General features: G+C 44.1%; 5 protein-coding genes across 5 annotated transcripts in view; 4 read left to right on the forward strand and 1 right to left on the reverse strand.

Annotated features, from left to right (window-relative positions):
• LOC120693087 (homeobox protein knotted-1-like 7) overlaps nt 1-3258 on the forward strand; it is a 4970-nt gene extending 1712 nt beyond the window's left edge. Inside the window, exons 4-5 of the mRNA XM_039976492.1 lie at nt 2345-2604; nt 2718-3258. Of these exons, the coding sequence (XP_039832426.1) occupies nt 2345-2604; nt 2718-2969 (512 nt within the window). The 3' untranslated portion in view covers nt 2970-3258. The remainder of the gene's footprint in view (nt 1-2344; nt 2605-2717) is intronic.
• A 334-nt stretch (nt 3259-3592) lies between these two features.
• Nucleotides 3593-5994, reverse strand: LOC120692618. The gene is made up of 5 exons (XM_039976000.1): nt 5696-5994; nt 5497-5596; nt 5238-5326; nt 4316-4427; nt 3593-4117 (listed from the first exon to the last, which is right to left on the reverse strand). Exons 1-5 carry the CDS (start codon nt 5831-5833, stop codon nt 3927-3929), a joined length of 630 nt encoding a protein of 209 aa, XP_039831934.1. The 5' UTR covers nt 5834-5994; the 3' UTR covers nt 3593-3926.
• A 25843-nt stretch (nt 5995-31837) lies between these two features.
• Nucleotides 31838-41377, forward strand: LOC120688477 (homeotic protein knotted-1-like). Its single transcript, XM_039970812.1, has 6 exons — nt 31838-31974; nt 32077-32518; nt 32744-32866; nt 32962-33106; nt 39985-40208; nt 40831-41377. The coding sequence occupies exons 2-6, from the start codon at nt 32144-32146 to the stop codon at nt 41029-41031; spliced, it is 1068 nt and encodes a 355-aa protein (XP_039826746.1). The 5' UTR covers nt 31838-31974; nt 32077-32143; the 3' UTR covers nt 41032-41377.
• A 913-nt stretch (nt 41378-42290) lies between these two features.
• LOC120688691 lies at nt 42291-50241 on the forward strand. Its single transcript, XM_039971080.1, has 20 exons — nt 42291-42527; nt 42664-42740; nt 43030-43108; nt 43224-43298; nt 43406-43520; nt 43607-43664; nt 43730-43801; nt 44133-44269; nt 44366-44489; nt 44746-44833; nt 45666-46060; nt 46929-46996; nt 47126-47196; nt 47396-47656; nt 48415-48575; nt 48666-48721; nt 48831-48883; nt 48956-49079; nt 49443-49540; nt 49683-50241. The coding sequence occupies exons 1-20, from the start codon at nt 42375-42377 to the stop codon at nt 49752-49754; spliced, it is 2337 nt and encodes a 778-aa protein (XP_039827014.1). The 5' UTR covers nt 42291-42374; the 3' UTR covers nt 49755-50241.
• A 1145-nt stretch (nt 50242-51386) lies between these two features.
• Nucleotides 51387-52451, forward strand: LOC120692118 (EPIDERMAL PATTERNING FACTOR-like protein 1). The gene is made up of 3 exons (XM_039975348.1): nt 51387-51576; nt 51689-51729; nt 51862-52451. Exons 1-3 carry the CDS (start codon nt 51501-51503, stop codon nt 52129-52131), a joined length of 387 nt encoding a protein of 128 aa, XP_039831282.1. The 5' UTR covers nt 51387-51500; the 3' UTR covers nt 52132-52451.
• Nucleotides 52452-60948: the final 8497 nt, after the last annotated feature.

Below are 60948 nucleotides of genomic sequence, written 5' to 3' on the forward strand. Positions count from 1 at the left end.
AAATCACGAGACGAATCTAATGAGCCTACTTAATCCATGATTTGCAACAGTGATGCTACAGTAACAATCCGCTAATTATTGATTACTCATGAATTAATTAGCATCATTAAATAAAAAAAGAGCTTATCTCCAACAGTTTGGCATAACTCACTTGCCAAATCCAGATCTAACTTACATCAGGAATCCTGAGAGAGAAACAAAATTATATTTATGCCCTTCCACCTCTTGAAAACTTAAATCAGGAATCCTTCTCTGTTATTTATTTCTTTTTTCACCCTCCCACCTGACTAGAAACCACAATGCCAACCGCGTGCCGCGCGCGTATATTTACGCGCTGGAGGCTGGTTTTTCCCAAGTTGCCAAAAATTGCCAAGTTTTTTGCCAAACTGTTGGAGGAGTATTTTTAACGTTTTTGCCAAAAAATCAAAGATGGCAACTCGATTTGCCAAACTCTTGGAGATGCTCTAAGTTTCTGCTTTACTGATTATAAATGTGAAGAAGCTGACTGCCCTTTGCGGCAAAATCTTATGCTTGGATTTGTTACTACTTGGTAGGACGCAGGTCTAGGGGCAGTAGTGCTACTTTTGCTTGAAGTATCCAAGCAACTGTGCTTCTCTCTTTAAAATTCAAACAGCTCGCATGTTACTTTTGGATTTGTGCCTTCACTAACAAGCATAAAATCATCTAATTTTATTTCAAAAAAATCATCTAATTTGATGAACTATAGGTCATATAGGAAAATTAGTGAAACCAATAACACCTTACCTAGATACATTTGACAATATATATCCGGTTTTTTACTAGTCAAAAATTAAAATGATACGATCTACACATTACATGACAGTTCCATCTAATGTCTGCTTAACTATAATTGTTTGTCTAGACTAGCAACTTCATGGGTGAGTTTCCCAATTTTTCTCTAAGATAATAATGTGCGTATCTTTTGGAAATATAATGTGCTCAATTATGGAACTTTGTTTCATAAATAAGTGTGTGGCCATTGATATTTTGTTCAAAAATCCAAAAATTACCAAGAGATTAGCCGCATACCACTTTTTAATGGAAGCACTAACATGATTATATTAGTAATCATGAGGCTTAGTGGTATGGCCATAGATTTATCTGTGTTATAAATAATGTAACAATAACTTATTTGCGTCATTTGGATCAATCGATTTATATAACATGAGCTCTGGTATTTCCTCAAAAAAACATGAACTTTGGCATATGACAATTTAGGCTCCATTATTGGGCCCCTTGTGGGTATCTTGTAAAATCCTATCATAAACAAGAAATTTAGTGTATTTAAATGCACATATATGCCAACAATTCTTACAAATCTAAACTAGTACTGCTTCTACTTTTTATTATTTTCCCAGAAAGCTTTAGGGCTCAAGTGAAACAATTGCGCCATTTGTTTTAAGTATGCACTAGAGACTTAACCTACATTCCTGGGTACTAAAATTTTAAAAATGGCGAGCCTAAATTTTTTCGGTGTACAAAAGAACAATAAGCTAAACTTCAGAAAACATGGTCCTACAATAAGATGTTTTTCCTAGCCTAACTAAATTTTTCATAAACTCTATGGTGCATTCACAGAGTACTTATAGATTGAGACAATTCACTAGGTGTGATCTTAATTAGCTCTAATTCCTATGAAACTATTTAATTTACTAATTTTTATTTGTAATTTTTATGCAATTGGATGGGATTCCTAAAATAAGGATGTTTCATACACATAGTGTTAAAATCGATATTATCAACACTTAAAGTATGAATTGATGACCATAAGATGTAGAGAATAAACTTTTATATATGTCCAACATTTTGAAAAAATATATATATGTGCATGATTTTCATACAAGATCGAGTATTTTGCACTGTGTCATATCTTTTCTCCCCTTGCCCATTAACACCATGTGTGTTTTTTACTTATATATATATATATATATATATATAAAAGCACTTGTTAGTTGACTCGTGTCAGATCATATACACGTAAAGAGAGTACAGTGGTGTTCAAGTAAGAACCGACAATTCTATCAATGTGACTGTATCACACAAGATATACACGTGTGTTGCTGTGTTTGTAATAGTGGCCTATATGGGACGATACCTATTAATCCCATAACGGCGAGGTCTTTTCGAAGTAATGGTCGTCGAGTATGGCCTTGTTTATTTAATGTGACCCGTTAAAACGTTTATATGTGACGTTGCTCTTAGTGTTTGTGTTGGCTCACTGATTTGTTAAAATGCCAATGTTTTTTAATTTCCTCCAGTGACTGACGATTATATTTTTGTGTGTCCTAATCAGTAAACTCTCTTCATCACTTGACTGTATCAGATGATAAAATTGGACTAAATGATTTTTCCGACGACGATGAAGAACAAGGCAGCGGCAGGGAGTCAGAAGAAGCTTTTGTCATCGACCCTTGCTCAGATGACAAGGAGCTCAAGAGGCGTCTCCTCAAGAAATACAGGGGGTGCTTGGGCAACCTGAGAAAGGAGCTGTGCAAGAAGAGGAAGAAGGGCAAGCTCCCCAAGGAGGCCCGGCAGAAGCTGCTCAGCTGGTGGGAGCTGCACTATCGATGTCCGTACCCCTCGGTAAGCAATTCACGGTTATATATGTAGCTAGGGCCACTTATTTTGTTGGTTTGTTGATGAAGAGATCGTGATGGCGGTGCTTGCGCCATTGTTGTTGCATTGCATGCACGCAGGAGATGGAGAAGATTGCGCTGGCCGAGTCGACGGGGCTGGAGCAGAAGCAGATCAACAACTGGTTCATCAACCAGCGGAAGCGGCACTGGAAGCCCTCGGAGGAGATGCAGATGATGGACGGGTTCCACCCGGCGCAGCAGAACGCCGCCGCCGCTGCGCTCTACGTCGACGCCCGCCTCGTGGGAGCAGCAGCGCCGGCGATGTTCTTTGCCTGGCCGGATCACGGGGCTCATGACCTCTGGCACAATTGAGCCTAGTACGGCGTGTGTGCCTGCAACCTAGCTACATGAGTACATGGCATGGCTTAGCCTTAGCCTATAAATATGAAGACTGTACAACTCTAGAGTGAAGAACAAAAGGACGCCTACATTTGTCCTTGCAGGTTTGCAGCATCTTGGACTTTGGATACTGCTTGTGCTTGGTAATGGGTAAGTTACGTTTTGGATGAAGCAAGAACAGAAATTACACTCTGGAGATAGCACATCACCACTATGTAAGTGAAGATCGAACGGGAAAGGCCTGATTCAGTGATTCGTATGATCTCGTCACTGTTAACTCGGTATTGTGTATCTGTTTCCTGTTCACCGGACTACTACCAGATTTCAGTTTACGAACAAAGAGCCGATGCGTCCGACAGACCGCTGGCGCTGATGGCCTGATGCCTTTAATTTGCTCCAGCCACGGTTCGGCTTGCGCCTCCGCGAGTAGCGCAGTCATCTGCTCGCGCTGAATAGTTGGGGCTCGCGGTTAGTTCATGCGGGAGCAGAGCACTGCTTTAGCCAAAGTATTCTTCTTCAGAGAACTTGTGAAACTATAGACACTGCTCCCGGCTAACGAGTCATCCAAAATTGCAGCGAGTCGTCCACAAACATCATTCCGGGCAAGCGACTACACTCGTAGTCTTCTCGTGTAAATAAACTAAAAAGGAACGGAGATTCATGTACACATAAGCACAGGATCTAAAACCACCCATGCTTTTCTGATGCAGGAATTGGTCGCAAACACCTGCGGTCCAATGCACAGACATGCAAATGACAAGCACTACAGAAAGAGAGACTCTGGAGTCTGGACTAATTCAGACACCTGACCTCTCTAGCAAAGTACGCGTACATGGACAAGCCACTAGTGTATTTCCTCAAGGCCCACTTAGCACCATGTTAAAGCTTCTTCTCATGCCATTGACGCTGTCAGCAGTTAGATTTTTCGATTCAGGACTCTTGTTTTGTGTCAGGTGAACTACTGCCTTCTGCCTCTGCTCTACCAGCCGTGGAAGGTTGAACAGATGAGCGTAGGCTTTCTGGTCCTTCCGCACCGATTCTCTTGCACAACGCATCGCAGTTGCTTATGACTTCAGTCAGCCTGCCCTTCAATTCACCAACTTCGATCTGCAGCGGATGAACTGAGATATCGTGCAGAGCAATGTCAGCAAGTAATTTAGGATGCCTCCATGATATTCTAAACCATTCAGAAAAGGTAGTAATAACAGACCAAGTTAGCATCGCTAGTTGTCCTCTCAATTGTCCAAAATATGCGATGCATGCCTGTATTTTATATATACAAACAAGACATAGTAGTTAAGTAAGCATTGCATTGTTACCTTCAGCAAGGTTGTGGGAGGTGGATCTCATGGAGGTAAGTGAATAATTGAACCGCTGGAGAAGCTTGACAGCCAATGCATCAGCCGTTTCTATCTTGTTTTCTATTTCCTCCTGCACCAAAGTTTTCAGTTATGCATAGGAGTGGAGTGAAGCATTACAATGCCAACCCAGGCTTCTTCAGTTATGCACCCTGAGTAATCATTTGGTAAACAACTAGTACGGCTTGCAAATTAACATTAGAGCATCTTTAATTCATTAGTTAAGTTCTGCTTCATACTTACAAGAGAACCAAAAGGGGAAATCAAATTAATGGGTATAACTGTAGGCACAACTGGCAATAACATGATCAGTGTTAAGGACAATATGAGTGAGAACAGTGAGGAAAGGAAACACAGAAAAATGGTACTGATTGTTCATGAAGTAAAATATGATAATATTTTCTTGCAACACTTGTGGCACCAAATCCAAAAGCCAATGCCCAGGGCTCTAGCAGAAACAGCAACTGGTTTTATTTGCCCATTATTTTGATACTAGTACAAATTCCTGTTTTGTATTAAAACACAGGATCCTACTACCATGTTTGTACTGTGACAACAGCACAAGCATTCATGCAACAGAGAGAACTATAAGGTTTTGGTAATTGGCACTGCATTTATATAGGATATTCACCTTGTCATCAAGATATTGATGTCACCAAACAGAACAATTGCAAACATATGAATCAAGGCACCTTATCTCAGCACAAAGTAAACTGTAAACTGATAATTGAACCACTATCAGACCAAAACTGACAAACTAGGATGAATCCAGACATATTTGCCTCCTGTCAGTGAATATTGTCCTCGATGAAAAATGTTTTTCTTTGTTAATTCTCAACAGCATCAAACAAAGAGAAATCTCTCTTTCAGAAATTCCACCTACCTGCTTTTGGCTAATTTTTTTGGCATTCTCTTCTTGCCATTCACGGTACATCGAGAAAAGCTCAGCCAGGACATTCGGGTTCAGAGTTCCTACATAAGCCCCAGCAAGAAATAGGAAACTTCAAATATTTGCTGCAAACTATTAGGGGCAAACTGTACATGTGTCCAATTAAACATTCCCAAACACAAGAACTACACCAAATCTCCCCTGCATAGTAATACACTAGGCAACCAGAGTACCAGCAATGCCAGACACTCACCGGAGGCAGCAGAAGAGGTAGAGGGCTTCCAGACGAGGATGTCGGTGAGGCTGCTGCTCTCTGCCTCCGATTCAGACTGAGAGCTCAACAGCGGTGGAGCCTACAAATCCCCAACAACACAATCCCATCCGGAGCCCAAAGCGTTAAAAGGGAATTCCCCAGGGAGATTAAAAAAGAGACAAGAGAGCTTGGCGATTACTATGGTGAGGGATCGGATGCGGCGGACGAGGGGGTCGGCGTCGGCGTCGTCGCGCCGGCCCTCGGACACCGTCGTGATCTCGTCGGCCCACTGCGGGCGCGGCTGCTGCCTGGAGAGGAGCGATTCGGATTGCCCCATCAGGAGGAGGCGGGGGTAGAGGGAGAAAGGCGGTGGGGAATCGCCGGGGCTGGTCGTGTGCGGCCGCCGGAGTTGGATGCAGGCGACGGCCGACGGGGTAGCAGTTGCAGAGACGTTCTTCGGGCCGCTGTAGACGGGGAAGCGATTACCCGACTACCTTGTGTTGGGCTTCTGATTGGAGCAGAATGGGCCGACTGGGCCAAACTAAATTCCACGTCGGTCTTTTTTCTCAGAGATGCCCGAACTTGATACTATTACACTTGTTTATAGTGAGGGCCTGGGGGGAAAGCAAAATTTCGCTGTATAAAAACTGTGAATAAACACTGGTAACACTGAATGAATGAATAAATGAATAAAGTAACAGAAAAAATCTACTACCTACGTTTCTGACGTTCCTAACATAACATTAGTTCAAATAAGATAATATAATTTAAGAACATAGGTAGTGAAGCATTGAAATATCGGCATCATATTTGGTGTAAGAAGGTTGACAGCATCAACGCATTATAGCTGCGATCTTATGGCCGATAGAAAACACCAACATTAACTTGCTATGCAAATATATTCAGCTATTGGCAGCTTAATATGCTGGTTTCCTAGAGCAAATCGTTGCCCATCAGAGTAACTTTAGTATTTGGAACATGAGGTAATGTTAAGATCAAGACATGTCATGATTACTAATTTAGCAAAATTCGGTCCAATGCACTGCAACGTCTTGCACCTCACAATGTTTTGAGATGGGCCAATGGACCGCAACTTTTCCACCCCCCCCCTTTCCTCTCCCCTCTCCCTTCCTTCCTCTGCATCCCCCGCCTCTCCCCCTCCCCTGCTTTTACTGCACCGGTGGCGTTGCGGTATAGATGGGCATTCGGGTAACCCGAAAATTTCGGGTCGGGTTTTTCAGGTTTTAGAAATTTCGAGTTTTGAAAATTGTTACCTGAAATTTGTCCAAAATATTGGAAACCCGACATTTCAGGTACTCGAAAATTAGGGTTCGGATTCGGGTAACCCCGAACTACCCGATCGGCAAGAACGAAGACTTCACCGGCAGGGTATGGGCGTCGGAGGCGCAGCGGGGGCGGGGGCGTTGACGGCGTGGCTCGGAGACCGGCGGTGGCGGGGGTGTCAGCGGCGCGGCAGTGGTGGGAGCGTCCACGGTGCGGCGGCGCCAACTTCACTGGCGGGGGCGGGGTCGGGGCGTCAAGGGCCACAGAGGCGACACAGAGACCGGCGCCGCCAACTTCATTGGCGGCGGCGGGAGCGCGAGTGGGGACGGGGCATCGGGAGGCGAGGTCGTGAGGCAGTCAGGCGGCGGCTCCCAAATGCTCCTTTGCTCCAGGCCTGCGTGGAGTGCTGAGGCTAGGGTTAGAACTTTGCAGTGGGCTGGATGGCAAGGAAAGAGGCTAGGTGGGCTGGGCTGATTGAAAAAATAGTTGCATTGGGCTGTTGTTCGGGTTTTTCGGGTAGTTCGGGTACCGTGATTTGAAACCCGAATTACCCATAATAATTTCGGGTACCGTGGGTTGGAACCCGAATTAGCGTTCGGGTTATTCGGGCTCGGGTTTTTCGGGTACGGGTTCGGATTGTTCGGGTTCAGACTTCGAGTTTCGGGTAATCTGCCCACCCCTACGTTGCGGTCTCGTCGGATCCCCTCTGGTCCACCTCTCCAGGCACAGGAACCCCTCCAACGCCGCCGCGAGCACCCTGTCTGCGACCGGCAGTGGCTCTGCAAACTGTGACAGGCTCGAGGACGGCAGGAAGTCGCGCACCGCCGCCGGCGGAGGCAGCGTCCACCCCTCTGGTGAAACCTCTCGTGCCAACACTACCCCATGCCCCCACCGATGACCTCGGCCCCCCGCCATAGGTTGCATGCACAACCTCCCATCTACCATTGAGGAATTTCGATATTTGACACTCAATCCGATCGCCTCACTGCTTTTTACATTCAATTCGATCGATCTTCGAAATTTGACATTGAGACCACGAATTTCTTCAATCCAGGGGATTCTCCCCATTTTCCATCTTTTCATTTATTTTCTTGTTTCTTAATGCTTATTTTCACATGTGAGTGAACGCATTTGCCCTTGGCCTTGTCTTCACGTGTTAAATGATTCATCGGAATTACTCCTCCATTCCAAATAGTAAGTTATTCCAACTTACTTGAAGAGTTAAAAATTTCACATTTGATAAAATTTATACAATAAAATACTAATATTTGTGATACCGAATAAATATTATTAGATTTTGCATTAAATATACTTTCATAGTATATCTATTTGGTGCTATAAATTTTTGTAACTTTTTTCTGTAATTTTAATCAAATATTAAAATAGTTTGACACCCAAAAGATTTGGAACGACCAACTCGAAATGGAAAGAGTACTTTAGCTTCGTGTAAAATTAAAGAGGCATATTCTTGCATGCATCCATGTACACGATAGTATAGTACTCCACCTCCACGAATATATTTGCAGGTCGTAGGGTTCTTCCTGGAGGGGAGAACTTGAGGGGACACATTAGCAAACATGAGGTGTGCGGACAAAGCGTCGCGTCGGAAATAATCCACTCAGATTCCTGGCCATCATCATGTCCCCCCAGCAGCTAGCTAGAGCTAGTCCCCCGGCCCGGCCAGCCCCCAGCTTTATTCCCTCCGGTACGGTTCCCCATCGCCATACATCCCATCCCCATCCGGTATCCTATACTGTCTGCTTGCTGTTGCTGCCGCAGCGCCCTACGTAACGTACGTGTAGTATACACACACCTTGACCCGATTCGACGTCTCGCTTTGCTCGCATTGCATTGAGATCCGGTCCCGGATTGGATTGGATGGACGCACGTCGTCTGATGAGCAACGGTACTGTACCCTATATGCTCATCAGGGATTATTGATGGGACCAAGAGCAACCCGGCCGGTTATTCCCTGAGCATATTATATTTTTTTTGAAAGAGGCCAGGAGCTCTCTGGCAGATTATTTAAGAAAGAAGGTGAGGCACCTGTGCGCTCAACACGAGCGGGCCACCTAGCCCACCTAGCCCCAGCTAGGCACCCAACTGAGCCCCAAGCTCAGCAGCCCCCGGTGCGGCACCGGGGATCGAATCCCGGTCGGCAGCTCCCAGACTGGAGCTCTTGCCACTGGGCTACTGCGCCGTCCGCCTGAGATATTATACAGGGGTGTCAAAAGTTATAATTATTAGGTGGGCTTTCAATTCTCTCTAGTTTAAAATTATGTACTAATTTTTCAAAACTATATTTTAATTTGGAAAACTAGTAGAAAATTTTAAATTAAAAAAGGTTGGAGGTGCATCTAAGGGTCACCCATTTGCACCCCTAATATTATATATATGTAGCGCTCCTTTTACTGGGGTTTTCCATGCTTTTCTTATACAGTTTGGTTAAGTTGACAATAATCCGTTCTTTTTTTTTGTGTGTGTGAAAGGATAGAATTTGTTCATCTGAAAACGTAACTCAGCAAGTCAACTAGAGAACAAGAAGAGGTTAGCTTAGTGGTGACTTATCATCAGTATAGCAGATATTATCGGTCTTAGGAGTAGTGCGTGAGGGTGAAAGAAGAAAAAAGAAACATGCAAGGTAACGTCGATGCCTTTCTACGTTATTTTATTCAAATTAGGTCAAAATCATAAGTGATGTGGTCGAAATTTTTATTCTGACGCTTCTCGCTTGCAACTTTCTCCCCCAACAAGCCAAGTGCTGGCTGTCCCGTCTGTCCATAATCTAGAACTCCACGATGTTTATTCCTGGATAGTTTAATTATCAGTTATCTTGTCCTCCTAACTTTCTGGCTGGCGTGTACGGACTGAACACGCGAGGGGTATAATAAAAGTAAGCACTACCTATGTCATTACAGTCACCGATGCTATAATAATGTGGGTCCACTTTATTATATCCGATCCATGCATGCAAGGCTTAGGAGAGACAAACTAACCTTTGTGACTGATCCGATGGTTAGATCCTAAGGCGGCTAAAAGCCTTCTAAAGTCGGTTTGTGCGCTTAGCTAACTAAATGCTTAAAGACAGGTCCTGTGATGAGCTCACGGAGCACTTTAGAATAAAGCTAGCATCATACGCGTAGTACTAAAAATCGCACTGTTAATATTTTTTGGTCCAATGCAAATATGCCACGCAAAAGTACAACTTGTGGATAGGAGAGCCTAGCTCTTTTTCTAACAGTGACACACAAGTTGGATGGAAAAGAAAATCGAACAGTGGTACGTATGCAACAGTTAAGCCACAAGATTTTCATTGTTTCTTAAAAAAAACAAGATTTTCATTGGAAGACAACACAATCTTTAGCTAGATGTCTGGATTTAGCTAGGTTAAGTGCATTGTTACACATCAGCGGTTTCATATTTAGGGTAATAAGTACATTGTTACACGTCAGCGATCTCATATGTTGTCTCATGTAAGTCCACATAAGATTTTTGATTGGGTGACGGGGAGAGAGGGAGGAAAGAGAACATGGTGGTTGTTTCGCGAGACAACAACCTCGTAGGCTAAAATTCATGACTATGATACTACTTTCTCATCATTATATGAGTTGTTACCATGCAAGTCACAATATCTTTTTTAAATGCATAAATTTAGGGAATTTTGTATTTATTATGGACAGCTTATTATAATGAAATATATTGTATATATTGTCTATTATATTATCTCAAGATGACGTAACAATATATGAGACTGTTGTATACATTATCTTTTTCGCGTGGTTGTTTCGCGAGACAACGACCTCATAGGCTAAAATTTAGGACTATAATACTATTTTCTCACCATTATACAAGTCGTTGTTGCCATGCAACTCATAGTATTTTTTTTCAATCACAAATTGGGGGAATTTTTCATTTACCTTGAGACAACTTATTATAAGATAACATATAGATGACGCGTGACAATACATGAGACTGTTTATTAGACTAGACAAATATACGTACTTGCTCCACGGGGATTCTCTACAAGGCTACAGGTACATGCATGATTACCACCGTGTAGACTCGTGGCATGGTCAGCGTCTTAAACAAGGACAAATCTTGCCCTACCAGCAGGAGCAGCCCATCATCGCATGCATGCAATGATAATTATGGGTGTGTTTAGTTCATTTTGCAAAAACTTGTAAAGATGTAAACAAGACATTTGAAGTATTAAATGAAGTCTATTTGCAAAACTTTTTGCATAGATGAGTTGTAAATCGCGAGACGAATCTAATGATGCTAATTAATCCATGTTTAATCAATAATTAGCGGATGGGTACCGTAGCATCACTATTGCAAATTATGGATTAAGTAGGCTCATTAGATTCGTCTCGCGATTTACAGTCCATCCATACAAAAAGTTTTGTAAATAGACTTAATTTAGTGCTTCAAATTAGCAAAATTTCATTTCACTTTAATGCGTTTACGGTTTTTTTTGTTTACATGTAAAGATCTAAACAGGGCCTATATATATATATATATATATATGCAAATCACATCTCCAACACTGTACCGATGTCATCAAGCATGCTTTGGTCCGCTAAACGTGCTGTTCGACGGCGACCGTTGCCGCCCTGATATGGCGCACGCGAGCCAGCACCGGATCCAGCAGGTCGCGCCAGTGGGCCACCTTGTCGTGCTCCCATTGGCCGGCCCGGCCCTCGCCGTTCCCCGTTGTGACTTGTAAGTGCATGCATGCCACCCAACTTTCCTTCTTGCAGTTTACACATGGTCGACCACACGCTGCCGTCTGATTAAGTAGCGTGGCTTTTTGTTTACCTTGCGCTGTCAAAAGTTAAACTTACGAAGAAGCAGAAGCTCGTCAGTTGCCCATACCGGCCGGAGCATCACGTAACGTCAGTCCGGCCAGGTACGTGCGTACAAAGACAGTACTGGTGCGTTCTCTACTGCTGGTACGTAATAAAGAAACAGGCTCCCTGCTGGCCGGTCATTGGCTGGTAACTCGTGAAAAAGTTCAAGGTAACAGTGCCGGGTGGCAGCCCGATGCCAAGCATGGATTCAACACGCATGCTGTAGTGTAGAGAGATGATTCTGCTGTTCACTGACTTCACTGCTAGTGTTTGGTATAGACAAAAAACGGTCATGCATGTTTTTACTGCATGATCATCAGCAGGTAAATCTTTGGGATCCAAGTATTTTAATCTAAGTACTGGAGAAATCTTCAGTGCGGTACAGTAATTTTTTCTAACCTTTCTTCCAGTCCAGTAGATCAAAAGGAATTTCCTTCACCTCTCATTTCAGACATCAAAATGTACACGTCCATGTCGACATAGGTGTGTCGTCGTCAGGTTACAGCTACTGCGTATCCTTGTCGATCCTAAGCTAGTACGGAGTAGCCTGTAACCTCAAGTCAAAAGAAGCCCTTGACAGGAAGCTTGCGATTGCGAGCAGTAGAGTGTGGATGAGCCTTTTTCCGCTGTGGAAGGATGCGTTTGTTGACCATGGCGTGCCCTGCATGGGGAAGGATCTCCGGGTTATTTTAAACCAGAGGCAGTGCCCCCTTCCCTTCCCAAGAAGATAGCAGTACAAACCAGCAGCAACTAGCCAGGCACAGTCAGAGGCTGTCAGACCCACGCTCTGTTCCTGCAGCTGCTAGCTCGCTTGGGTTGTACAGAGTGAAGCTGAAGCAGCAGATACATGCATGTAAGGATGGATCTAAACATCCGAATTCTTAGAATAAATTTGATATTTTAAAATATATATGCTTAAAATTTTATGCTAATCTTTTTTTATATTATCAAGCATATTATTACACATAAGAATAAAATTTTGTATAAATTTTTTTATGTATTATTTGCTCCCTACAATTAAAAAGGTGAAAAAAGATTCGTATCCGTATCTGATCCGTATTCGAATTTTTATATCAATTATTTGAGAATATATATGATAAATTTGAGGTTTAGTTTTTATGAATCTTTACAAGATCAATGTTAAATACAAGGCTATGAATTTACATAATAAATTCTATATCTTATTTGTCCATAATTGAAGAAAAATGACAAAAAATCTGACATTCGAATAGACATCCGAATCCATCTTTGCATGCATGCTTGTACTGTTGTCCACAAGGAGTTGTAGTAGACTAGTAGTACTAGTATTTGTTTGGACTAATGCCTAGCGAGGTACGAATGTACGTACGATACTGTGTATTGTAGGTCTGCAACGTGAAACTGTAATTTTAGAGTTGAAGGCTCCACGGTATATCAGAGCATGCTGGACCGAGTATACATTGACACAATAATTGTCGGGTATCATAATTAGGGCCACCTTAATCTAGAGACTAAATCGCCCTAAAAACACAAAACGTGAATCGGACAATCGGGCCCACAATACCTGCTACCTTGTCAGACCCTACAACTGCGACAAATCATGGCTTACAGTCTTCCTCCAATCCGAAGAGAAAGAGGGATTACTCGGCGGCTCCAACTCTCTTAACAACACCCAAAGTCCTCTCCAGACCCCGAAGAGGCCCGGCTCGCACTCGGCCCACGGCCCAGCTCCGTGGTACGGCCCATCCGAGGCCCCTCCTCGAACTCGTGGAGCGACCTCCGCCTCGCTCGAGGGCCACCCGCCAATACCCTCGACAGCGCACTGCACCTCCGCCTCGCTTGAGGGTAGTAGACCTACCCTCGGGAGAGCGGACTAACTCCGCCTCGCTCGAGGCTAGCCCTTGGCGGACGGAACTCGCAACCCATCTGCTCACCTGCCCGTTCGACAGAGGCATTTAATACCAACCACTCTACCGCGGAGTGCGGAGTCAGACTGTGTCAGATCGCCACGCCGCGCAGCAGCCGTGACCGGAGTCCTGTCCGCCAACTCCGGTCACTGCTCCGCCATCCCCGGCACTGCAGCGACACTGTGGGAACCTGCGACGCCCTGTGCAGACGTGCCCGGCATTGCTCCCGCAGCTGTGCTGCCTACTCCCCGTACTTTCTCTGCTGCCGAACCCTCGACTGGCATGGGCACAACCCTCGAACGCGTCCCGGACCTTGATCAGAGCAAGACCCCCGTCTGCAGGACCCTCGGCGCTTTGCCACACTGTAAGGATCGATGGACCAAGAGGGGGGTGAATTGGGCTTTTTTCAAATTTCTAAAACAAAATAAAGCAACCAACCGGCTAACCAAGCAACCTACACAAGCTATAAAGGATTCAACAAGATATAAAGCTAAGCAAGGTAGAGCTAAGTTATGATCTCTAGGGTCAAGCACATGAATAAATTGCATGAAAGTAAGTGCTTGAATGTAAAGAGTGGGCAAGAGACGACTGGATTTTTTCCCGTGGTGTCGATGTGTTGGCACACACCCCTAATCCACGTTGTGACACTCACTAAGAGTCTTGTCACCTCCCAAGTCACCGAGACGAGGGTGCTCACTAAGAGTCTCCGTTCACCATCCCGGCGTGGTGGAGCTCAAGCCACGTACAATCTTCTTCGGGCTCCCACAATCAACTTGGCAAGCTCCGCAAGAAACACCTCAATCACCAAGATCGCCTAGGTGATGCCAATCACCAAGAGTAACAAGCTAGGGCCTTCACTTGAGCAAGAACCGATCACCAAGAACGGATGCACACAAGCTTCTCTCTACTCAAGTCCTTAGCCTTGCTTCTCGGATGATTGAATGATCAAATGAGTGGAATGTGAAGCTCAAGGTGGCTCTCAACAATAGAATGAGTGTATGAGTGTTGCCTGGTGTCAAGAGAGTTCAAAATGACCCATTGGAGGGGTATATATAGGTAGCTCACGTGGACAGAGCCGTTGGAGAAAAGCTGCCAGAAAAGTACGCAACGCCGGTTAATCCGACGTCCCTCCAAAAGTCATCGTCGGTTTAACCGATGAATGTAAACTGTCCATTTGAAATACTAGCCATTACAGCTCGGGCAATTTAACCGACGTATCATCGGTTTAACCGGTGAGTGTAGTTGTCCACTGATCAACTGAAAAACCAACTCTCTGGACAACTGCACCGACGCTAACTCAAATCCTTCGTCGGTTTAACCGGTGAGTGTAAGCCTGAAAACCCCTGAAAGACCGACTCTTTGGACAACTGAACCGATGTTAATTTCAAACATCGTCGGTTAATCCAGTGAACACTGTGTCCAGACTTCAGCAACTGCGTTTAACCGACGTATAGAAAATTGATCAACTGAAAAACCAACTCTCTGGACAACAATCAAGTCCTGGCATCTACGAGCACTCTGCTAGCTCTACCCTCCCCATGACTCCAACTCTTCTGTGACTTCCCCTAACTCTCTCCCCCTTTGGCATCAAAGCACCAAAAAGGCGAGCTATGGGTCCTGCTGTCGCGGCACGGTGAGGAAGCGGTCCAGGTCGTCGTCGTCGTCGGACGGAGAACCCTCGGTGACGGACGGGAGCTGCCGGTCCGAGCAGACTGGAGGTGTAGCTGTTGTGGAGGCTCTCGTGCTGGCACTGCCTAGGAGAGGATCCGTAGAAGTCGTAATCGGGTCAGCAGAAGAGGTGTCAGCATCTGAAGACGTGACTGCTGAGGCTGCTGGCTGTGTCAATTGTGGAAGTAGGGACTCCTCTCCTCCGCCTCCCCTGAAGGTAGTTCCTGTGGTACGATGGGGAGGGCGACTGATTGAACCGCTGATGGTGAGTCCTGAAAAAGCGTAGTTGTTGGCAGTGGAGAGAAGATCTGACGACTGGTAGACCCAAGATGTGCAGACAACGAGAATGTGGTCTCCGGTGTCGTCGAAGAAGCTAGAGCTGCAGTAGAGGCTGGAGCTGTAGTGACTGTAAGTGTAGGTGCTCCCATACCTTGAAGACCTGGTTGCTGCGGGGCTAGTCCAGAGTGGGAGTATAGCTGTGTGATCATGCCGAACATAGCCATCATGCCCTGCTGCATCTGCTGAAACTGAGCATCTGTCCTCTGAGTAACTCTGCCAAGTAGGCCGACAAACCGCTCCTCAGATGCAGCGCACCCTAGAGCAACCTCCCTCTGGATGGCAGTGAGCCGGGCCTCTGTCGCGAGCCGATCCTCTCTCTGCTGACTGACTAGCTGCTGGAGTAGAGAGGTGAGCTCAGACGGCTGAGTCACCTAAGACTCGGAGACAATAGTGACTGCTGGCTTAGCTGGCTCTCTGGATCCTCCTGCCTCGTGATCGTGAGTAGCTGGTGCAGGAGGGAAGTACTGGTCGTCCTCAGAGGAGTCGGTCTCGATGTCTGACTAGTGGATCTCGTCGTCTCCTCCGGGAAGTTGTGCCTCTACCTCAAGTAGTGCCTCGTCCTCCTTGGCCACTCGGGCCCGAACCTCTGCCGGTAGCTGTGCCATGGCAGCTCTCTCGGCCTGTCTTCCCCTCCTCCGGTCCTGGGGAGCAGTCGGACGGTAAACTGGGAACCAGGGGGCCTCATCCTGACGGTAGACAACGCTGATGGGTGACTCAGCTGGCACAATCATGGAGCAGATGAAACTGATCCAGTGGGCATATGGAAACTGGCGGACAACACCCATCCCGTCAGTGATCACATCCTCTATCTCAGCCAGAATAAAATATACTATGTCAAATGGCTCGTGAGTGAGGATGTGTAGAAGAACTAATTGCTGCAGACCAGTGAACCCCTCTGGGTAGCCACTCCTCGTAACAAGGTCCTCCGGAGGGCCATGTGTACTGTGTAAGCCTCGGCTGTCAGCAGGCTGGGGACCCTAGCATAGGAAGCAGGGAACGGCTGACGGAAACACCGAGAGATCGCCTCATGAGAAGGTGCTATCCCGCCAATCAACACCTTGCGAGTTGGATCTGCATCCCCGTAGACTCTCTCGTGCAGGGAGACATCGACCAACTTGACTCCAAGGATTCCTGCAATCGTCACCCTCGTCAAACCAAAGACCTTGCCTCCAAACATGAAATGCACGGCTCTACGCTCGGGAGCAATCCAGGCTGTGGCATAGAACACTCGGACCCAGTCCTCAATTTACCTGTTCTGCTCCATCTCAAGCAGTCTAGGCAGCCCTCTGAAGTGTGCAAAATGCTCCTTGATGTCCGCTCCCCCTGCGGCTGTCCTCAGTGAAACCCATTCGAGCACTCTGTGGGGAAAGATCCGGTGGCCCCTCCTCTGATAGGTCTCGTAAAAACTGGCCTGCAACAAAGTCCAGAACCTCCTGTCAACACGGCTGTCACGGCCAACTGGGAACCAATCCTCCTCTGCTACACTCCATCTGAGCCTCTTGACCCTCGCTGCATTAGCCCTGGTCAAGTTCTGAAGCAGCACACCAGGCTCCAGACGGACGACTGTGTCCATCCTGAACACAGCACGCTCGGCCTCTAGGGCCTCGGCTCTGCGAGCTGCTGCTGCTGAAGCTGTGGACCTACGAGGCTCCTGTGGCTGGTGACCTCCTCGCGTCCTCGGTCTAGTGCGACGCTCGGTCGCTGGCGGAGAACCTCCCTTAGACGACTGCCGAGAGCGGCCAGACCGTCGTGGAGTAGGAGAACTCTGCCCCTCTGACTCAGCTGACGGCTCCCCCTCAGACGAATCTCTCTCTGTCTGCTGTGTCGTGGCCCTAGTGGCCCTGCCTACTCTGCCTCTGCCCCTGCTGGGCTGTTCCCTGATCCAGAGCGAATGAGCATGCCCCGAAGCCTGCTCCTCGGCGGCCTTGGCCACCATCTCGACCCTCTCAGCCTCCCTCTCTGCACGGGTCCGCTTGTGGACCGGCTTCTCGACCACTACCGCCTTGCCCTTCCTCTTCTCGCGGCCCATCTCGGTGAGCTGTGGCGGCGGCGAGGTTTTGCGGCGGCGGTGCTTGGCGGCGGCGCAGGCGGTGCGTGCGCGATGCAATGCAGCGGCACGAGCGTCGTGGAAAGCGCGGGCGGCACGCGGGCGGCGGTGAGGTGGCCCGGCATGGAGCATGGAGGTGCGCGAGCTGGCGGCGTGGACACGGGCGAGTCGGCGGTGCGGGCAAACGACGGCGCGTGGAGTCGTGGAGACGAGAAGGAAACGGGCGGAAGTGAAGCTGGCGGCACGGGCAAGAGAGATATGACATATGGGCCCCCGCGATTTTCTTTAACACCGGTCGATCCGACGCTTAGGTTTTGAACGCCGGTTGATTGCGTCGGTTCAGTTTACCCGAGACTCCAGCAAATCTGTATTTGAACACCGGTTGAACCAATGATGTGAATTTTGAACTCGTCGGTTGAACACTGAAATCATCGGTTGATAGCTAGGTCAGAACGGTGTTATGTTCACCGGTTGATCCGATGCTGTGACATTTGCATACGCGGGTTGAACGCCTGGATTTGACTGAGCTGAGACAGAACTTAGTAACGCCGGTTAAACCGATGGTGAAGATCCATTAAACGTCGGTTTAACCGGTGAACCCGAAAAACCTTCACTCAGCTCACTCTTCTATGCTAAGTCCAATAAACTTATAAAATTCAACTAAACTCAAGTTAATGGACTTGCATAGGCGACTTTACCCCTCAAAATATTTAGGATAGCATACAAGCCTAATTGTTTTTCTTTTCAAATACAAGGAAAAGCCGCGAAGCGAGACAAAGCGCCAAATAAAATGTATGAGCCATGTCATAGGAATATTGAAGATAGAGAGCTTCAAACTTATCATGACATTACTCACTAGGCAATAACGCACCTAACACTTTGCTCTATTCACTTCTCATGAATTGAGATCTTACACATGAAACAAGTCTCATTTTCATCAAGTGGTCTCCTTTGTGACCCTTACGCATGCAATGATGGTGCAAGCTATAACTACATGCGAGAGAAGTGTAAACATGAAGTGCACATCTATATGACAAAAAATGCATTACAAGAATTTAAGTTCTATTTGTCAAGTTTGAACCCATGGGAAGCATCTTCATGATGAGCCTTTCTACAAGCCTAGAGGAAAACAAGTGAACCACCACCTGTAGCTAAACTCATGCTCATCACTATCTTACCATGGTTAGACAAGTGTCCTAAATATATATGCATTTTATATGGCATAGCAACTTTACATGACATTTGCCGCATCTAAAACATTTAGCTCATTTCTTAGCCTAACAAAGGTACTCTCGTCTAAAGGTTTTGTGAAACTATCCGCCAATTGCTCCTCGGATCTCACACCTTAAAGAGATATGTCTCCTTTAGCTTCATGATCACGCAAGAAGTGATGGCGAATATCAATGTGCTTTGTGCAAGAGTGTTGAACCGGATTTTTGGCAATTTTTATGGCACTTTCATTGTCACAAAGGAGTGGAATCCTATCTAGTTTCACACCAAAGTCCAAAAGGGTTTGCTTCATATATAGGATTTGGGCACAACATGCACCGGCCGCTATATATTCCGCTTCCGCGGTGGACAAACCCACGGAATTTTGCTTCTTACTTGACCAAGAAACTAGAGAACGCCCAAGCAAGTGACAACCCCCGGAGGTACTCTTGCGATCCACACGGCTTCCGGCAAAATTCGAGTCCGAGTATCCCAAAAGATCTAAGCTAGCGCCCTTGGGGTACCACAAGCCTATGCTTGGGGTGTGCTTGAGATACCGAAGGATCCTATTCACAGCCGAGAGGTGTGATTTCTTTGAGTTTGCTTGAAAGCGGGCACACAAGCACACACTAAATATTATATCGGGTTTAGATGCGGTAAGGTAAAGTAAAGACCCTATCATAGAATGATAGAGGGATTGATCAACCAGTTTACCGTCCACATCCAAGTCGAGATGCCCATTGGTTGCCATGGGTGTCTTGATCGGCTTGCATTCATCCATCTTGAACTTCTTCAAGATATCTTTAGTATATTTTTCTTGATAGATGAATGTCCCTTCCTTCAATTGTTTGACTTGAAAACCAAGGAAGAAGGTCAATTCGCCGATCATGGACATCTCGAATTCTCTAGACATCATGGTAGCAAATTCATGGCTTAGTAAATCATTAGTTGAGACAAAGATAATATCGTCAACATAAATTTGACAAATAAAAAGATCCCTATTGATGTCTTTTGTGAACAATGTGGTGTCCACCATCCCGATCTTGAAGCCATGCATGATTAGGAAGTCACGAAGCCTCTCATACCAAGCCCTTGGAGTTTGTTTGAGACCATAGAGTGCCTTGTGCAACCTATAAATATGGTTAGGATTCCTCGGATTTTCAAACCCAGGAGTTTGCTCAACATAAACAAGTTCGTTAATAAAGCCATTTAAGAATGCACACTTCACATCCATTTGATATAATTTAATATTATGATGAGAAGAGTAAGCAAGAAGGATGCGGATAGCTTCAAGTCTTTCAACCGGAGCAAAAGTTTCACCAAAATCCAAACCTTCGAATTGAGAGAACCCTTTTGCCACAAGTCTTGCTTTATTGCGTATCACCACCCCCATGTCCATCTTGCTTGTTTCGGAAGACCCACTTAGTGCCAATGATGTTCTTGTCTTTCAGACGAGCTTCGAGGACCCAAAATTCATTGCGGGTGAAGTTGTTCAATTCTTCTTGCATGGCCATCACCGAATCCGAGTCCTCAAGCGCTTCCTCTATGCTAGTGGGTTCAATACAAGAAACAAACGAGTAATGTTCGCAAAATGAAAGATGCTTAGAACGAGTTATTACTCTCTTGGAAGGACTACCAATTATTTGATTGATTGGATGATCCTTGGACATACGACCATGCTTCACTAGGGTGGATTTTTGTTGAGGTGGATCATGGATGACTTGTGCTTGTGGTGGAACATTTTGCTCTTCTTATTTTTGCACATAGGGTGTTGGCGTTGGAACACTTTCTTGAGATTGTAGATCGTCTTTTCTTTATCTTCATCCACTTGGTGTGCCATGGAGGTGCTTGGTGTAGACGAGAAAGGACCTCCCCCTTGATCATTGCCTTCATGCACCTCTTCCGGCTTGATATCCCCAATGGACATCTTCTTCAAAGCTTCTTCAATCTCCTTATCACCTACATTATCATAGCCAATAACCTCCTCTTGGGAGCCATTAGATTCATCAAACTCCACATCACATGTTTCTTCAACTAACCCGGAGGTTTGATTGAATACTCTATATGCTTTGGAGTTTGATGCATAACCAAGAAAGAATCCTTCATCACATCTACTCTCAAACTTACCGAGCCTTTTCTTCTTATAAATGAAGCATTTGTAAACAAAGACTCGAAAGTAGGAGATGTTTGGTTTCTTCCGGTGATGAGTTCATATGGTGTTTTTTTGAGAAGTCGGTGGAGATACACCCGGTTGGATGCATGGCAAGCCGTATTGATTGCTTCCGCCCAAAACCTCTCGGACGTGCCATAATCATCCAACATTGTTTTTGCTAGAGTGATCAATGTTTTATTCTTTCTTTCCACCACTCCATTTTGTTGAGGCGTGTAGGTGGTCGAAAACTCATGCTTGATGCCCTCTTCATCGCACCATTCTTCAATCTTCATATTCTTGAACTCGGTGCCGTTGTCACTCCGGATCTTCACAGTTGTAGTCCCTTTGAGCTCTTCTTGCAAATGTCTTGAAGACTTCCGGAGTTTCACTCTTATCGCCTAGAAACATGATCCAAGTGTAACGTGAAAAATCATCAATGATTACTAGGCAATAGAGGTTACCACCAATGCTCTTGCATGTGGTTGGACCAAAAAGATCTATGTGAAGTAGCTCGAGCGGCTTGGAGGTAGACAACATCGTCTTGATGGGGTGATGTGTTGCAACTTGCTTTTCGGCTTGACATGCACTACATAGTTTGTTCTTGTCAAAGGTGACATCCTTCAAGCCGGTGATCATCCCTCTCTTGTGAGCTTTCTTGAGGTTGCTCATGCCAATATGAGCAATTCTTCTATGCCAAAGCCACCCAAGAGACGACTTGGTGAAGACCATGTCATGGAGCTTGTTTGCTTTGAAGAGAAATCCACCAAGTAAATGTTGTCATGCCTAAACCCCATGAATACCAATGACTTATCTTCTTCAAAGATTACTACAACACCATTCTTGTCAAAGGTACATGTTAGTCCAAGATCACATAATTGAGCAATTGAAATAAGATTAAAACTAAGTGATTCTACAAACAAGACATTAGAATGGATAAATCTTTAGAAATTGCTATTCTACCCAAACCTAAAACTTTCCCCCTTGAGTTATCACCATAGGTGACATGTTCATGATCGCCGGGGTCTTCAAGAGAGGTGAGCATGCTATCATTGCTGGTCATGTGTTGAGAGCAACTGCTATCAAGTACCCAATATTTTCCACCGGCTTTGTAGTTCATCTACACACATGAGAATCATTTTTGAGTTTTTGGAACCCAAATGAACTTTGGGCTTTGCACATGTGTGACAAGAGCTTTGAGGACCCAAAGTTACTTGGGGAGCTTTTTCTTTGCTTCCTTTGTGAGCTTGCCAATGAATTTGGCATTCACCTTGCCCTTTACCTTACTCAAAAGAAAATGGTTATTTTGATGCATAGACGTGTAATTTTTAGGTAAAGTAGGGAAAGGACGTGATGGTGCCCGGTGACTTGGCAATGTTGACAATATGATCCAACTTCTTTAATGAAGCTAGTCTTGATTTCCGGAGAAGGAGTAGTGCATTGGTTTGGCTCCGGAAATGAACCAAGACCTCTCTTGTCATAGTCACGAGCATTGTTGAAGAGAATTTCCTTGTGGATGTATTCTTCTCGTGAGAGCTTCTCCACACTACTCTTGAGGCTTGCAACTTGATCCATCAATTCCTTTTCCCTAGAGGGAGTAAGTTCGGTCAAAACATTAGTAGCATTTGCATCATTGAGTAGGTCATCACATGAAGTAGAAGTATTGACCTTTTTCAACATTTTCATTGATAGAGTTTTCAAGACTAGGGTCAATTACTTCATAGGCAAACTCAAGCTCTTGATATTTGTGAGCCAACTCCCTATGCTCTTGCTTGAGCTTTTTGTGATTCTCTTCAACTTGTTTAGCAAGTGCAAGTGACTCATGGTACTTTTTGAGCAAGTCATTGTACTTGCCAAGCAAATCGGAGAGAGTTAGCTCTAGCTTGGCATGAATGCTCTTAAGAAGCTTGACCTTACCCTTTTTCCTCTTGATGACGGATGTGTACTCATTGATGAGGTTAGCAAATTCGTTAGGATCAAACTCATTATCACTATCACTATTATTATCCTCCTCACATACCTTTATGTTAGCTTTTGCCATGAGGCACATAGGAGGTGGAGGTAGCAATGGTTCTTCATTGGTGAGAGCAATGGTGATGATGCCTTCTTCATCACTTGATTCTTCACTTGATGAGACATCGGTCACCCATTCTTGTTTTTCCACCAAGAAGCTTCTCTTGGTGTTGCCTTTCTTCTTTGGGAAGAGCTTGGTCTTCTTGTCATGGCTCTTCTTCTTCCCAAGTTTCTTATTTTTGTTCTTCCTTTCATCTCCATCATCATCGCTTGAATCATGGCGATGCTTGCTCTTTTTATCTTTCTTTTTTTGTCCGGCTTGGGGCAATCTGGAGAGATGTGACCTTTTTCTCCACAATTGTAGCATGTTTTGTTCTTGACATTTTCCCTTGGTCGGAACATTCTTCTTTTAGGGTCAAAGTTGTAACCCTTTCTGTTGATCTTGTCACTCAAGCGTGTGAACTCTCTCATCATGAGAGCAAGTTCTCCATCATCTTCAACATCGGATGAGCTTTCATGACGATCATCTTCTTCATTGCTTGAGCTTGTTTCTTGCTTGATCATCTTGAGCCTGCGGTGCATGTTGACCTTAGTTTTGAGAGCGATTGATTTGTTTGAAGTTGGCTCTTCGGACATACCAAGAATACCCATTTCATGAGCGCGGATTTCGCCCACAAGCTCTCCCACTTCCATCGTATCAAGATTCTCCTTTTGAAGCATAGCATTGATGATGTTGTACATGGGCTTCGGAAGGAGCATGAGTATCTTACGGTTGATGGAGCCACTGTCAATTTTAGATATTTCAAGTGCATTAATGTCCTTGACAATAACATTTAAGCGAGAATACATATCATTGCAATTTTCATGAGCTAGCATTTTAAAAGAATCATACTTAGCTCTAAACGAGTGATATTTTTGCTCACGAATTTTGGTGGAGCCTTCATGAATTTCAATGAGCTCCTTCCAAATATCACTTGCCAAGTCCATGCCATTAACTCTAGCAAAGACTTCCTCACTAATGGCTTCGAAAATTACATTTCTAGCCTTAGCATTCCACTTGAGTTGTTCCGGGGTGTGAGTTCCGGTGAACCCGGTCTTTATTCTTAACCACACTTCGGGGGTAATCATATCAAGATATGCGGCCATGCAAACTTTCCAATAAGCAAAGTTTTTGCCCTCGAAGTGAGGAGTTGATTCACCCATCTTGGCCATAGCTTTATGCGGTGAAACCTAATGATCCAAATGAGCAACGAGGCTCTGATACCAATTGTAAGGATCGATGGACCAAGAGGGGGGGTGAATTGGGCATTTTTCAAATTTCTAAAACAAAATAAAGCAACCTTAACCTATGCAATACTAGTAAGGCTCAATTCACCAACCGGCTAACCAAGCAACCTACACAAGCTATAAAGGATTCAACAAGATATAAAGCTAAGCAAGGTAGAGCTAAGTTATGATCTCTAGGGTCAATCACATGAATAAATTGCATGAAAGTAATTGCTTGAATGTAAAGAGTGGGCAAGAGACGACTGGATTTTTTCCCGTGGTGTCGATGTGTTGGCACACACCCCTAATCCACGTTGTGACACTCACTAAGAGTCTTGTCACCTCCCAAGTCACCGAGACGAGGGTGCTCACTAAGAGTCTCCGTTCACCATCCCGGCGTGGTGGAGCTCAAGCCACGTACAATCTTCTTCAGGCTCCCACAATCAACTTGGCAAGCTCCGCAAGAAACACCTCAATCACCAAGATCGCCTAGGTGATGCCAATCACCAAGAGTAACAAGCTAGGGCCTTCACTTGAGCAAGAACCGATCACCAAGAATGGATGCACACAAGCTTCTCTCTACTCAAGTCCTTAGCCTTGCTTCTCGGATGATTGAATGATCAAATGAGTGGAATGTGAAGCTCTTGTTTGAGCTACCAAGAACCTGAGTGACCAATGTGTGCATCCATTTTTTGATTGACCATGTCCGTGCTCAAGTTACTTGGCCTTAACCCCTCTTAATAGTGCGACCTCTACAAAACTATAAAACCTATACTAACCTAAGTGTCCTTCTCAACCTTGCGACACTTAGGACTAGAAAGATCCTTAGTCTTGTTATATATTTGAGTTGAATACCGAGATTGCCTTTTTGAATAATGAAATTTAGGGGCCCCTTTAACATATGATCCAATGAGCGATAAGATTTCATTAAACTGCACAAACTCATTAGTCACAATAATGGTTGTCATTAATCACCGAAACATACCTTGAGGGCCTAGATGCTTTCACACACTGCACCTGGAGGACGGTACCCTCCACAGCAACCCCACAACGCCCACAGGAGCTGCAAGGACGCCAGCGCGATCTCCGCAAGACCAAAGACGTCGCCCAGGACAACCGCCACGCCCGGCGCCTCGCTCTCCAGTGCGCCACAGTGTACTTTCCACAGTAGATATCCACTGCACACCCCTGATTCGGGGAGAAACGACGACTTTTGATCCCCTCGTAGCATGTACACCGCCCCTCCTTGTGTCTATAAAAGGAGGAGGCGGGCTTCTCATCCGCTCAGGCCGACAACGCTAGCCTCACTCGCACACAGAGCACTCGCTCACTCCTCCTGATATAGGCGCTAGCCTCAATCACTTAGCAGGGACTTGGGAGCTTCACTCCCTCTCTCGCTTCGCTTGTACCTCCTACTACAAACACTCCGGTGCAAGATAGTACAGTGCACTCGCACACACTTGCTGAACGTACGGCCCCGCGGCTGGAACCAGTATAAACCCGTGCATTACTGTGTTACCTCTTGCATCAACCGTCTAGGGTGAGGGACCACGCAGCATCATCACTAGTTGGTGCCGGGCCGCCGGGTCTGGACACCGACAACAATAAAACTAAGGTGTGCTATGAGTGACGTTTTCAGTAGTCTAATCGTAAAGATCATGTGCTACCGTGTTGGAAATACTGAAATTTTCAAAATATCAAGTAAAGAATAGTTTTTTTAAAAAAAAGATTGGAAAAAGACAAAGCTATTAGTATACTATATTAAATTCTAAAAAGCAAATAAAATGGTTGTTATAAGACATTTTTAGTTATCCGGCCCGACAAGTAGAAACAAGAAGTTTAGGAATTTAGAAAGTGGGCACAGTCAGTGGTATTATTGCTTGACTAAATTAGAGTAAGCATAAACTTGTCAGGTTCTAATGGTGTCCTTTAGCACCCCTCACACATGCATTTTACGTCGAGGAGCCATTTGGCACATCATCAGTTCTGAGATTGACGCATCAGGATATTAATTTGTGAGATAGAATAAAGTGATCTAAACATGAGTGATTGCAAAAATGCTAAACTAAATATCTTTGTCCACGGATCCAGCTCAGATAATTTCTAGAACTAATAAGGATGACCAACACCCTATGGATTTTTAGAATTGGACATGTTAGAATAAATTAATAAAATCTGTGAGCATAGTGGCCCAATGGTGCGTATGGCCAATGGGTAGAGAGCTCAGAAGTAGAGCCCTGCAGGGGTTTGCATTGTAAAGTATTTAATATTTTTTAGTGTTCTTTATCCGAGGATGAAGTTACTTTCAATTAGCTGAGGTTTCCTAACATAATTTACAAAATCCCAGGAGAAAAATAAATTAGTAATCAGAATCCTCAAACCAACATTTTTGGACAAAAGAAACTGCTTTTCATCACTTGGCGAAAAGTTTTGAAAAAATTCTAAGAAAGACTAATACCCATTGCCATTTGCTGAAGTATTTGGAAAAACTTTGCCGTTGAGAAAACACAAAAGTCTAAGGTTAAAGGTTCTACGTACGGAGTAGATCTTTACATTCTATCCCGACGCTATCGTCTTCGTTTTAGCCACATCAAGCCAGAACAAAAGTTCGACAGATGGTGCGCTGCTGCACTACTAACCTGTCGAAAGGCAATACTATATGAGAGAGAGAGAGAGAGAGAGAGAGAGAGAGAGAGAGATTAGCAACTAGCAGTAAACAGTTGGTCACTGGTACAAAGCATGGCGCTCGGGCCCAATTCCGCGAGACCACGAGGGCCGCCGGGAACCCCCACCCACGTGCGTGCGCCTGCCCCTGCTCTATCTCTCTGCTGCATGTGCTCGCTCGCTCGCGTCGCAGCGCGGGGCTTGGGGATAGTTTGTTTCCGCTTATAAGCGGATTCTCCATGGAGAAAAGCGAAAATTTCAACCAAACACCTTGATTATACGTTGATTGTCTGGGCCGCCGCTTCCCTACGAATTACAAAAACAACGTAAAAAGCGATTCTCCCCACCGCGACCCAAAACTCACGCACGGCAGAAGTGAGAGGATTTTCCTCCTCCTGCCCCCGATACCCCCTCTCATCACTTCCTCCCCCGACTCCCTCCTACCCCGAGATCTCGCCACCGCCCCCCTCCTGGCGCCGCGGCCCCTCTACCGCCGCCGCTCCCTCCTGCGCCGCCCCTCTCTTCTGTGCGCGATTTTTGTTGGTCTTAGGCATTGTTTTTTCTATCTTTTTTCTCAAGTTCTTTTGCTGCCGTTATTAGCGTTTGTGATATGTCATTAACTTATATTTAGAAATGTACTTGGAATTTAAAAATTAGTGCTGGTCTATTTTTTGGTAATTTTTTGACATTAACTTATATTTGACCTAATTGTAATATAATTATATTGTCAAGATACTCAAAAAAATATAAGAATTATTGAACTTTGCTCGTATTCAGTAAGAAAAAAAGAGATATTATCAGCCTCAAGAGCATTTCAGACATTTTACCACTCAACACAGAGAATCGGGTCAAAATAATCAGGATTGTCAAATACCCCGTTTATCCAGACAGTCGATTTTTCAGACAGCTGACTTATCTCAGAATCCTAATTCTCAAAAAAAAATAAGATTCAGAAAAGCGAAAACAAACAGAGCCTGACCTGACTTCCACCAGCTACGTAGCTGCCTAGCTACCTCCTACGGCGATGCCCAGTCACTAGCACAGCAGCTTCCAGCTCGGGCACTGGATTAATGGCAGACCCACTCCAGCCGGCCGGCGCGCGCAGCTACTCCTAGCCTTCTTCGTTCCTCCGACGGCTCCACTCCACTCCACTGGCGCCCTGCGCGCTGCTCTGCCCTGCCCCGGGTTTTCGGGTGCGAAATACCATACTCGCTCCCATGCTTCCTGCCGAGGCTCGCCGGGCGGACGTGGGATTCTCTGAGATCGCCTCAGACCCACCTGCTCAGCCCTGTGGATGAGGAAAGTCGTATTTGGAAATTCCTCCCTCACCTAGTTGTCGAAAATGTTTGGATTTGAATATTATAGTATTTTTATTATTATTTAATAATTAATATTTAATTATAGACTAATTAGATTTAAAAGATTCATCTCGTCATTTAGAGTTAAACTGTGTAATTAGCTATTTTTCAACTACATTTAATATTCCATGCATGTGTCCAAAGATTTGATTTGATAGGCATTATAAGAAAAAAATTTAGAACTAAACAGGGATTGAGTAGATGCGTAATCGGGCAGCACCACCAAGTTTCTTTCTATCATATCAGGTAGGCATATTGGAATGTTGAATGCTAAACTATGGAGGAGGTTGAAAGGTACTGTAGTGTTCATCAAACATTGTGTGTGAGACACTTTGTTGCCAAACTTGCACAAGATAACGAGAAGCAGACTGAAGAGCATAGAAGGATTTGTGATCGAGGAAAACACATTTTCTAATGGAGTTGGAAATGATCAATTTGCTTGATAAACAGCCCCATTGGTGTTGCGAAATCTCTTTGTTTCCAGCAGCTCGTTTAGCAAGCAATAGGAAGTATATATATATATATATATATATATATTAAAAACAAATTATACATGGTTCTAGACTTTCACGAGTATCTCCAACAGACTAGCTAAACTTAGTTGGCTAGATTAAAAAATAGAAAAAATTAAAATAATCGTCCAACAGACTAGTTGTACTCTTCCGCTACCTATCCACCTCACCATCCCCTCCCTCCCACTAAGCAAAAATGCCTAAGCGGAGCGGCTGGCCATCCGATCCTCCCACACCCACCCGCTCCCACCCACGCTTGGGGGTCCTCTTCCTCGTTGTCCCCTTTGAGCTTGCAGCGACCGAGCTCGTCCACACGGTCGAGCTCCTATATGGTCGGGCTGGGGCCGAGTTCCTCCCATCCGGCGCGAGCAGTCACTGAGGCGGCCTCCTCCATGGTCGGCGGGGAACTCCCCATGGCCGGGCCAGGGTCGAGCTCCCTCATGGCAAGGCTAAGATCAAGCTCCGCCATGACTGAGCTCCTCCCCATCCGCCACGAGAGGGCAGGGCGGCGGGCTCCTCCGTGGCTGGCAGGGTCAAACTCCCCCATGATCGGTGGGGTCGAGCTCCCCCATGCACTACCGGAATCCGGCTGTTTACTGTGTGCTTTCTATCGGGTACACGGCAAATAACCTCTTTGTCGTGTGCACACACGGCAAAAATATAACACACGGCAAAGAAATAGTTTGCCGTGTGTTTTTTTGGCATACGACAAACAAATAGTTTGTTGTGTGCTTTTTCCTGGCACACAACAAAGAAATTGTTTGTCGTGTGTTCTATTTTAGCTCACGGCAAACTAATAATTTTTTATGTCTTCACCTCAAAACATATTCTACTCTTCACAACAACATGTGGTACTCCATGCCAAAATTTGGTACCTTTTTGTATTTATTTGTTATATTTAACTAATCTATTGCATTTCAGGAAATTTTTTGAATCAAGTCAAATTTGAACCGCAAGTGATTCAAATAATAGAATAAAATGATTGGAAAATAATATTCATGTTATTTAACACAGTTTGAGGCCTTACCTATCAAATGAAAAGAAATTTCAAACATCTTGTCCAGAAAATATGACCACGAACGTGTGTTCGAATGATTTTAGAATTCTAAAAAAAGCATTTCGAGTCTGAAAATTATGAGATTGGTCAATATCTCATGATATCATATGTGGAGGCTGTGGTAAAAACTTGAGTGGGTTTCGCAATTTTGTCTCGTACGATGTTTACAAATGGAAACATCTGCAAAGAAGAATAAGAGAGTTGAGAAGGGTGCAGTTAGGTTTGGAGTGGAAATGACGATCAAATTTGGGTTTGAGTTCAAAATATTTTCTATAGCCAATAGACAATATAAATCATTTCGTGTAAAATTTTGGTAATTTTTGGAGCCATTTGATAATTTTAATGTATCAAGTGCAATTACAGAATTTGATCTATAACTTCATAAAATAATGCAATAAGATGAGTGAAAAATTAAATACATATAGTTGAGTGAATTTGACAAGGTATATTCAAAGTGCATGATAATCTAATTTGGAAGAAAAAAAGAAGAAAGAAAAACAAAAACAACGAAACAAAGAAGGAAACTAAAAATGAAAAAAAGACTTTGCCATGTGACAGATTTTGTAACCGACTTTGGATGGAGAAACTTCCAAAATAAAATTTGTAGATCTCGAAAAGTTATGAAACTTTATAGTTGGCAACTTTTTTATTTGAATTCATTTAGGGTCTCAAATAAGCAATTTACACTCGATTTAATATAATATGTGGAGAAAAAAATAAAGTATGGACACAATTGAGTGTGTGGTGTAGTGGTAGAAAAGGTTAGATGTTAGAGGAAGGTTGTGGGTTCGAATTCCGCCCACATTGTACACGGAAAATGCTCATCTATCCAGGGCCGAGCTCCTCCGTGACCGGTGGGATCAAACCGGCGTGAGCAGTTATATAGGCGGGCTCGTCCATGGCTGATGGGATCGAGCTCCCCATGGCTAGGCTGCTCTGTCCGGGGCCGAGCTCCTACATGGCCGGGTAGAGCTCCTCCATGGCACCACGTCGAAGGGAGCTCCTCCATAACTATGATTAATTTTGGAGAGGCGGTTGGTTTCCCACCATTTGTATTGTTAAATGGTTAGCTAAATCACTAGTTAAATAGGAATTTAACTAGTCTGATTTGACTAGACTCTTGGAGATGCTCATGTGATAGAGATGAAGGAGATTAGTGGACATTTATGTATGTACATATATTCATTGTTTGGTTGGCAAGTTTGCTTATGAAAAATTGAATCATAAGATACAACGAGCTGCAGATATATATATTGGTTTTCTAATTACATCATCTTCAAAAGACTCTTTATATATTTCCTATTTTACATGAATATAGATTTTGGTAAGAAAATATCATCTAACATCTTCTTCAATTGGATATCTAAATATAGACATACTCTATTCCGGATTTCTCGCTATTCAAAGGTGCAGAGCGAAAATGACTATATACAAGATATAGAAAAACTATTGGAAACTACAAGGATATAAAAAATAATTTTTACTTAAATGACTCTGTAAATAATAATTTAGAGAGTAAATTTTAGAAAGACTCTTGGAGATGCTATACCAATTTGCGGGTTGAGTTACACCTAAACTCCTGCTCCCGTCTTCGCAAAAATAAACAGGAGATTTCAAAAGTAATCCAACAAGAGATCATGATCCAACAAGAGAGCATGGTGGTTTTGAATGCACCCTGACGTTTTTATATAATGAAAAAAACGGAGACGCATCCAACAGCTTGTCTCCGTCCACACAAGCTAGGGTGTTTAGTTGGTGATAAAATTTGGATTTGACTACTATAGCACATTTTGTTATTATTTAACAATTAATATTTAATTATAAATTAATTAGCATCATTAGATTCATCTCGTAGGAATCAGTTAGACTACATAATTAGTTATTTTTTTAACTGTATTTAATGCTCTATATATATCCAAAAATTCGATGTGACAGATACTGCGCAAATTTTTTTTTAACTAAACGCAGCCTAGAAATTCCATAGAAAGCCACTCTAAGCCTTTGATTTGACCTGAAAAAGAAGACCCCCACAAACACCACTCTACACTACTGCACTGTCTCTCTCCAAAGGCAGGTGCATTGGCTTCCAGCCTTTTCCCTCCTGTATATCTCTCCCTTCCTCGGTCCCTCAATGATAGCACAGAGAGAGAAGACATACCTTACCTCCAGGCTCCAGGCATCCTCCTTTCCCTCTCCTCCCCCAAACCCCGAACCCTTTTCCTCTTTCCCTCGCCCCAAGAACTTCATCTCATCTCCAGGCCATCTCCCTTTTGCGCAGGAGCGGAGACAGTGGGCGGAGAGCTCCATCGCTGCACCACTACTTCACTGGAGATCCGCCCACTCCCATGGAGGAGATCACCCACCACTTTGGAGTTGGCGCAAGCGGCGGACACGGCTACGGCCACGGCCAGCACCACCACCACCACAACCACCCGTGGGGATCCTCCCTCAGCGCCGTCGTCGCGCCGCCGCCGCAGCCACCGCCGAGCGCGGGGCTGCCGCTCACCCTGAACACGGCTGCCACCGTACACAGCGGCGCCAGCGACGGCAACCCGGTGCTGCAGCTTGCCAACGGCGGCAGCCTCCTCGACGCGTGCATCAAGGCGAAGGAGCCCTCGTCGTCGTCGCTCTACGCCGGCGACGTCGAGGCCATCAAGGCCAAGATCATCTCCCACCCGCACTACTACTCGCTCCTCGCAGCCTACCTCGAGTGCCAGAAGGCAAGACCTATATTAGTAACAGTCTAACAGTAGCGCTGCAGCAGCTGCTCCGATCCTGCTCCTGCTCCTGCTTCTGCTCGAGAAGTTTCTCCTACATCTGATGTGAAGCATGGAGCATGCAAGCTTTCTGCTTGCTTTTACATAGCATGCTATAGTTTATGCACGCTGCTCATGTAGACATGGGCATCTATAGTGTTCAGAACTTTTGGTTTTGGGTGCTTGCAGGTTGGGGCGCCGCCGGAGGTGTCGGCGAGGCTGACGGCGATGGCGCAGGAGCTGGAAGCCCGGCAGCGCACGGCGCTCGGCGGGCTCGGCGCCGCGACGGAACCGGAGCTGGATCAGTTCATGGTGAGCTATCCATCAGCTAGTAACAAACAATGTCTTCAGAGAAAGGACGCGTCAGTCTTTGCTCTTCGAGGCTTGTTCATCTGGTTTCTGTGCAGGAGGCATACCATGAGATGCTGGTGAAGTTCAGGGAGGAGCTGACGAGGCCGCTGCAGGAGGCGATGGAGTTCATGCGGAGGGTGGAGTCGCAGCTCAGCTCGCTCTCCATCTCCGGCAGATCGCTGCGCAATATCCTTTCCTCTGGTATAGAGATTGTTGGTTGCCTGCTCCTGCTCCTGCTCCTCATCTTCTTGTCTGCTGTCTTGGTCTTGGTTTAGCATATGCTGTTGATTTGCATCTTTAAAAAGAACAAAAATGTTGTGATTTACCAGCGATTTGGCATCTGCATAGTTGCCTTTTTTTTAAGAGCATCTTGTTACGCATGCATGTCTGGGTATGGCTGGCTGCCCATGAATGACATGTCCGTGCCTTTGATGTTTTAATGTGGCAGCATTCCTAACAAGGGGTTTCCACAAGATTCTTCTCCCTGCTTGCTGTTCCTGGCCATGCATCTGTGAGATTCTTCCATCAGGCTTCCATCGATCTTTGCTTCTGCTGGAAAGGAATAGTCCTCACCCATGTGCAGCAGTGCAGCTCCATCAGTCGATCTAGCACACAGATAGCTCTGAGGTGATGTTTGGTTCCGGGGACTTTTTTTAAGTCCCGGAACTTTTTAGTATTTAGAAGTATTAAATAAATATTAATTATAAAACTAACTGCAGGGGTGTCGTCTCGAGACGAATCTAATGAGGTATCTTAATCTATGATTAGCGAATGATTACTGTAGCATCACTGTAGCCAATCATCGATTAATTAGGCTCATTAGATTCGTCTCGCGAAAAAACACTTAGCTGTCAAAAAACATTTATAAACAGATTTTATTTAATACTATAAAATAGTAAGATTCTTTTAGATTCTTTTTCACCCATTCCATCCGGTACACCCCTTCTTTTTTTTCCGCTGCAATCCCGCGCTGCTATTAGGATAAGGGTCCTAAAATCTCCCTTGGCTTCAGCTGATCTGATATTTTACTTGCCTTTGGCTGTTGTCATGGATGCGATGCCGTGTTCGTCCTCCATTTGATTCCATTTCCAATGGAATATATGTGCATGTGACTGCGAGTAGTTCCTGGTTCAGGCACCCATCTTTTCCCATGATGGGAAACCTGAGGGAATTACGGAGCCCTTCCTTTGTTCTAGGGTTTGGGGGAAGGGGCACGGTACTGTGCATCGTGCAAGCAACAGTTCATGGCCGAGGAGTCTCACTGCCGTATGTCAGTGAAACAAGTACACACTCTCTGAGAGAGAGAGGAGAGAGAGAGAGAGTCATCCATCCCCCATCTGTCACGCAAGCTAGTAGCCTGAAGGCCAGACCACAACATTCTTGTCATCTTTCTCCCACTCAAGAAATGAAGCTACCTGTTGTCCTAGAATCTCTTGTTGTGTGGTGTGGTCTTCCAGATGTGCATGGTTTGCATCATCTCGATGCATTCCCAACACAGGACACTACAGATCTGCCCGTCGGCATCTTAGTCTTCACTACTAATTTTAAAATGTGCTTATCAGGTGCATCGAGACGATCCCGGGCAGAGCCTTTCTAATGACCTATCACGAGGCTATAGTAATTACTCGTACTACCACAGTTTCTCGCACGGAGTGTTCACTTCGGCACTGCAGCACTGCTAGTGCTAGTACCACAACAACACAATCACTTCATTGCTGAACAGTATTTCTTTCACACCACTCCAGTTCTAACCTGCTGAACAGTGTTTTTCTCTCACACCACTCCGGCTCCAGCATGTCGAACACAGTGATTGCTGGAGCACATGCTCCATGTAGGTGAGAAGCTGCCATCTGACTTAGAGCAAGTATTGTGGGCCGGCGGAGAGCCGGCTGGATCCCCCGTGGCAGTGGAGAGAGAGGCGAGCGGGCGTCTCGCTATCCGCCCGCTCAGAGCCGGCTGAGAGGCACGCCACTCTCACGGCCGTGCATTAAATGCATGCGGAGCCTACCGCCGAGTCAGCGTCTCTTAGCCGGCAATCGGCGAGAACTATAATTCTTGCCCTAATTAGAAGCTACTGCACTAAGAGTTTTTATGAAGGCCTCGCAAGGGCCTTGTTTGGTTTGGAAAGAATGGTAGCGCTAGTGAATAGTAATAAATTTTGATCACTAATTATGGTGTCAAACAAATTCAGTTTACAAAACCAACTTCAGAACCCCGTGCTAGTGACCCTGAAGAATCTAATGAGACCTTTTCCCGTGCGATTAGAGGATGGTTACTGTAGCATCATTGTAGCTAATTATCGATTAATTACCGTCATTAGATTCGTCATTAGATTCATCGTGAAAAGTTACACCCATCCCTAAAAAGATTTTGCAAATTGACTTCATTTAATGCTTCATGCATGCGAGATTCTTTTTTCGGGATGTGTGCGTGCTAGAAATCTAGCACATCCAAACAAGGCCAAGCTGCAAGCTCAGGGCAAAAACACTGCAAATGACTTGAAGAAACATGAATAGTGCTACTGCGCTAAAAGTTTTTATGAAGGCCTCAGAAAAATGAATATGTTAATTAATGCATAGCCAGACATGTGGCTCGGTTTTTTGTGTTCTGACCCGTGCAGTGGACAAAATGGTCTGTGTGCCTCGAGAACCATAGAAACGGTTAGGCAAGTGCAAGCACAGCCCCCATTATTTGATGTGAGAGATCTCTCCAGCAATGGATGTGTGATCTTTATATAATATATACGCGTCTACGATCTCTACTACCAAGACATGTTCATGTATTTTGTGATAGGCTGTGTTTAGGCCCTGTTTAGTTCTCACCCCTTAAACATAAAAAACTGTCACATCGAATGTTTCGACACATACATGTAGTACTAAATGAAGTCTATTTATAAAATTTTTTGTATAGATGAGCTGTAAATCGCGAGACGAATCTAATGAGCCTACTTAATTCATGTTTGCAACAGTGGTGCTACAGTAATCATCCGCTAATTATTAATTAATTATGGATTAATTAGCATCGTTAGATTCGTCTCGCGATTTACAACCCATCTGTGCAAAAAATTTTATAAATAGACTTCATTTAGTACTTCAAATTAGTAAGATTTCAACGCAAAAAGTTTTTGTATTTCATCTAAACAGACTCTTAGATCCGCAAAAAGGTGGTAAAAAGGGTCACATCGGATTCTGTAGCACACTGTAGTACTTTTCGTTTGTTTGTGGTAAATATTGTCCTACCATAGGCTAACTAGGTTCTAACTAGGTTCAAAAGATTTGTCTCGCAACGTACATCAAAACTATGCAATTAGTTTTTTTATTTACCTACATTTATTACTCCATGTATGAGGCAAAAGATTTGATGTGATAGGTGAATAGTGAAGTTTGGAGAGAAAGATTTTGCAACTAACACAGCCATAGACTTCTCTCCGTGCATTCTCTCTCATAAATAATGGTGGTCAAAGGACATTGGATGCTTTTTTTCAGCTGCGTCTGCATTTTTCAGCTGTCAACTCATTTCTTCACAGCTTCAACTGTTCTTTGACCTTGGTTGACCGTCCTCTTGTGTTTCTCTTTTACTATGCAAAATATAGATAATTTCTGTCAGTTAATGGAGATAACAAACAACACATTCAATTAATCGCAAAACAACATTGCTTTTTTCCGACTGATGTTGCATCTGTACCCCAAGATTCTTGGCTGCATGCATTCTTTCAAATCCATGCAAAAGCAAAGGGACAGAGGTATCACGAGTTCCCTTTGTCTCGAGGTAACACCAAAAAAAGATACTGGAAGCGAACAAAATACAAACGAAAGGATAAAAAAGAGCTGACTGATTTTACATTGGAACGCCAGTGGACAAGACAATGCGTCTGGAGAAAAAAGAACTATGAATTTACCACCTGGCTTTTCCATCTCAGTCATTTAGAATTTTCTTGGATGACCATTTGCGTCGCATTGCTGAACGTGCTGGTTCCATTTTTTGTGTCCCTTTTCAGATTTTATGCTCATCACTGTTAAGTACAGTATTATGCACTCACTTGTTTCTCATTAGTTTTTTCTTAAAAAAATCATGCATCCTTATTTTATTTATCTGAATGTTCAGGATCACATATGATATTGTGATAAGGTTCTTTACCATGTACACCATACTGAGCTCTGCATTTTTTTTATTTTCCACCACTAATGCATGTAGAAATTGGCCCTAATTGTTCTTGTTCTTCATTTGCTTTAAATGTTTATTTGTTTGATATTATCTCTTGCAAACAAGAAAAAGAAATCAAGGGATTTAGATGTATCAATTTCAAAACATTTGGAATGGCTCCATAAGGATTTCTACGGCAAGACAATTTCATAGATTATTGTACTAGAACTAACATGAAAGTCTTCATCGAGTTCCTTCTATTTCTGCAGTTGCATCATAACTGCTCTACTGGAGTTTCTGTGCGCATTTCTATTAATTTCCTCCTTTCTTGCATCAAACTGCAGTACTTGAGTTTCCGTGCATATTTCTATTTCCTGTTGGTTTTCAGATTGATGTAACACAAGCAGCAATACACCAGGATTCCTTTTTATTTTTCTCATTTCCATGAAGGCCATCAACGTATCCCAAATCCCCACAAAGTTCTTGTGTCGTAAACAAGTAATATGACAAAATAATTTCATGGGGGTACTGCATCCTAGTTGGGAAGGGCGGGCCTGGTGCAGTGGTAGAGCCTACCGTCTGTAACCGGAAGGTCCCGGGTTCGAGCCTCAACCTCTGCACATTTGTGTGGGTAAGGCTTGGGGCTTAAAAACAATCCTTCCCCAGACCCCGCACAGTGCGGGAAGCCTACCGCACTGGGTACGCCCTTTTTACTGCAACCTAATTGGCTGGCAACATGTTTTTAGTGAACAAATGGTTGTTCTCTCTTTGTCTTAAAGACAATGGCAATGTGTTTTTAGTGAACAAATGGTTGTTCTATCTTTGTCTTAAAGACAATGGCACACATTTGTAGATGTTTTTAGTAAACATATGGTTGTTTACTACTCCAGTTGTGAAATCTTACTAGTCTAGTCTCTGCCCTAATAAGTAACTTGAAGGAAAATGAGCATCATGCGGTCAAAAGCTATTTTTCAAAAATGAAATATTTTTTAACCTCTGTCAGGATGCAAACATGCGGCGCATTTGTTTCCTTTATGTAAACATATGTATACACTCATCAGCTGGTTTTCTGGAGAAAATAAAAACCTACTACTGCAGCTTATAGGAAGGTTCTGTTGCTCAATTCTCTCAACTTTCTAGGCTGAATAGTCTGGAACGGCAGCATCCACACAAAAGACAAACTGTGCTTCATCCCTTTGGGTCTGGAATGTACATTTAAGGTTAACTACCACAAGGTACACATATACTATACTGCACATGGGTAACCATCAGCTGATCCATCAATAAGTCAACAGTATTCTACAGTAGACATGTCCCCGAATAACCTTAATCCATTTCTTGGAAGCTATAGAGAGCCTCCATAGTTTGTGCAGGTTCATTTGGTTAACAGGTCAAGTCCATATATATAAGCAACTTCTAAATATAATTCATGATAAGTGACAATTAAGAAAGCCTTGTTCATAATTATTTGAAAAAATGTAGTCATTACATATGGTCGCAGGCACATGGTTGAAAGGAGGGGAGTTCACACCTTCTAAAAATGATTCTTCTTTAGATGATAAAAAATGAACATTACAGTTTTCAAGTTCATAATTCACCATTGCTACTCTTAAAACATGGGGTGTGGCTAGCTTGTCTTTGCTGCTTCATGCTCAAATGTGCTTTAGAATGAAGAAAAGACCCTCCCCCACCTAATAAATCTACTATTTGGTGTTTCATTTTTTGTTTTATTATTAGTCTGAATTGCATCCGTAGTAGTTACAGCAACATAAAGCATCTGGCCCCACAATCAAAGAATTTGTGCCAGGAAGGTGAACTTGATGGAGCATCAAATAATCATTTGTGTTCTTTTCTCTTTTTTTAAGTGCAAATTATGTTAACTTTTATAATCCTCAAGGCTGGCAACCTAGCTATATGCTGAGTTCTAATTCCTTTTTCGAAATGAAGGGCAGTGCTCCTGTCTTGTTGTGTAAATAAAGACTTTGCTACGTCATTGATCAGGCAACATTGGAGAAGATAATTCATTTTCCTTCTTTTTTGCTCATGTGCTCTTACATAGGGAAACATTTTATTTCAAGTCTTTAACCTGTGTTCTGTTGATTATTTCTACATCACTTCCTGATTGATTGTCATCGAGATGTTGGTAGATAATTGGCAAAAAAATAAGTGTATATGGCGCGTTTGTACCTATTCTGTAACACAATAGTTAAATATGCAAATGCAAAAGAAATAAAACACATGCTCACATCTGTGGACTTCAGAAAAGACAAGTGGTTGCATCTACAATTGCAATAACTCTTTTATGGACAGTATAAATAATATATATCACATAAACACATTAGTATTTAGAGAAACATCAATATTTCTTTAGATTTTTTTTTTTGGAATGCACTAGTACTAGTTCACAAACTAAAAAGTTGCAGATGCACCTGTATGCAAATGTATGCACTCCAATGGATAAGCTGAAGGTGATAGATAGGTGGACTATATCAATCAGCCAGCTCCTGAATTTGTAGCTCCTTTTGCCTGGCAACTTGCCTAGGCTTTACGTGGACATATTTGCTACTCTACTTTAAGGAAAAGGCAGAGTACCTGCCATTGTCCTAAAAAATAATATCAATGAAAATTGCAAATTTCCCAAGACTGAACTCGCGTGGGAGTTGGGTGTTATTTTTTTTATATAGATACAGATTGGAATGCTACTCTATCGTGTGGCATCACACTTGACATCCATAAAGTTATAATTGTTCTCTGGTTTTGTTTAACTACAGCATATAGAAACTACTGTTAATTGTCTTGCATATATCGATGATGTATTTTTTGTTAGTAGATATACTCAGTACTTGTGGGAGTTAGATGTTTTAATAAATCTGACTGTGGATGCCGTTTGATCACTTATTCATCATGGCTAACAGTTCCATGTGTTATGCTTGAAGGCTCTTCGGAGGAGGATCAAGAAGGTAGTGGAGGAGAGACAGAGCTCGATGCACATGGTGTAGACCAAGAGCTCAAGCACCACCTTCTGAAGAAGTACAGTGGCTATCTGAGTTCTCTCAAGCAAGAACTGTCAAAGAAGAAGAAGAAAGGAAAGCTCCCTAAGGAGGCTCGCCAGCAGCTCCTTAGCTGGTGGGATCTGCACTACAAATGGCCTTACCCCTCAGTACGTCTTGTTTCTATGCTTCCATTTTTATTCTCGAGGGCGATGTGCATGACTCAGAAGCTATAGTCTACTTGCAGTTTTTAGGGCCAATTAAATTCAATGTAATCACTTCACTGATTGCTATGTCACAGGATAATTCAAAGGGAAGCGTACGTAAAACACATTTAGCAAATCCCAAGTATTCCCTAATTTGCATATCGGCATTTATATGTGGATCAAAATATGCTGAAGTCTAATGTTGATGAGTGACTGCTAATTAAACATATTATTCACCTTATTTAAGTCATTCTGGTACTTTCACAAAGTTGTTAAATGGCATTAAAGTTAAGCAACTAAATTTATCTGAAGAAATATGAAACCTTACAGATAAAATGAGTTCCCATTGAGTTCACATGCACAAGTGTGAGGATACAAAGGTAATTTTTTCATGTTCAGGGTTTTAAGTGAACAAACATTAATTTGAGGAGCTTTCACTTGGATATTTTTGTTTCATTTCTTCATTTTTTGAGATCCATTGTACATGGCATAGCCTTTATGTCCTGTCACTATTCCAACATATGTGTTGAACCATCCGTTTTATATTTTTTGAGGACGCGAATTCACTCCTCATTTACTCAAGCAGGAGACTCAGAAGGTGGCGCTTGCAGAGTCGACTGGGCTGGACCTGAAGCAGATCAACAATTGGTTCATCAACCAGCGGAAGCGGCACTGGAAACCATCTGAGGAAATGCACCACCTGATGATGGACGGGTACCACCCAACTGGGGCCTTCTACATGGACGGGCACTTCATCAACGATGGCGGGCTGTACCGGCTCGGCTAGCGCCACTATCGCCATTTCACACCAGCTAAACACTAATGGTTCCAAGTGTCAGAAGTACTGAAGACTTGGCTAGCTATCTAATGTTGTGTGCCGCATGCATGAGCTGTAAGGAGGCCATGCTTAACTATTTTGTTGCAGGTGCTACTATATCTGTGCCCTCTATGCTTACATGCATGAACATTGCTTTAGGTCGTACTCCACATTGTGGTGGTGTGCTTTTGCTTTTGTGGTTGTATGCGTGACCTGACAGATGGATAACTGATTGCTACATGTTTGAATAATTTGCACGATCTAGCTCGTTTGTCTAATATAATGTGATACTGATAGTACCACTCAGGCTTCATCATTTTTTTTAAAACATGTGCATTTTATTTCGTCGGCATTCAAGTTCTAGTATCAGAAGATTTTGTTTTTTTTAGCAAGTATCAGAAGATTTTGTTGTACATTTGGTTTTTCACCTATAGAGCACAGAATGGCATTCTACATAGCAGCCTATCTGCCGAGTTTTCTCGACGAGCTAAACTCTGCAGCCACCATGGGATCACATTTTGTATGGAGTCTGCAACGTGATTGATCGCATCAGTGGCGCCATTTATTTTCCATAGCGCTAAGATCCCAAATTCCCTCGATTCTACACGCGCCATGCATTCAATCTGGGCACACCACTTCAGAATCTACTTCCTCCGTCCTAAAAAAATATAAATTTTATTTTTCGAGGAGTCAAACAATTCTAGCTTTAACCGAATTTATATAAAATAGTACTAATATATATATTACAACATATGTATCTTTATATTAAATCATGTAATATATTTTTACACTACATCAATTTAGAGACACAAATGTTAGCAATTTTTTTATATAAATTTAGTCAAAATTAAAAATATTTGACTTCTCAGAAAATGAGATTTTTTTTTTGGGACGGAGGGAGTACGCAACAAGGAAAGAAAACGAGGCTGGATTGAGCACTAGCGGGGGCGTACTTACCAGTAACATGATCAGGCGGTGCCGCCGGCTGGCGGGCAGAGACGGGGAGAGCGTCTCCACCGTAGCTCCGTCCTTCGCCGCGGCGGAGAGGGTGACGAACCGTCGCAATGGCGGCGGGCGGTGCCCTCGGCGCATGGGTTGGGTTTCCGGGAGGCGGCGGTGCCCCGTCTGGTGAACTGGGCTGTGAATGATGAGCGTACCGAGCTGGGCTGTCTTGTGGACCGCAGGCCCTTTAAGTTCAGCCTTCGAGAAAAACCGGGCCGTCGGCTCGGTGCTCTGGGCCGCTGCCGGGCCTGCCGTGAACCGCCACTTTTCTGGACGGCGAGCTCGGTTCCGCCGCCAGTTCGGTTCGAGGAATGGAGCTGCCGGCCACGCTCTCGCGGGCACCCGCGACGTCGCAAGCGCGGGCGGGCGAGGAGGCCTACACGGATGCTCGGCAGGATGCGCAGGCGGCAGTGGGGCCACCACCGCGGCGGCCGGCCGCGTTCTGCAGCTCCGTGTTCGCTCAGGTTCGCCAGCCGCTCGGCGAAATGCCTGCGCCGACAGCACCCACGAGTAAATCGTTTTTTTTTCGCGTTTCTCGTTCCCCATGTGCGGGGTTGGTGACATCGCGTTCGTTTTCGCATTGGTCGTTCGCGCGTGCAGATCGAAGAGATCGGGTGGGAGCGGGTGGTTAGCGCCACAGGGGATGATGGGGTGTCCTGTCTCACCTTCCGCGTCGTGTAAGGAGGATTACCCTCTTCTGCTGCCAATCGGCTTTAAGTAGTGATTGCCATTTATACATTTACTGCACCGATTGTTTGGGATAAAAGTATCCGCCCTTGAGCTGAGGCCTGCGCATGAATTACTTACTGAAGTTTGTTAGTTGCTCTAAAAAGGTTGTGTCAGATACCTGCCTGAACATTGTAATAATGCATAGGGACAACAATTGCAAGTGTAGCAATATTCAATTGAGAATTTGTTTAATTCGAATCCATTATATGAAATTATGGCTTATGGTGTATCTGCCAGGGATGATAAGGGACGGATTCATTTACTGGAGATCACACTGCCCATGGGCTATCCTGCAAGTCCCCCTTCAATCACTGCAGTCAGTCTCCAACTCTGTATTTCCGTAAACTAAGAATGTTTCTTCTGTATATTGTGCAATGGCAGGAACTCCACTATGATGCATGCCGTATGATTTAACTTGTCTCGCTTAACAGGAAGTACCTTACCTCCCGAAAATACAGTGGTCGAAAAGCTCAAGACTGAAAGATGTTATTTGCCAGTTTGAAGAGGTTGGTGTACTTCTTTTCTTATTCCTTAAATCACATGGGCATTCTATTCACTGAGATTACCTTTTATGATGCTGTTCTGTTCTTTCTTATTTGGTTGACACAACCAGCACTTGAAGATGTTACAAGAGTTTTGGTCTACAATGGATGAGATTGATAAGGTCCTTTGGGTGGTTGATGCAACAAAGCCGACCTATGCTATGTCCCATTGCCTTTTAGCTTTAGGTATTTTCCTTGTTAGTTTGGAAGTAACTGTTGTTTACTATTATTTATCTTTGCTTAAATTACCATATGTTGCCTGACATCACCAGGTGATGATTGCTATATTTTACTGCATGTTGACCCACACAAGCCCAGCTCCTTACCAGAGTAAGGCCAGTTTTCAAGACTCCATTCCAAGCCAACCATGGTTACATGCATCACCATTTTTTCAGGTGTCGTTTCTTGGGTGCAGATGGCAAACTTGATCGGCTCATCATGAATTGGAGAAAAAATCGCAAAACATGGTATGTTCACATGCTTCTGCATCGCACTGTGCACAACTCTTATTAAGGATGTAGTATTGCTTTTTTACAAATGTTTTAATTGAACTTGCAAAGGCAACATGTGCCAAACATCCGGTATCTTCTCCCATATATTATTGTATTTTCTTTGCATTTAATTATCTTCACTGAGTCTGCGAAGGTAACATGTGCCAAAATTGAACTCTGCTGCATGAATAACTGTTTCCTGTAAAACAGATACATTGGTTTATACTAGCTACTAGTAGTAGACTAGGAATGGGTAATCGAAATTCCCGAGTGTGATATATAATTACTGATGCTTTTACACTATCAGGGACACAAAGAAGAAATTTCATGAAAACTTGGCGGGCGTCTTGGATTTTGCACTGCCTGCGCCACCTTCGGTCAGTAGCGTCAGAGACGACGAGCAAGCTGATTGCGGGATATGTTACGCCAAGCACCTGCCAGTCGGTGAGCAGATTTACCTGTACGCAACCCCTTCCGCCTGTAGCCTCGCCCCTGAATCCTGATCACCGCAATGCTCGCGTCTTCGCTCCTCTGATCCAGATGACGAGCTCGGGGCACACAGCGGGTGCGCGACCGACTACACGTGCGAGAACCCCAGCTGCAGCCGAGCCTTGCATTCCGTCTGCCTGAGGGACTGGCTCCGCTCCATCACCACGACGAGGCAGTACGTGCGAGTGAACCCCCAGAGCTTTGCTTTGCTTTCTGTGTTGGATCATCTGGTCGTCTGTTCTCATGAGGCGCTTTGCGTCGTGCTTGGCAGGTCCTTCGATGTCCTGTTCGGGAACTGCCCCTACTGCAGCGATCCCGTTGCCGTCAAGGTCGCCGACCGCTAAACTTGGTCAGTTACAACAAGGTCAGGCCGGCGCCTCTCGTCATGAACCCATTTTAAGATTATTATCTTACTCTGAAATTTCTTTCAGAAAGCTCCAGACCGTTAGTTACGTGGATGCATTCGTCAGGTTTGGCCGGGGCGTGGAGCTGCGTTGGGTCGAAATTGCCGCCCCCTTCTAGAGAAGAGAACAAAAGGGAGAAAAGAAAGGTTGTTGTTTACCAGCCTAATCAGTCAAGCAAGGACTGGTTTCAACGTCGCCCTCTGTTTCTGGAACACACGCCCTTCTAGATTCGGTACGGCGGTTGCGCGCTTCTGACTCTGTGGCCTGCATTTGCCGTGCCTGTTTCTGTATTTTTGTAACCTTGACAGTCGCGGTCAACGGGTGAAGGTCGCTTACCAACCAATCAGGTGTGAGCGTGTGGCAGGTGCTCCTCGGCCGATGGTCATACCTGCCAATTATTCCAGATGATTGGGAGGAACGACGCCAACGGCTGATGAATCACAAACACAGGGCCGTGGTTACCTTTCGATGCTGCTGCTCTTCCTGCGAGTTTTAACTTTTGACGGGAACTTGCGAGTTTAACTACTACTCGTATCACTCTATCAGGTGACAGTATCTGGAGTAATAACTTTACCCAGTTATGGAAATGCCGTGCGTGAAAATGCAGCAAGCGTGGCTGGAAAGCAACCGAGCAAGCGGATGAGCACCTCGCATGGGTCTAGTGCACCTAGCCAGGCCTTTCCATATATTGCTACACGTAACAAAAGGCGGCATGCTTCCTAGATCCGTCTCCGTCGCTGGTGCGATGCCACGGCGATGGCGGCGGCGCATCATGAGCCTCCGCCGCCCGCCGGACCAAAAGGGAAAGCGGAGCGGCCACTAGAAGAAGGGACGCAGCCACACAGGTCACCCCTGCTGCTGGCACCGCTCTGCTAGCAGGACGATCCCCACGAGGCAGCCAAGCCGCGCTCTCAGTCGCTGTGCAGGGAGCAGGGAGCGTCGGTTGAATTCTCCCCGCCCTCGCGCCACGCCTCGGCAACCAGTCAGCGCTCGCGCTCGCGCTCGCAGCCGCGGCAGACTTGCTCCAAGTCTTTGGTCTGGTACTCTGGTCGGCTTCCAGAATCCAAGCGCGCGCCTATAAAAAAAGGATCCGAGCCCCCCAGCGCCCACGGCCGAGTCAGAGGGAGGGGGAAATGGCGAGCGGCGGGGAGGGCGGGGACGAGGAGAGGCAGCGGCGGGGACGCGGGCGGCGGCTGTGGGCGGCGTGCCTCCCGCGGCCGGGGTGCTTCACGGTCTCCGCCGCGGGCGAGGACGAGGGCACGTCGGCCGCCGGCGCCGGCGAGGGGGGCACCAGGCCGACGCCCTCGCATCTGGTCGTCACGGTCAATGGGATCGTCGGGAGGTGATCTTTCTCTTTCTGCCTCCTCTGCCTTTTCTCGTTTCCTTCCCTTTTTTTCCCTTTATTATTATGCTTGCCCTCCGCTGCTAAGAGAAGCTGTGGCCATCACGCGATTCGCGCGAACCGTATTAGTAGCTTTGAGTTCTCGGCCAATTCTTGTGCGAATCATTGGTTCTGTTTTACACCCACGTTCTGGAACTCTACTTCGATCAACTGAAAGCTTCAGTGTCAGTGCAGTGGTAGTGAACATCTGCATCCGCATGTAGTCGACCTAATTTGGTTGCCTTGCATAGTGTAAGATTTTTGGTACTGAAGCAATTCTTGGGCAAAAGGCTTATACTGTAAGCATAGTGTTGCGAATTGGTTGGCAGTAGGTCCACGCCCAGATCCCTGAGATCACGCCGAATCATTGATTCACTGTTCAGTAACATGAATATTGCAGCTATAAGTCTAAAACTTTATTCAAGGACTACGGTAGTACGTATACTATGTTTATTTCTGAAGAAATGGGAACCAGTTTCCTCTATGGATTGAAAACAGTGTGTATGTAGTCATTGAGTGACAATATGAGGCCTGTAACTGTCATGTTGGGACATGCCCCTTGGGGCACCCAAACAGCCTACCAGAGTAGTGGTGAGTGGTGATTGGCGAGGCTTACGGCATCTGTATGCAATGCTCGGAAGCAGTAGGGATACAAATAAAATGCAAATGCAAATTCGCAATGGTGAAGCCATCTTCTGACAGAATAAAATCTCCGCTTCACCTTATGATAGTTCCAACTCGACAAGTTAACTTCGGCGATTTTAACATATCATTGTTAGGTGATACCCAATTACACCTTTAACAAACATGTGCCCTTTCAACTATGCAGTGCAGAAAACTGGCGCTTTGCGGTAAAACACTTCATCAAGAAACACCCTGAAGATGTGGTTGTTCACTGTAAGTTACAGAGCATGCAAGCAGTTCTCTACTTAATCCCAAAAAATTGTTCGACATCCATACTAGCACTCTTCTGTTCATTCAGACTGCTTCACCCAGCTAAGTCGGAATTTTTATTGGGTGGCTCAGGCAGTGGGTGCAACACAGCAGCTCGAACCTTTGATGGAATTGATGTGATGGGAAGAAGATTGGCAGAGGAGGTAACTATTGATGAACTGACATTGAAAGAATGTCAGGTTATGAAACTAATAAAAAATCTATGATCTATAATCTGTATCGATGGATATTTTCCGCCCTTTTCTTTCATTATTAACAACATTATCCAATATCATCATCAGATCCTATTGTTTTCTTCAACATGTCCTTTTGAATTTACTGTTACTTCTACGTGTGATGAAGGTGACCACTGTTGTTGAGAGTAGACCAGAGCTTCGCAAGATTTCCTTTGTTGCACATTCATTGGGTGGACTGATTGCAAGATATGCTATTGCACTATTATATGAGAGAGACACACAAAAAGATCCTCATGAAGAGTGTGAGAAGCAGGTCATTGACTATCATAGTATCCAGCATAATTCTGGAGGCAAAATTGCTGGTTTGGAGCCTATTAACTTCATCACCTTTGCAACACCACACCTCGGTACAAGATCACACAAACAAGTTACGTTAAAAGGCTTTTACCACTGTTGTTGATACTGAATTACTTTCTCAGAATCCTACTTGTTTTTATGAAACTTCTGATGACCCCTGTTGCTTTCATAGGATATATATTTTTTTTTAAAAGATCTTTCATAGGATATATTATTAGTTCTTTTCAGAAGAAAAGATATATTATTAGTACCTTTTACACTGGTGACGTTATAAACTGAGTTTTGTAAAGAAAGGTAATTAGTTGGATGCATGACTTTATTTATAATGAATTTGTGCCTGTAGGTCCTACAAAATAAAATGTTCTCATTTTCTTTATTTTGCTCTTATGAGTTATGATTGCTCTGTTGTACTATTGCACGTGCTTATTTCATCATATTCATTCCACCTTTACCTTCTCCTCCCTTTGTCACCTAGTGTAAGTCTTTATTTTTAATTTTTCCAGTCCCAGATGCAAAATTTTAACAATGGTTTTTGGTAATATGGCACCAGTAAATATTTTTTTTATCACTACTAGTAAAGATAATAGTTTTTTTATGCTGTAGCTTCAAAAATGAAAGTATTTAAGATGGTCTGTATTTGGTGATGGGTCAGGGAGTACAGCGCCTACTGGGTTTCATGGCTGCATCTGTTGTAGCCATGTTTTTTATGTTGTTTTCATTGCAAAATGATGGATCTCCTTCTAGCAGATGCCATGTGCACAATTACGAGTACAAGAATTGAAAGACATGTGCACAATTACTGACCTGATTCTTGATTCCCTCTAGCAGATGCCAATTCTACGTGGTTCCAACAAATTGGAAAAGATGGCATATCGTATGTCTTGGCTTGCTGGGAAAAGTGGAAAACATATTTTCCTGAAAGATGTAGAAGATGAGAAACCACCGCTCCTTCTACAGATGGTTACTGATTATGGTGATCTCCATTTCATGTATGCGATGAAAATAATTCAACTTTTTTCACGAAAGGGGGATGTTAGTTCTTTTGCTGTAACATGTTTCATATTTTGCCTATGCTGCAGGTCAGCTCTACGCTCTTTCAAGCGTCGTGTTGTTTACTCCAATGTCTGCAATGATTGTATCCTTGTTGCATAAATGCTGCCAAATTTCAGATCATATAAACCGTTTTAGTTTATATATTTGTTAACTATGAACTACAAAAAGGATATCCTTGACTAACAAATTAGTTATCGTTGGCTGGAGGACATCTTCAATACGTCGTCAGCATGAGCTTCCTGAGGTAATATATTCACCCTAAGATCATTTGGGTTTTTAAACATGTTTTCTGTGTCTGAAAAAGTCTTTGCATCAGCGCAAAAGTTTTATAAACGATGGTAGATATCCACACATTGTTTATGTGGAGGAACCGAAGGTTCAGGATGTTGATTTTTCAGATGCGATGATTTATCAGGCAAAAACTACGAGTGAAATGGAAGGTATGGTACAAAGTTTTCTCACATTTAGAATGACGAAGAAATTGCACATCCATTTGCAATAGTTTCTTCTTTGAGAATAAGAATATAAATTAAGTGGTGGAACTATCTTCATCGGTGTTCATTGCCAAATGACTTTCTTGAAAATGGATGAAACCTTTTTCATTTATTTATGCATGACTGTTTTATGTCATTTATCTTCGTGACTACTTTAGAATCACTGAATGTTTGAATTGCAATTGTTTTTTAAAAAAATGTTTACAGTGGGACTGAAAATATTCTTCGTATTTGCTAAATTGGCTATCTTGTGTATTTTTATGATTACTGAGGTTCTTTTATCTGAACCAAATTCTTCTTCTTTTTCAGAAGTTATGCTCAAAGGTCTTAATAGACTTCCATGGGAAAGGGTAGATGTTAGCTTCCAGAAAAGTAGACAGAGGTTTTTTGCCCATAGCACAATTCAGGTATGTGTTTTTTTTCCTCATTCTTCATGTCACCTTTTTTTCATATTTGTACTCCTCACTAATGGATGCACTTGTCAATATTCCATTTCTTATGAATTAGTCGCTGTCTGAACACTAATCCATCGTTTCCATTCCTTTACAGGTCAAGACCTATTTCTTGAACTCAGATGGCGCTGATGTGATCTTTCACATGATCGACCATTTTATTTATTAAGATGTGTGCCCTAAGGTGGTGCCAGATTCTTCTTTATCTAGATGAACTCCGGTCGAGTAGGAAACATATGAGCGAAGGGGCTCACGGTGCAATGGCAAAGTCCAGTGGCCGGAGTGCTCCCGACCCAGGGTTCGGGTGCTGCACCTTTACCCTTCAGGGGTTTCCCTTGGGAGTTTTCCAATAAAAAAAAGTAGGAAACATATGAAAAATATCCGTGTCCTCAAGAAAAGGATTAGAGACATACGAAAGCAGTAGAACCAATTGTAAAGAAAGTGTGTTGGGTCTCTACGCTTCCTCCAAATTTTGGGCCGCCTAGGTTCCTCTCTCTTATTTTTCCCCACTTTGGGTCAGAATATCTGTTGTATTCTCGCTTTTGTTCCAGACTTCAGTCAGAACTCAGTTGTACATGCTGCACAAAAATGTTCCAGATTTTGCTTATGCTGCAGATCAGCTTGATCTGCACAAACGCAGTGAAATTTGCTGTCCCTTTGCTTGTCCAACAGACTGATGCGTCAAACATTCTTTTTCTCTCCTCCCATTGATGTGTCAACTATCCTTTTTCTCCTCCCATCCGAAAGATAGGAGCGTAAATCATCTATTACTTGGTTACAGTAGTTGCTAGTGTTGTGTTCAGTAAACACCTCAGATTCTGACATGGAGCAAACGAAGTTGATCAGCCGCGGTCAGCCACCATCGACCTTGCCCGCCGCCATCTACGAAGGCCGAACTGCCCCCCTCGTCCCTTGTTGCCATTTCCGTGTGCGTGTTTTGTGAACTCGGCCCAAACAAGAACTCGGCCCACCCAAAAAAGAGGAGAGCGAGAGAGAGGCCACAGAAATCAATCGGACAGGCCCAGTTGTTCCAGATATCTCTCTCTTTCTAAACCACTTCTCCAGTAGTGACGGACCACACAGCACAACCCCTGCTAATCTGTTCTCCAACACCATGCAGCAGTGCAATAAAACGAACCAGCTGACTGCTGTGGGCTTGGGCTCTCGAACAGAGAACCCGTGCGTGGAGACTTGGCGAGAATTACGGTGGTTGACTTCCTGTCGCGTGAGATCACGCTGCATCGCCTCGCTGCTGGTGGTGCTGTAGCAGGTTTCTCAGCGTGAAGGCCTGAACCTCTTTTAATTCCCTATCTGCGCACGCTGCGATGAGCATTGCAATGCATCCCCAGCGCAGCAACGTTTCTTGGCTACCTCTGTCTAACTGGTCGTCGCTAAAGCAATGGTAATGACTAGTGAGCATGCTGGCGCTGTAGCACCCTCTGCTCGATATAAGTAGGCACGCCAGCTACTGTTGCCGACCTCATTCAGAGAGTGGCTAGCTAGAGCTAGGCGACGTTCAGTCAAGCTCGAGCTCTCTGTTTGGTTGCTCGAGCTCTCTGTTTGGTTGCTTGTATACGGGCGAGCCAGGCTCAAGCGGTGCAGGCCCGACCTGATTGGTTGCCTGAGTTAGCTAGTGGGCCTGGCCTGCGGGGTGCAAAATGAGTTCACAAGCCAGGCTCTCGCGGTGCAGCCAAATCTATTGTTTCCGCCGAGCCAAGCTCACGCGGTGCACCAGTAATATCTTGGGAGATGTGCATAGAGAGAAAAAAATGCAACTAGCAAAGGCTCCAACTAGCCTGGCTCTATGAGTACAGCAACCAAACAAAAGCACCTTGCATCTGGCAAACCTGGCCAGCTAGAGCCTGCACCTCCGATGCGAGCCAGGCTCCTCCGGTACTGAAACCAATCAGGCCCCATGGGACTCCGGCTTTACTCCTCATCCCTGCTGCTGCTCCTCCTGCTATCCTCTCACGGCCTGCAGGCTGCCGAAGGTAAGATCATCCTTTGCCTGCCTTACTCAACCTAGCTGCCCCGATCCCCTGATTTTCCCCTGCCTTGGTTCCTAGATTGCTCATGCGAGTGTGCCGCTTTCTTTGATTGCAGGTGGAGCGCTGCATTTCCTGCCCCCCAAGGATCCACCAAAGGTCAGTAATTTTTCCTCTCTTGCGGATCAATCCATGCTAGAGTTCCATCCATGCCGCTCATTCTCCCTCGCGCGGGCCATGGCGCATGTGAACCAACCAGTTGCTTGTTGTGCGGTTGGCGACGTCGAGCAGATTGGCAAGGGCGTGGCGGTGGCGGAGTCGCTGATCGGGTCGAGGCCGCCGCGGTGCGAGGGCAAGTGCGCGCCGTGCGGGCGGTGCGAGGCGGTGCAGGTGCCGGTGGCGCCGCGGGTCGACGGCGGCAGGGGCGAGGCCGAGCCCGGACGCGCCCGCCCGTTCGGCAGGGCCGCCGGCGCCGGCGCCAGGGTCCAGGAGAGCTACACCGACTACAAGCCCCTCAACTGGAAGTGCCGGTGCGCGGACCGGCGAGCCCTGGATCCGTGATCCGGCTGCGACCTCGACTCCTCCAGCTGCTGATGCCGGGCCCGTGATAGTTACTAGACTTGATTGCAGTTGCTGGATGATCCATGATCCATTGATCATAGATTGATCTTTTAGATGTTCTCGTCGCTAGCTAGGTTTTGGTACGCAATAGAGATGCTTGTAGTTCGGCTAGTGATCAGGCTCTTTCAAGGGTTGCTTCTTAGTATCACTACTCCGTGTTAGCCTATAATTAAGCTAGGATGCGATGTAATTAATCAGAGTAGAGAAACGATGTCACTTGTGCATCAGTAGCCTGGCATTACCATTTCAGTTCATGACAAGTGCTCCATCTGGTCCGATACTTGAGTAGGTTTTCTTTACAAAGATGGTTCACGCAGTATATATGCAGAAATGTCCAACGATGGCTGACCACTTATGTGAGTTGTGGAGTGATAGAACTCACCCACCAGACAAAACACTTTTTATAAGAACGGTTCACGCAGAATATATTGATTTTTTTTGTTATTGAACGATACAATTGTACAAAAGAAGAGGGTTCTGAACAGTAGGACAAAACACTTTTCGACCTTGGAGCCATGCGCATCATTGCTAGCATGTCTTCTTTCTCTTGAAGAACCTGTACCGTAAGCATTTGATACAGAGCAGAGCACAGAACACGTCCTCTGGTGAATCGGCTTCGTCAGTCACAGCAATCAGCAATCTCGAGTCTCTTCGGCCAGCTAGTAGAATGAATAGTGCTTGACTGGTAGATTGAATAGTATTACGTGAGAGGAAATAAATCGTAATAAGCCAAACCAAGCCAACTCTAGACCAGCCGAACATGCCTCGTTGCATAACCACTGGGCAAATCTCGTATGCTTCACGATTCTTTCAGCTATTTGCATCAGCCTCATTGAAAGTCCGAAAATGTAAGCTAAATGCCAACCAGAACAAGATTAAACTCAGGTGTGTTTTGTTCACTTTGCATTTTGCATTTTGCATTTTTGTGTTTTTGGAAGGGAATCTTTAATATTTGAAGTATTAAATGTAGACTAATCACAAAACTAATTACAGATCTCGTCTGTAAACTAATAGACGAATCTAATGAGCCTAACTAATCCATCATTAGAGCTTGTTTACTGTAGCATTGCTGTAGTAATTTAGTGTCTAATCACGTCCTAATTAAGCTCATTAGATTCGTCTCGCAATTTTACAGCTCATTTGTGTAATGCGATTTATTTTTTGACTATATTTAGTACATCATACAAGTGATTTACAAAAATTTTGCATTTTGCATTTTGGAATCTAAACAAGGCCTCAAATTATACATTCAGAATTTGTAAATCTCATCTCTGAATCAGGGAATCGTGGAGTAGATTGCAATTACCCATGTCTTGATGAAAGGCCACTGCATGCATTCATGCGGAGACGAATCTTGCCTGCCCAACTGGGCACAAGAAAGGGACAGTGCTGAGCGCCCCCCCCCCCCCCTGAATTCTCACTGTGTTCGGCTGGTCTACTCTCCTCCAGCGTTACAGTATTTTCCTCTTACACTACTCCAGCCACTAGCTCCATCCAACCCAACAATATTTTTCTCTCACAGCATTCCAGCTCCAATCTGCCCGTTTCGCTTTGCACAGGGAGAGCACCCGGGGCATTTTGCTCAAGAGAAACGGCCGCAGCCGAGACGAGACGGCAATCATGAGAGGTATTGCTTCCAAGTTCCAAGTCTGCAGGCAAATGGACGCAGGATGCATACAGGTTTTCTCAGTAACGGAATTTGAGTACATCCAATAAATTATAAATTTAAACACGTAATTCTCACAATTCAACCCCTGATATTCGATTTGAACTAAATAAAGCGGGAATTTGAGCAAACTGTCATCAACTTTGGAAATTTGTACGCGGAGCATGTTGGGATTAAACTGTGCAAGAATGATCTTTTTTGACTCGAACTTGGATTTAAAATAGAATTTACCTACAGTTCCTGTGTGTGGTGTCTGATCCAAACAGTTTAGTATAGTTTGATCGACCGTGTCAAAACTACTTCCACATTTACCTCATCCGCCTATACATATAAGCATTTCTAGACTTCAATATGTTCAGTTGTTTACAAAATGGAAAGCAGTTTTGGCATATCCGACATCCCACCTTTTCTTTTTGGCTCGTGTCAAAAACATGCTCGGAGTTGAAAAATTAGTCCGATGGGCTATACTGCCTATAGTCCGATACATATTATGGGCCTCCTTAACCGACTAGTTGGTTTCTTAAAAAAAAACGGCTGGCTGGCCCACATGGGCTTCTTCTTTTTTTCTTTGAGGGGGACATGGGCTTCTACAGTGTTTCTTCGTCCCAGCATTGCCATCCATAGAGCCCAAAACTTGACGTTTTTTCTATTTTTATAGTTTTTTTAAAAACATTTCTTAGAGAAATATTTTTTTTTCACAATTTACAGTTCTATACCTCTACTGCCCGGCAGGGGGGCGGCAGGGGCCCGTCTGCGAGGCGGCCGGCCCCCTGCCGCCCCCCTGCCGGACGGTAGGGACCTATATGTAATTAAAATTTGAGCTCTATTGCATAGAGGCTCCTACCGCCCGGTGGAGGGGCGGCAGGCAAGCCGACCGCCCGGCAGGGGGCGGCAGGCTCCCCCAATATAAAAGCTGAGGTCCCCCCACACCTGCATTTACAGCAAATAACATCCATAGAGGGAAAAAGGAGAGACGTGGTGTGAGGGAGGGAGTTGCAACAGCGAAGTCCTGCCGGATTCCGCACTTGTGATCTGCAGGTAAGTTACGTATGAATCCATTAATATTGTAAAGCAATTTAATTTAATTAATGCTATAGTATTAAAATTTCATTTCAGTATTAAAATTTCAGTTTATTACAGACTTGTTTCTAAATTAATTATAAATTAAAATAGAATTAAGTTTTGGATAGTGAAATATAGTATTAACCTTGTTTCTAAATATTGTAGCATAAGACAATGGCTGCCTCCAATTTTGGAGGATTTTCATGGACCGAAGAAAAATCTAGTATAATACTTGAGATCATGACACATCTTGTAATCAGTAAGAAGTTGGATGTATTAGCGGATGATACGATAGAGATGGTGTTGTCAAAATTAGTTGAGTTTAAAGATTTCACATTATTTCGCTGTATTACAACGCAAGATATAAAGGAACACATGCTAGAACGTCGGAAGATATACATGAGGGTATGTGAACTAGCGAATCATCCTAATGTTATTGGATTCTTACAAAATACTTATAAGATATGGATGCGGTCAGAGGTGTATGAGATGTACATTAAGGTTGTTTGCTCACCCCACGTCTCTCCGTTTTCCCTCTATGGATGTTGTTTGGTGCAAATGCAGGTGTGGGGGGACCTCAGCTTTTATATTGGGGGGAACCTGCCGCCCCCCCTGCCGGGCGGTCGGCCTGGCTGCCGCCCCTCCACCGGACGGTAGGGGCCTCCATGCGATAGAACTCAAATTTTAATTACATATAGGTCTCTACCGTCCGGCAGGGGGCCGGCCGCCCCGCAGACGGGCGGTAGGCCCCCTGCCGGGCGGTAGAGGTATAAAACTGTAAATTGTGAAACCAAAAATATATTTCAGTAAAAAATGTTTTTAAAAAATATAAAAATAGAAAAAAAACCCAAAACTTGACATGGCACCACAACCACAACACCTGCTACGAGGCCGAAGCAAAGTCGCGAGCAGCATAGTTCCCTACTCCATTGCTTACAAGATGATCGTTCACAAGATTTTACTACGTCGATACGAGGTCAAAAAAAGGTGGGTGCCCTTCAATAAAACCGTCCCGAAAATATCTGCTGCCACCGTATCAGCCGCCCCGATTATGTTGGCAATTTTTCGCATTTGCCATTAAATTCTTCATAGCAAATATTAAAAATCACACGTGTAACTGGTAATCAAATCATCACACATAGCGGAATAATTCTTTTTTTGTTGCTGGATTGTTCGAGCAATAAAAAAAGTTATTCCACATTCAAAAAAGAATTCAAATTTTTATATTCACCACAAACTATTATATTGGACCAATCTGCCTTCTTACTTTTAGCATAACAAACAAGAAATTAGCCCAACCAACATTCTGCGACAGTTTCGCTGTAACACCCGTTACACCAAGAGCAGCGGCGGAGGCAGCGGTGGGGCGGGAGGGGCTCAAGCCCCCCCTACCGCTGTGATCTCCATAAAGCCCCCCTAAGCCCCTCCTACAAATTTGAGAAGGAAGAAGAAGGAGGGGAGGGGCTAGAGGAGGAAGAAGCGGAAACAGCCCCTCCTGCCGTGATTCCTGGCTCCGCCACTGACCAAGAGCGCCCCCCCCCCCCCCCCGACGCAATCTCCCATTTGCAGCTGTTCTCCGCGAGTGAGCAGTGAGTCCATGCCTAGTTTCGGGAGGTTATGCCTCGTCTGCCTGCTAATCGTGAATTGAAGGAGTTTCAGTGTGGGTTAATAAAGTTCATTTGGCCTATTATCATGGTAATATATCAAGTACAAACCAACATCTTTGTGCAAACTTCTAATCTGGGCCACAAAATCAACATCCATAGAGCATGTGGGATTGGATAATTTTACATTTAACCGTACGAATCTTTTTAATCTTATTTTTTTATTTGCTTTTTTCTTTTATTTACTTACTTTTTTCTTCTATTCCTAAGTAGATGTTTTCTCTATTTTATAACTCATATAGTTCTTCTTTATTTCCTCTATCTACACAAATTCATATTTGATTCTTTAGAAAAGGTGTGTGCCTCAAAGATTCGTTATTTTTTCCGTTCTCTTTTTCTTTTCGTTCATTTTTTCCTTCCACATTTTTTTCTTTTAATTTTCCTACCATAATTTGTTTTCTCTCTTTTAACATTTTTCTCTTCTATTTTTTCGCTTTTGTGTTCAGTTTTCTTCTTCTTTCTGGATCATATTTTTTACTTTTTTTTTCTTAAGTTATTTTGTATCCTAATTTGTTCCATGAGTTCAAATGACTGATTTTTAAATATTTGTTTTTTTCTAAATTTCTAATAGAAAATTATATATCTTATCACTAAAACATAATATATTGTTATTATTTAGTATGCTTATTTTTACATCCAGATTTAGGTCTCGATCTGTTTCAAATTTACTATTACTTAGTATATTTCTTTTCGCATGAAGATTTATTTATTTGTATTATAGATTCATAAATTGATGTGTAAAATGACTTATTTCCTTTATATGCTAACTTATTTTTAGTGTGTGTGTATATATACTTACAAAAATGATTTTTATATGTAAAATTTATTTGATTGTATTGTAGATATATTTGTCTTCAAATAAAATTATGTATCCGTTTGTAATAACTAATTTGTTTGTAATGTCAAAATTATTTGTTCGTTTTGTAGATTAAATTGTACCGCGATGTTTACCTATTTGTTTGTAATATTTGTTTTCCATTACTTATCCTATAAAATTAAATATTTGCAAGGTTTAATATTTATCCATCGTACATTATTATTTATTTGTTAAGTTTATTTTTTTGTTCCAGAAATTAGTTATTTTCCATCGTGTTGTTAAATTGTTCGTTCTGATCTGAAATTAATTATTAAAAATTAAAAAAAATATTTTTATAATACAGGCAAGTGTGATCTTATTTTGAAGATCTTATTATAAAAAGATAATGTAATTTAAATTTTATTTGAATGCACAATTTAATAGTTAAAGCTTTTTTAGTTTCAGATTTTGCATGCATTCAGATTTCGTGGTGGTTGTTTCTCCATGCATGCAGATTTCTCTTTTGTTAGCTCAGCCGATGAATAATTTGGGCCGTCTGGCTGCCTGCATGGCATTTCCATCGGAGGGGTGAGGGGCATCGATCATGTGGAGAGAGCGCTGTTAGACCTTCCACAATATGTAGCTTTACTAATGATGCTTGAAACATCATATCACAAGTGATGTCTGTTTCGCTTGAAACGTCGTAGCGTGTGGAATCACTCTCTTCCTATACCTGGATCCCAGAATAGAATTAAAAATTCCAAACTCATCTCTTCTCTCCTTCCCTCCAAATAGAGTATGTAGTATATTTCAATAAGCAAGCATTGATGCATGTTCTTGCGTCGAAGCTAGAAAACTTTTATCAGACATTGGGTGCGCTGTAGTGTTGGATTATCATTAGAAGTGATGCCTAAAATTCAAAAAGTGCTTTCAAGCACCACTTTAGCAATATACTTTGGAGGGCCTTAGACCCCGTTAGTTTCCCGCTGATTTTTTAGCCCATGTCATATCAAAAGAAATCTTACCATTTAGGAGTATCAAATAAAATTTGTTTATTAAACCTTTTTGACGGATGGGTGCTAATTCGCGAGATGAATCTAAGGAGCCAAATTAATCTATAATTTACTACAATAATGCTATAGTAACCATCCACTAATCATGGATTAATATATCTCATTAGATTCGTCCCACAGTTTAGTCCCGAAGTTCTATAATTAGTTTTTTAATTAGAGTTTATTTAATAGTAATAAATACTTATAATTTTTGACATAGTTTAAAATTTAATCTCTAGATCCAAACAACCAATTACGCCATGGGCCTAGTGGTTTCTTGGGTTTGGCTACTGACAAAAGTGTTGTTGGCCCAGTTTGTAGTACAATTTGGGTGGAGAAGAGAGAGCGAGAGGGAAAGAAAATTTTGCACCCCTGTGACGTGTCATTCTCTAGCCCATATACTGATAAATAAGCTAAACCCTAATGCTGCTCCAATAATGCCTGTGATGGCGTGCATGTGATGTGCTGGCTATCGAAAGGCTGTGACAAACTGCTACTGATTCAGTTTCGTCATAAATAGTATGTACTCGCTCCGTTCTAAATTATAAGTCATTCTAAAAATTTTAGAGAGTCAAAGTTTTTCTAGTTTGACCAAACTTATATAACAAGATAATAATATTTATAATACTAATTAAGTATCATTAGATTCTTTATTAGCTATATTTTCATAGTATACCTATTTGATGCCATAAATCTTTGTATATCTCTTTATAATTTTGGTCAAATTTTGAGATAGTTTAACTCTCCAAAATTCTTAAAATGGCTTATAATTTGGAACGGAGGGAGTACTCCGCTTGGATGGAGCAATACGTAAAGACGGAAAAAATTTCTCCGCCGCGGTGCGTGCGACACTGCACGGATGGCCGACGCGTGTCCACGATATCCACTCCATGCGGGTGAACCAAACAGCCGAGCCGATGTCATGACTCATGACAGAACTTGTCCCGTTTGGTTGCTTTGCGCTACTCTCGCTACAAAAAGAATCTTCTATGTATAGAGTACTAAATGAAATTTATTTACAAATTTTTTTTACAGATGAGTGCAACTTTGCGCGATGAATCTAATGACAGTAATTAATTGATGATTGGCTACAGTGATATAACAATAACTATTCTCTAATCGTGCGGTCGGTTGTAGAGCCAGTTTTGTAAACTATTTTTTAGTACCTCTAATAATTGATTAAAATTTGCTATAGTAGCTTGTGCTACACAAACCAATCAGTCTGGAGTAGAAGATGGCACGCGAGTCGCGACGTGCCGTTTGTAGGAGAGGTGCTAGCTGCCGCCGGTGGTGATTGGTGAACGGGCCCCTTGTGGCTTCTCGCCTCCTTCCCGCGCGACTCGCGCATGATTCACGCATGCTAATTGTTATTAGAAAATGTTATTTATTTTTATATTTACATAATCTCTAAACCGATCTCGGACTAGCTAGTTGTTCATAGAGCAAATTGTTTAATTTGAATGCCATCAGAATTTATAGCCATCCCCCTTATATACCTTGAATATCAAAATTTATAGCCATTCCTTATATACTATTGAAAATTTAACCATTCCTTCGCTGCCATTGAATTTTGATATTTCATCCCTTCTATAACATTCCGTTAAATTCTACCATTATCTCCGTGGATGGCGTTATGGTCCCCATGTGTAAGTGAGAGGTGCCATTCCATTAAATTCTACAGTTCTCTCCAAGGATGGCGTTATGGTCCCCATGTGTAAGTGAGACGAAGATATAAAAACATTTGATTTCCCTTCCCTTCCGATGGAGGTCGTCGCTACCGCCATCGCAGCGGGTGTCGTGAAAGGGACACAAAATATCCGCATCAGATGTCCCGGTCCCTGCGCGTGGCCAAACCTCGACCACCACGCCTCACCATCGCCACGCGCGCCGGCTGTCCGTGCCGTGGCCCGTGGCCGCCTCAACGTGGCCGGGCCGCACCCACCACGATCTCATGCGCCGCCCGTTCGCGTCGAGTGGAGGTGAGTGTGTGCAGCCGCCATCAGCGAGGGCGACGAGCTGCAGCGCCGGGGCACAAGTGGTGCGTGAGGCAGCTGCGCAGGTGCAGCGACGCCGGAGGCAGGGGACTGCGAAGTCAGCGGCGAGGGCAGCGAACTGGACGACCGGGGGTGGCGATAGCTCGTGTAGCAGCAGCGGTGGGCAGGGGCCGTCGCAGCGCCGCTGGGCAGTTCGCGCGTCGTCCCTGCGGCACCTGAGCCTGGAAGCGCGGCCGTTCGCGAGCAATTGTTGGATGCACTCTGCGAGCAGCCTATTGCGTGGGTGCGAGTTGACGTAGAAGTGGAACTGTGCTAGTGGCACGCGGAGTTCCAGATGGCCGACCGAGACACCGTGACGAGGCCACAATAATGCTTGAGGCTGGCCTCTCTAGGCAAGCGACCCGCTATGAAAGATGCAAGCACCGTCATTCGTGACAGACAAGCAGATCTGTCACTAAATTTTAGACTAATTTTGGGAACTAAGACACAGACACCATCGGTAGGAAGGTAAGAAAAAAGAAAA

Source organism: Panicum virgatum, chromosome 9N (genome assembly GCF_016808335.1).
Source record: "Panicum virgatum strain AP13 chromosome 9N, P.virgatum_v5, whole genome shotgun sequence".
NCBI classification, from domain to species: domain Eukaryota; kingdom Viridiplantae; phylum Streptophyta; class Magnoliopsida; order Poales; family Poaceae; genus Panicum; species Panicum virgatum.

Coding starts and splice junctions, on each gene's coding strand:
- LOC120692618 (XM_039976000.1), bottom strand. CDS start 5,833: ATGGGGCAATCCGAATCGCTCCTCTCCAGGCAGCAGCCGCGCCCGCAG. Junction 5,327..5,496: donor TACCTCTTCTGCTGCCTCCG/GTGAGTGTCTGG, acceptor GGGCTTATGTAG/GAACTCTGAACCCGAATGTC. Junction 4,118..4,315: donor CTCCCACAACCTTGCTGAAG/GTAACAATGCAA, acceptor ACGATATCTCAG/TTCATCCGCTGCAGATCGAA.
- LOC120688477 (XM_039970812.1), top strand. CDS start 32,144: ATGGAGGAGATCACCCACCACTTTGGAGTTGGCGCAAGCGGCGGACAC. Junction 32,867..32,961: donor CGGAGCTGGATCAGTTCATG/GTGAGCTATCCA, acceptor GTTTCTGTGCAG/GAGGCATACCATGAGATGCT. Junction 33,107..39,984: donor GCGCAATATCCTTTCCTCTG/GTATAGAGATTG, acceptor TTATGCTTGAAG/GCTCTTCGGAGGAGGATCAA.
- LOC120688691 (XM_039971080.1), top strand. CDS start 42,375: ATGGAGCTGCCGGCCACGCTCTCGCGGGCACCCGCGACGTCGCAAGCG. Junction 46,061..46,928: donor GTCAATGGGATCGTCGGGAG/GTGATCTTTCTC, acceptor TCAACTATGCAG/TGCAGAAAACTGGCGCTTTG. Junction 48,722..48,830: donor CTCCAATGTCTGCAATGATT/GTATCCTTGTTG, acceptor CTAACAAATTAG/TTATCGTTGGCTGGAGGACA.
- LOC120692118 (XM_039975348.1), top strand. CDS start 51,501: ATGGGACTCCGGCTTTACTCCTCATCCCTGCTGCTGCTCCTCCTGCTA. Junction 51,577..51,688: donor CGGCCTGCAGGCTGCCGAAG/GTAAGATCATCC, acceptor CTTTGATTGCAG/GTGGAGCGCTGCATTTCCTG. Junction 51,730..51,861: donor CCCCCAAGGATCCACCAAAG/GTCAGTAATTTT, acceptor GACGTCGAGCAG/ATTGGCAAGGGCGTGGCGGT.